At 51.8% G+C, this 70,078-nt stretch overlaps 2 protein-coding genes across 2 annotated transcripts; both read right to left on the minus strand.

Annotated features, from left to right (window-relative positions):
• Nucleotides 1-3,120: 3,120 nt before the first annotated feature.
• Nucleotides 3,121-9,178, minus strand: SLC35B1 (solute carrier family 35 member B1). The gene is made up of 9 exons (XM_039227930.1): nucleotides 8,900-9,178; nucleotides 8,127-8,230; nucleotides 7,429-7,559; nucleotides 7,131-7,161; nucleotides 6,170-6,327; nucleotides 5,072-5,198; nucleotides 4,249-4,355; nucleotides 3,935-4,088; nucleotides 3,121-3,377 (listed from the first exon to the last, which is right to left on the minus strand). Exons 1-9 carry the CDS (start codon nucleotides 9,109-9,111, stop codon nucleotides 3,325-3,327), a joined length of 1,077 nt encoding a protein of 358 aa, XP_039083861.1. The 5' UTR covers nucleotides 9,112-9,178; the 3' UTR covers nucleotides 3,121-3,324.
• Nucleotides 9,179-11,432: 2,254 nt separating this feature from the next.
• On the minus strand, nucleotides 11,433-56,174 carry FAM117A (family with sequence similarity 117 member A). The gene is made up of 8 exons (XM_039227887.1): nucleotides 55,979-56,174; nucleotides 29,401-29,570; nucleotides 21,533-21,628; nucleotides 19,282-19,392; nucleotides 18,701-18,835; nucleotides 17,399-17,600; nucleotides 15,842-15,992; nucleotides 11,433-12,651 (listed from the first exon to the last, which is right to left on the minus strand). Exons 1-8 carry the CDS (start codon nucleotides 56,172-56,174, stop codon nucleotides 12,351-12,353), a joined length of 1,362 nt encoding a protein of 453 aa, XP_039083818.1. The 3' UTR covers nucleotides 11,433-12,350.
• Between the last annotated feature and the right edge of the window lie 13,904 nt (nucleotides 56,175-70,078).

A 70,078-nucleotide genomic window follows, 5' to 3' on the forward strand; every position in this document is an offset into this window, starting at 1 on the left:
AAAAAAACAAAATAAAAACACCTCTGTCGGCCCCTGAAATTATTTGGAAATTCAGCTGGACCAGGAAGTCCAAAGAGCCCGGAAGCACTGGCTTCGCTCGCTGACCTGATGCGTGGGGAGCACAGGCTCACCTCTGGGCCCTGCCTTCTGGCGGTCACGGGGCTTCCGGCTCCCTATTCCAAACGTGGGGAGACTTGCCCTGGCCTCAGCTCTCCCCCAGGAGTGTCGGAACGGCACATTTTCAGGAGCTAAAGCGCGTGGGGAAAGGAGTTCAATAAATCTATGAGACCGTGGCTCCTGAGGGCGGCTGCTGTGCTCTTGGTGGGAAGGGCCGAATGATCCCGGAGACCCCGGGTGATTCCTCCGCCACGGTATCTGGAGAAAGCGACCCGCGCCACCGACTCAGAAAACGTGCAACCTGTCCCACTGAATGGTCGGACACGACAACAGAGGCAACGGGCCTCCTGGGAACTCTGCTTCCCCACCCCACGCCCCCCAGAGGGCACAGGGCCAAGATGCAACCAGGACCTGGGGACCTTGAGTTCTAGTTCATCTCTCAGGCACAAGACCCGCCTTCCTGAACTTGTCCTCACACCCGAGGACGTACCGCAGGTCATCCCGCCTGCCCTAACTTGTTTTTCCTTCTCTGTAAGGGACAGGTGCCTGCTCGGTCCTCTTTGTAAGGGTGATGCAGGCCGGGCTGTGAGAAAACACATCATCCAGTCCTCGGTGCCTCGCCTGAAAGATCGCCCGTTCTCGTCCCTTTCAAAAACAACATAGAAGCTTCCTTTCTTTTGAGGTTTAATTCTAGCGTAGGCTTCCTCAGGTTTTCACCCCCAGTCACACGGGCAGGTCAGTCCCCTTGCACTAGGCTCCGAGGTGTCTGGGAAACGGGCGACCCGCTCTACCGCCAGCCTGAGCACAAACGGCTCAGGAGGTCGACCCGGCGGCTTGCCCAGAAGAGGCCTAAGTACAGTGCACCCCCAACCGAAAACACAGTGTCTGGGGAAACGTGTGTGCCGGCTCCCTCCCTTCCGCACATAGCTGGGAATTAACTGCAGAGGCAAGGCCTTTGATCTTTAGAAACCGGAGGCATCGGGCCGCCCGGGGTTAGCGATCAACACCACTGTTGTTGGAACTTGTCTGGTATTTCACATTCTCGGCCCTGACAGAACGCTGCTGACTTCGGTCTAACTTGGCGCGCTCGGCTCCTGCGATCCTGTGGGTAGGCAGACCCCCCTCCCCCCCCACCGGCAGCTCATGTCATATCTTCACCTATGTCCCATGTGAGCTGAATGACAGCTCAGCGCAGAGCCACTGCTCCCACTTGAACCGACTGAAGGCAGGAACATGGGTTGTGGGGGGAAACAGTGGGTGGGGGAGGCAGGCATTTTAAAACCCTGTTTCCCGCTTGGCTCCATTCCCTCCCCCTTTCATCTTCCCACGCTCTCAGGCTCAAGCCTCACCTTGCCCAGACACTTCGCTGTTCACTCTGCGCGTCTGAGATGCAACGATTTGTTTATCTGTCTCCCTAGGAGGCTGTGAACCGCCCCCCCCCCTCCACCAGAGGGTAAGTACGGGTCCTACTCAGCTTTGATCTCCTAGCAAGCTGACAGTAGGTGGCACACGGGAGGGGCAGGGTCGCTGGACGGACGGGGCTGAACGGACTCGCCAGCGCGGGGCTCTCGGCGCACAGTAGGGAGGACGTACTTGCTAGGGCGGCCGGTGAGAGCCCCGCTGCCTGCGCAAAATGCCGTCTTGCCCTTGGCGCCTCGGATCAGGCGTCTCTGAGGCGGCTGGTTGGGAAGGGCGGCGGCTGGAGGTGGAAGGGATTGGTCCGATGGCCGGGAAGACAGGCCCACGCGTGGATCCTCTGTAGGTCCCCGGCCCTGGTCACTTGCTCGGACCACCCATCCAATCCACAGAAGACAGTCTGGCAGAACCATCAGTCCGAGGAGCGAATTGAGGCAAACTCTGGGATAGAAAAAAAAAAAAAAGAGGGGCAAGGGGTGGAGAGGGAAGGAAGTGCAGCCAGATGTACTTAAGGCCTCTTCTCTCAGGGAGGAGTTCAGGAGGAGAGGGGGCCTTTGGGGGCAGAGCAGCGGCGACACCAGGGACCCTGGAGAGCAACATGAGGGCAAGTGAGGCTGGCTTGAAAGGCTGGGTACGGGAGGCCCCGCAGCCGCTCAGGAAGGAGGCTGGGCTCCCATCTGGAGAGCCGAGGGGCTGGCGCTGCTGAACAGATGGAGCGAAAGTTGCAGCTGGTGGAGATGCACTTTCATGTGTAAAGTTCGGTCCGCGGAGGATTGCGGTTTCCAGCTCTGCAGGCAGCAGTGGGCAGGCGGCCCCGCTCCACGCTCCGCCTTCTCCCCCCACTGCCACCCAGGAAACTTGACGGAGGCCCCGTGCCAGCCCCCAGCCACTGCGTCTCCGCCAGCGTCCCTTTCAACAGGCAGAAGCTGGCACGAGGGCACCTTGGCACAGCCACAGCGGCGGAGGGCCGCCACACTTCAGCAGCCGAAGGGGCCGGGGGAACAGGATTAATCCGGGCTCCCCAGGCGGGGACCAGGTGGACTGAGAACAGACGCAGAGGACGGAGGGAGGGAAGCGACCTTCGCAAGCTGTTCATGATACACACACTGGGTCCCGCTCTGGGCTTGCGTGGGGCTTCTGGCTGAAGGGGAGGCCGCGGGGAAATGTGAAAACACAGCAGACTCTGCGGCTCTGGGCTCACCCCTCGCCCCCGACTTCAACAGAGGTTTCTTTGGGGAAAGGATAGATCTGGGGGGTCTTAAAAGAAATATCTGCCCAGCAGAGCTTGAAGAACTAGAGCGATTTTCACAGTCTCCAGCTCTGACAGCCAGGCTCCCGCTCTACCCCCCAAGCCTGGCATATTTAGACCGTCACCTGTGGGAACAGAGGCCACAACCAGAACTGTGAAGCCATTAACGCCCCTCCCGGCAAGGCTCTGGCGCCAGGGGGCAGTCAGCCACCCACCCACCCAGGGGACCTATGCTTGAGAGGGAGCCTGGGCAAAGGGCATCAGCTCTGCCCCTCCACTCTGTCTTCTCTGCGCCGGGCTGTGCTCCGGGTCGTTGGGAACAGAAACTGCCAACTCGGTCTTGTTAAAATCCAAGTGCTTTTTTACAGAGTACGTGATTTGGCTTCCTTTTCTTAAAAAACTGAAAACAAAACAAAACCAAAAAACCCCCCGAACAGACTGGAACCCAGTCCTTTTTCCCTATTGTGTCCGTTTGCCCGAGAGATGTCCGTAGTTGCGATAATAACTTAAATATTCTTGAAGTGGAGGTAGTCTCTCTGTTCCTAGTGGGATGTCTTCTTGGCTCCTTTCCCAAACTTGGCATCCAGACCGAGACCTAAAGGAAGGGAGAAGGTGGGCTTAGCTTCGTGAGGAGAAAGGAAACCTGCCAATGATTTTGAGAGTGGGGGGAGGGGAGAGGGAGGTCAGCCTTAGTCCCCCCAGAATTGGGCGCTTTAAATAAAGCTAACTTGCAGACACTGGTTTTATCGGACTCCCTCAGAGAAAAAGCAGTATGGCGTCAAATGAAAAACACATCACCAAGATGCTGGAAATTACACAGACATAATAAAATATAGTAAAACTAAAAGAAAAAAGGTCAAAATGACTTGACTAGTTCTCTCGGCTCATCCACAGCAGCACCGAGCAGTAGGGAGCACGTGGCATAATTCTGTCCTGTTCAGCGTCTGAGGAAACTCAAAGCACCAGAGGAAGAAATACCACTGAAATGAAACATGCATCAGGAAGGGTGGATTCGAGGCAATGCTTCCTTTCCTCTTTTAGAAACGTGGTCTCCAAAACAATGAAATAAATTTCACAAAGAGACATTTCAAGGGGGGGGAACATATCCCAGCTGCCCTGCACGCCCAGAGGCCTACTCTGCGGGGCACTTACCCAAGAACACGAGCACGGTGCCCACCCACTGCAGGGGGCTGATGGGGTTGGCAAAGAGGATCACAGAGGCCAAGATGGTGAAGAACTTCCGAGTCGTAGTGATGATAGAGCAGGTCAGGGGGCCAAAATACACAACTGTCATGAAGATGAAGCTCTAGAGAGACCAAGGGGGCGGCGTCAGCCTGGCTCCTGGGGCTCCGCCACGAGGTCCGGAGTCCGTGGCGGGCCATCGGGGCTTGATGTGCCACCCCCCGTCCCCCAGCCAGGCCAGTCTCTCTCAGGGAGGCCACGCCACCCCGGCCTGATGCGCTCACCTGACCCAGGGCACTGGTCAGACCAAAGAGCAGGATGTTATAGATGACAGCAGGGTATCTTTCGGCAAAGCTCAGGAACTCCCAGAGCTCCCCAGTGAACAGGATTCCTAGGGAAAGACATCCGGGGGTGAGTGGTGCATGTGCGCGGGTCACGTACATGTACCGGTGTGTGTGCCCGTGCACAGCCCACGGAAGTACCCCCCAAGAAAATGCGTGGAAAGACTCTATACTGTCCCATTAGACAACCTCCTAGTTTTCTGATCAGAGAAACGAACTAAAGACTCTCCCAAGAGAGGCTTGGGAATCGCTTCCTCACTTCTGCCAAAGGCGCTGGAATCAGAGACCCTCAGATGGTGGGGAGATACGGACCCACACGCCCCTGGCTCGAGGCAGCCCCAAGCACTGGCCCCTCCGGCCACCAGCAGCCTCCTCTGTCAAGCCCACCACGCTGGACGTAAAATACTTCCCACGTGGGTCCAGATTTGCAGAAGAGGTTAGGAAGCGCTGATTTAAAAGCAGACGCGTTCACGTTCGAACTATATTCAGGATGCGCCAAGTACCGACATCTCGCCCCTCTCCACAGACAGCGGGCTCCCAGGGAAGCCCCGTGACCTACCCGACTGCGCAGCGAGCAGCAAGCACACGGCCTGCGGGGGGTTTCTGCAGGAAGGTTTCTCAGGGGCTCGGCCAGAAGGGCATCTCCGAGCCCAGGGAGGCCCTGGGCCTGGGCAAAGCTAGAGCTGGCCTCCGCGCCAGGGAGGGGCCGGCGGAGGGTGGCCTGCCCTCCTGCGAGACGCGGAAAGACCCACCAGCTGCTCCTTACCAGCCCCCAGCAGCAGGGTCGACCAGAGGTTGATGTTCAACATCATGTGGTTGGAGCCCGTTTGGTAATGAGCCCGCATGTGGTCCTGGGAGACACCCGTCAGTCCGTCCAGGGTCAGAGACAGTAACTGGAAAAGAGAGTGGGCGCTGTGCAGGGAGGCCACCAGGCCCCACCCCCACCCCACCCCATCCCAGGTCTCGGCGCTCCGTGTCCTGGGCCTCCTGGCAAAGCCGCTGCTGCCTAGGACCGAGTCCTCACAGCAAAACGCTGCCATTCGGTCACAGGTGGAGGGACGGGAGGGATCACACTGGCTGCTCCTCACCCCCCCACCCCGTACCCGTCCCGTCCCTAGAACGCCAGCCGATTTGAGCCACAACAGTCACCACGTAATCAGAGTAGAATGGGAAGCCTACCACTTCCTGACACAATGCCATGAAGCATTTTTCATGACGGGAAGGAAAGGCAATCTCGTCCTAGCACATCAGCCTCCAGGCGTGGAGTAGTGCTCCAGACTGTCTTCTGCGGTCGCGCTGCCCAGATCAGAACCCTGGGCACAGTTAGCCACTAACTCTGGCCACTTACCAGCTGTGTGACTACGGCAAGTGACACTTAACTCTCTGTGTCTCCCTTCCTTCATAGGGAAATTGGAGAGAACACCACGAATGTTATAAGGTTATCGTTGTAAAAATTAACCAACGAATGTGCAAACACCCCGGGAGAATGCCTAACACACAGTAAGCAACAGTTACTGTATTTTTATTTTAGCCTCTGGCTTCCAGGTTTCTCAGAAAAGCCACGGTGAGAGACACGCAGTTCCCTCCCTGTCTGCCCTCAGGTCGCTGCGGCCCCCACACCATTATTTAAACGCAGGCCTCAGGTTCATCTCCTCTCCAGGAGAGCGGAGCTGTAGTTAAGTATTTCAGACTTCCCACGATGGCCTCGGCAGAGCCAGGGGCCATGCAGCAAGAGGCAAAGACCAGAAGTGGGGCCCACGGAGCATCTCAAGCTCTCTCAGGACGTGTAACCCCAGGGTGGGAGGGGAGTGCTCTGTGGCCATGATAACTGGAAAAGACTGCCCCTCCCCCCAGGGTCACGTACCAGAAGCAGCTCTCCATAGCCAACTGTGTGCTCTTCTACCCCAACGGCTTTCTTCGGTTTGTACATGAAAAGGGCTACTCCAGCCACAATTAGCAACACACACAGGTACTTGGCCACTGGGTACTTCTTCTTCAAGAGAGTAACTCCAAGGAGCATGACTACAGGGAAGAAACCGGGGAAAACTCAGGTACCCACAGGCACTGATGAGCCCACCCTTCTTCTCTCAAGAGTCAAGAAAAGACTCATGAGAGAAAACAATGTCTGAGAAAGAAGACCTACAGGCGATAACGAGGAAGGCGCAAGGCTGGCTCCCAGATAGAAACGATTGAATAACAGGGTGAACAAAGGGTATAAGGCAGGGAAAAGGCAGAGAACAAAGGTGAAAAGTCCAAGAAGGAACAGGGCAAGGGTGGGGCTAGGGGAGAAGCCTGAGAGATTTAGACAAAGAAATTGACAATCAAAATGGGATTTAGAGGGGGGCGCCTGGGAGGCTCAGTCGGTTGAGCATCCAGACTCTTGATTTTGGCTCAGGTCATGACCACGGTTGTGGGATCGAGCTCCGAGTCAGGCTCCACCCTGAGCATGAAGCCTGCTTAAGATTCTCTCGTTCTCTCTCTCTCTGCCCCTCCCTCGCTCATGCTTTCTCTCTCCCAAAAAGATAAACAAACAAACAAAAAAAACCCCACAACAAAATGGGATTTAGGGGGCCTACGAACTACGTAAACACACAGGTGACCACAGTGACTGGCACGCGAAGCGGACTAGATCAGCCTCCAGCTCGCGCACACCCGACACCATGGGAAGAGATCCGGATGACAGGATGGCAGCAGGAAGGGACGGAGGGGCAGCTCTGAGGCCAGCTGGGATGGGGTGATGGACCCAAAGGGATACACGGCAGAAGCAGAGGGCTCACTCCAGGAAGAGCAAGGACGGTAGATGGGGGCCATCTTCTTCTGCTTACCTGGGATTGGCTTGCAGGATTTACCAAGGACCTGAAATTAAAGCCAGCAAAAAATATCTGAGCATCGGTGACGTGCCAGGCACCATGCGACGTTAGGATGGGCGACTAGGGGCATGTGGCGGAAACCGCAGGCTGTTGCGGCCAACCCACCGCCGCTGACCCTCAGGTCTCTGGTTCCTTGGCCTCTGAACTTCTCCAACCCACTCTCTTTTTGCTTAAGTCACAGACCTGAGCGAAGAACCCTTAATTCTTTTCACACTACCGCTGAGCCAACCCTCATCCCGCCCTGAGGCTTCACCTGAGTCGGATAGTTGACAAATTGTAGTGCTGAGTTGCTGGAGACCATGGCGCCCAGATAGGAGACAGAACAGGCGGCGTAGAGCCAGCTCCGAGTACGATCCGCCCTGGCAGTGTCAAAAAACTGGATCACTGAGAGAAGACAAAAAGCATGTAAGAGAACCCTGGTCGGCCCAGGACGGACTACTGAGCAAAAGTTGAAGCCACATGAGAGAAGCCTGTCGAATAAGACGAGCAGCACAAGATATTTCTGTCCTCTTAAGACTGGGAAATCTCTGAAGATTAAACTCTCCAGTCTCGCCTTTGCCTAACACAAGGCCACATGCAGAGCAGGGATGGGGGCTCGTTCAGTTCAAGGGACAAGTTCGCCCTGCTGTAGCCCCCAGGGAACAAAGAGAGAAGCTCAAAACATGTTTGAAGCTGACACCTAAAGGAAAATCAAAGGGAAGAATAAAAAAAAAAAAAAAAGGCAGGATTCCCAGTGGGGGTCTGGAACACAGAAGACCCATTCTCTGCACATTTCTGACTCAGACGTTGGTCTAATTTAAGGAAATAGAGTTTTGGCCCATTCCAACACCATTACTTTTGTACGCTGAACAGAGAGGCTGTGAAAGTGCTAAAGAAGGTGGGAATCTTGAGTCAAGCCTCGAAAGGTGGATACGGAGAGAGCGCACAACAGATTACCATACGGGTACTCACAGATCTTGGCGAACGCAGCATTGATGACACATTGGATGAAGACCAAAGTTAAGGCAAAAGTGAATGTCTCCTGTTTGGTTCCCTCCCCATACTTTCCTCTTGTTCTAAGAATGAAATGAGAAAGGGGGGGGGGCGGGGAAGGAGAGGAATTAGTGTGTTTCCCTCTCAGTGTCATCTAGTATGTTGATGTCCAGACCCATGGAAAGCTTTAATATGATCTTGCTTCCCTGGATGAAGGGGGTAGTTTGGTAAGGATCACTGGCCTCATTCGCAAGAGGGGCTGATTTTGCTGGGTCTCGAAACCAGACATCCCGGCCTGCTAATCCCGCAGACTAGGGAAAGAATAGCCGTAAGGGATGGCGCTAGAGGAGCCGCGGAACACCAGACGGTAAAACGAGGTACCCCGGGCAGCAGATGAATGGGCTATGGGCTACCGCAGTAGAGCCCAGGGCAAAAGAACCCGCGGTCTGCAACGATCTGGAAGTACCAAAGAGGAGGTGGCACAGGCACGGAAACCTGGGGGGGGGAGGGGGTAGAATCCTCAGCCTATAAAACTCGGGCCTCTAGATGCAAAAGGTAGAAACACAAGGGAAGAAAACGAACCGGGTCCCGAGAATCCAGAGACCAACTTTGGCGTTTTGGAAATCTGAGCCGGCTCAGGCGCGGCTGCAAAGGGGTCGGGGTGCTGGGAGGGCGGCCACGAGGGAACACCCGGGTCAGGGGCAGGAGAGAGGGGGGTCAAGCGCGCGCTCCGGCCCCGGGGATCTGCTCACATCTTTTCCTGCAGGATCCCATAGTAGAAATAGCAGACAAAGACGCCGAGGAAGCAGAGCGGCAGGCGCAGCCGGTCGGGCACCAGGGAGCTGCTAGCGGCCATGAGACGCCCGGACGACCCGACCGGAGACCCGCTCACAGCCGGCAGCGGCAGCGGCGGCGACGGAGACAGCTCCAGCCGGACATCGCCGACCGGCGACAGGGGCCTCATAGGAGCTGCATGCGACCGCTGCTCAGCAGGCCCCAGCAGCCACCGCCAGAGCTGCCGGTTCAGGGTCTCCGAAGGGGAAACGCCTCAGGAACCCAGAAACCGTTCCCAAGGAAAGGAGACTCGTCCTGGGACCTCGGCTTCCTCCCTGGTGGCCGAGAGAGCCAGGCACCCCGAAGTTAATTCCTTGTCCTCGAGCTCTTCCGATCAGGCAACTCCGAGGACAGCTGCGACCCGGAGCTCCACGGGACGGCCTAGGCGCCCGGCGGGCGGGGAGTGATGACGTATGAGGATGTGGAGGTCAGCAATTGGCTGCGCGGCGCGCAGACAGACAGGTGAGTGGGAAGGAGGCAGCGGCCAGCTGGGCAAATCCCACCGTCGCTTTCCCGGTCAGCGGTCAGGCTCCCGCTGGGTCCTAACGCCTGGAAAGTCTAGTGGAACCCCAGCGCCCCCTAGCTGCTGCCCCCCGTCAGCGCCTCTGCCAGAAGACCAGGCAGGCGTTCGAGAGCGGTTCTCCCTCCAGAGCACATGGAGAGGCTTCCAGGAGGGTAACCTAACGCATGTTGACTCTGGGCCAAGCCGCAGTTTTCCCAGCCTCAATTAGGAATAGCCACCTTGTCGCCTCTTGACTGTTCTGAGGATCAGATGAGCTGAGGTTTGTGAAAGTGTTTCATACGCCGTGAAGTGTGCTGTGCAAGTTTAAGGCATTATTCGTCATGACACCTTCTCAACTCTGATCGCACTTCCTCGCATCCCGGAGGTGGAAACGGAGGCTTACCCAAGTGGATTGTCTCCAGGGTCTTCTTACAGACCACCACCAATGGGCCTGCCGCCCTCCAGATTCTTTCCCATTAATGACCTCCATTTTGGACCTCCTCCCTCACCCAAAGGTTGGGCCTCCACCTGCTGGCACCAAGAGCTAGGGCAAGACCCCAGGCCTCTCCACTACAACCCCGGAGGCCCACTTAGTCCACGGACTCTGGGGACTCTGGGCTGCTATCTGGGTCGAGGCTCCTTCCCCGCTTCTAACAGCCCACTGCTTTGGCACAGCCGCAGGCAAAGGAAGGAAACACGGGGCAGGACCACACCCATCACTCCGGGCCTGACTCACGAAGGCTTTGGGGGGAGGCCAAACGTCTTTCGGGGGGAGGGGTGAGAGAAAGAAGACAGGGTCTGTCCTCAAACCCCTGTCTCCTTCCTATTAATGAGGGCGCTCCCCCTCCCCCATTTGCTCTCTTGCCCTGTGGCTCATTCTACCGAATCAGCCTGTGATTCCAGGGCACCGAGCAGTGGCTGGGGTGAGAGACCTGGGTTCCAGTCCCCGTCCTGCCTCTTCACCAGCTGGGACTTCAGACAGTTCTCTTGACCTCTGAGTCACGTTTCCTCATCTGAAATTAACGGGAAAATAGTAACAAGCGGGAGAGCGCTGCGTTAGAAGCATGGGCGCTGGATTCAAATGGTCTGCTTCCCAATCTTAGCCCCCTCCCACTTGATATCTGTGCCTTTGGGCAAAGTTATACAATCTTTCTGCCTTTCTCTCATCAGTACAGTGGGATTTATCTCATTTTCTCTCCATCTTTGTGGTGTTGGGCTATGTCGGTAAGGTTTTATGTCAAGCACTTAGACCCTTCCTTACCAAGCCAGCGCCTACAGGGATAGCCTGCTTTAGGAGTTTGTCTTGAGGTCTTACAAGATAGATGCGATTGTAGTTCTTACGCCTGCCCTTGGGGTAGTCACCTTTCCACCCCTACAGTGGTGATCATGCGTCTGGTGATAATGATTGTATATCACACGGTGCCATCGGAATGTTGGGGTGGTTATTCCCGATTCCCCTCAAAGCCTCTGAGCCCTTACAGAATGCTCCACAAAAGCTAAAGCTTCTCTGAAAACTGGGCCAAGAGTCTCACCCCGATTGCCATTCCCTGCACCCACAATGTCAAACTTGCTTCCTCTCTGTGAAACCCACACTCTCTAGGGAGCTTTTCCGGACTCATCCAAATATAAAGGGCTCCCCCCACGGACTCCTTCCCCCCCCCCCCCCCTCCACCACACTCTTCATTCTGGACAGCCTTTCCGTGGACCTGCTACTTGGAAGCTACGCCCAGTGACCTGAGGACAGGAACTCTGTCCGTCCATACAACACCCACAGCCACATCATTATGTGTAAAGATTCCTCTTGAAGAGAAGCATGAAATGATCAACACGGAACCTTCGATCTCCATCCCGTTCCCTCCCCGCAAACCATGTCTAACAGAACCTCAGGCTGCTGGGAATACTTATTTATTTGGTCTATTAACACCAAGATCTGCAAAAAAAAAAAAAAAACAAAAAACAAAAACAAAAACAAAAAAAACCACACACACCAAAACAAAAAAAACAACTTCTAAACACAGGATAAGAAAACTTGAACATTAAACATTCTTCTTCAGTTTCGTGTAAGCTCTGCAGTACGGAAAATATACAAACTTCAAACAGCTGCAAAAATAGTGTCTTTGGGAGAAAATAGAGTTTCTACATCGATACAAGAAAAATAGGCATTTTTCTAATCCAACCCAGTCCCGGGGCAGGTGGAGGGGGTAGAGCCGCCCCTTGCCACGCGGAGGAATGCCAGCTGCCCCTCTCCCCCGCTGCCCACCTGGGGCTGGGCAAGCTGCGCTGCTGCCTAAGACAATCTTAGGGTGAAAGCGAGATGAAAACGCCACCTGGGAAGACACTCAGTCCCCGCCTCTGGCAGCAGCTGGATTGGTCACCTGTTCTGGCCCCTGAGGGCTGCTTTGGTCGGCTCCTCTCATGAGAGGGAGGCATGGGGAAGGGGTGGGGGGTATTTATCTTCATGTCTCCTCCTCCGTGGCTGCGGGGGAGAGGGAAGGGAATCTGCAGGGTCCGCTCTCCCTCAATCATGGCCAGCTTGCTCCATGACAAGGTCAAGGGCGCCACATACAGCCCCCTGGGCGACCCAAGGGGACCCAAGACCTTCTGTGTGAGTGTCCACCAAGGGAGAGAGGCGGCAGGAACGCAGGTGTGGCTTGTGAGCTGCCCAGCTGCTAGTGGAGAAGGCAGGTCCCCTCACATCTGGAGGGGCCGGTGTCCATCAGAAAGAGGACCCGGGGCTTTGACACGGTAACTGAAAGTGCTCGAAGGCCGGAAGGGAAGGGCTCCTTCACCCCCCGCCTCAGGGGAGCTAGGGAGGGGCCTGCCACCAAGGCACTGGTCTCCATGGCGAAGGGGTGGGGGTGGGGCCCTCAGACCACCAGGGAACTCTGGAAAAGCACGGGCTCTTCTGATGGCGGGGCGCGCTGCCACGGCTCGAACGGCAGCGAGGACGCTTTGGTGGCCTCTGGATCCTTCCGAGGCAGGGGCCTGGGGCTGGCCGGGGGGAGGGGGGCCCCTGGGCTTGAGGGGCAATTACGGAAAATGAAGCCCATGCTGGGAAAGAGGGGCTTCATCAGGCTGACGGGGCAGAAGGCCGAGCCGGTCGGGTTGAAATGGACTTTGTTCTTGTCAGGGCAGGAAGTCAGGAAGGCCAGGTCAGGGCCTGGGGACCTGGAGGATGGAGAGAGAGAGAGAGAGAGAGAGAGAGAGACACACACACACACACAGGGAGAGAAACAGCCAGTGAGAAGAGGATGTGAGCTGTCCCAGCCTCAGGGGAGGAGGGGAGCTGGGTCCCTGCTCAACCGGGATGGTGAGTTGGCGAGAAAACTACAGGTTACAGATCAACAACCCGTCTTTAGGCCCTCAGCTCTCCATTTATTAGGAATAGGGCTAAACAACAGGAAATCTCCTTTAGTGAGAAACAGGGAAGGAGAACTTCCCCACGATGGGATTTTCGAAGAGGAAATCAAGGGATCTTTTAATTTGAGAGGTTTTAGCAGTAAGCAGTGTTTGGGGGGCAGACCGCTTGCCTGAAGGCAGAGACCCAGGCAAAATGATTTTTCTGAAACTTTTTATAGCCTAAAGCAGGGTTTCTTGGCATCAGCACTATTGACGCTTGGGGCTGGATCATTCTTGGTTGCGGGGAGCCGTCCTGGGCCTCGTAGGATGCCTACCCACGTCCCTGGGCCATACCACCAGGTGCCCGGACCACCTGTGCCCCCCTCCCATGCTGTGACAACCAAAAATGTTTTCTGACATTACCAAATGGCCCCTGGGGTGGGGGTGTGGGGGAGGATGTCCCCCACTGAAATCTACTGACCTAAAGAATCATCTCATTCTTTTTTTTTTTTTTTAAGAGATAAGAGTGTGAGGGGGAGGGGCAGAGAGAGAGGGAGACACAGCATCCGAAGCAGCTCCAGGCTCTGAGCTGTCAGCACAGAACTCAATGTGGGGCTCGAACCCACGAGCGGTGAGATCACAACCTAAGCCAAAGTTGGACGCTTAACCGACCGAGCTACCCAGGCGCCCCAAGGATCTCATTCTTGAACACATTTGAAAGGCGTGACTTTTCAAAGCCCTTGCTGAGAGGCAAGGGTAACAACCATCTCGAGAAGGCGGCCCGACCTTAATAGGAGGTCTGGGCTCTAACTCACCCTGTGGTCTTGACCCGCCTTTTTAATCATGTGGAGGAAACGGAAGGATAAAAGGAGTGAGGTCAGGGAGGTCTGGAGTAAGGAATCCTTATGATAAAGAAGATGGGGGGGCGCCTCGGTGGCTCCGTTGGTTGAGTGTAAAACTTCAGCTCAGCTCATGATCTTGTGGGTCGTGAGTTCAAGCCCCACATTGGGCTTTCTGCTGTCAGTGTGGAGCCTGCTTTGGATCTCTGTCTCCCTGTCTCTCTGCCCCTCTCCCTCTCAGCCTCTCTTTCAACAATAAACATTAAAAAAAAAAAAAAAAAAAAAAGAAGCACCTGGCCATGCTTGGGGGTGAAAAAAGGGCTCCTGGGGAGAAGACAAATGTGTGATCTCCCCCTCTCCCAGGGAAATCCAGTCCATCTTGTAGGATCAGCAGCTAGGAAAAGGAGACTGTGCCAAAAGAATTGCTAAACACGAGAACCTCCCAATAGGAAAGTTGATAACAGGGGCGCCCGGGTGGCTGAGTCAGTTAAGCGTCTGACTTTAGCTCAGGTCATGATTTCACAGTCTGTGAGTTCAAGCCCCGCGTCGGGCTCTGTGCTGACAGCTCAGAGCTTGGAGCCTGCTTTGGATTCTGTGTCTCCCTCTCTATCTCTCTCCCTCCCCCACTCATGCTCTGTTCTGTCTCTCAAATGAATAAACGTTAAAAAAAATTTTTTTTTAAATAAGTTGATAGCAATGAAGAGGCCGCAGCGAGCCGAGAATTTCTATCCCAGGCCACCCCAGAAAGCAATCAGTGGGTCACCACCTCTCATAAAGGGTTAACGCAGGGGCAGGAAGCTGCAGGAGAGGACCTGAAGTCCTCTGCTGGCATCACGAGTCCACGGAAGCAGCAGGACGGGCACAGCCTAATCTCCACACGGCTTGGAATTAACTCAAGTATAAGGTAGAAGGGGGAAGGCCCGAGGGCCCAGCCTGCTTCAGCCGCGAGGTGTGGCCTTCTTCCTCCACACCACCCGAGGACCCAGGCGTCTTGGAGAGCTACCAGGGAAGCGCGATGCTGGGAGCAAACACCCAGGGGAGGTGGGGTGTGATTTTTCCATAACTGCCGCTCCGGCTCATAGATGTACCTGCTGCTGCTACCGTGGACTGTCCTGCCCCTTATCCGAGATGCGAATGGAGCTGTCAAGCCTCAAACCCTGTCCTGGCTTCATCTTGGCTCACACACCATGACTAAATCTTCCTGAGAAGCTGCCCCACTGCCGACGAAGCTGGTGGGGGGATGAAATGAGCTCTTAGGGCGCCTACTAAGGGGCATGTGGAAAGGCCCTCCCTGCTAATGGGAGGGAGCCGCGGTAAAGAAATCAATCAACGTCAGAATGGGAAGGGGGGGTTGAAGAGGAGAGAGGGAATCAAACAACAAGAGACTCTTAGGATAGAGAACGAACTGAGGGCTGACCAGGGAGGTGGGTGGGGGATGGGCTAGGTGGGGGATGGGTATTAAGGAGGGCACTGGGCATTGTATGTAAGTGAGGAATCACTGAATTCTACTCCTGAAATCAATATTGCACTGCATGTTAATGAACTAGAATTTAATTTAAAAAAAGAAAAAAATCAACACCAGAATGGCTTCTCCGTTGTCCAGCATGGTTTGGGGACTATTCCATAGTCCTTCCTTACAAGGACTGGAAATTTCGGTCTGGGAGTTCACGACACTTGAACCACTGCAGCCACAGGGTGGAGACTTGACTCAGAAGCCATTAGGAAGCTGTCTAGGGGGACTGTCCCTGCGGTGGGCACATGACACCTCTCATCTCTGCCTGAGAGAATTAATATGATCTCTCTCCGATTACCGTCTAGCAAGCTCACACCTTCCCCAGGCATGGAAAAAAAATAGAAGAAACAAAGGGTTTAGGTTTCAGATCGCTTTCCTTTCCAGCTCCTGCCGCACTGATGGCTGACATATGGGCAGAGAGCAGGTTTCCATGGAGATAATGATAAGCAAAGATTGGAGGGCTCAGAGGAGGTAATGTCAACAAGTTTGATGGTGGAAAAAGTGCAATACCAATCATCTGAGGTTGACAACATCACCAGGACGAGAGAGTCCAAGACCGAAGAAGGGCCGGTCAGGTGGGGCGGTGCGTGGCTCCCCACCATCCGCGGCCCTCCCCTGCCCGCCATCCCCGACCCTCCCCTGCCCGCTGTCCACGGCAGGTACTCACGTGGCCTCTTCAAACACGCGCACTCTCTCGCAGCCTTCCGGGGGCTCCCGTTTGAAGACATAGCTGTGATTGGGCCGAGGGGAGGCAGCCAAGGCAAGGACTGGAGACGGGCTGCTGTCTTCAAGGAAGGCTGGGTGGCCCGGAGACGGGGCTGCAAACAGAGCAAGGGGCTGAAGGAAAGGAAGGTCTCCGCCTTCCTGGGCTCAGGCCTCGGTGGTGAAGGGGACCGGCAGACGCAGGGAGGCGGCTGGCAGTGGTTATACTAATGTAGCCTATCCGTCCGTCCATGCTCTCTACCTTAAAACATCTTTGGGGTAGCTTACAAAAGTCCCTATCTCGTTATACAGGAAAAAAAAAATATATAGCTAAATTGATGGAAAAATCAGATCGATCATCAATTCTGTATTCCCAGGAGATAACGTTCAACCGGAGCTCCAAGCCTGACTTTAAAAAATCCTAACTCCCGTCTCCCCGCATTCCTCCAAGACTGCACTGCCCTGCTGCAAACATGCCACAGTTTTTTCCTCTCTGCGGTCTGGAAAAGCTACCCCCTCTTCCAGGAAGAGCTCCTGTCCTGACGAAGAGAAGCCATCTTTACTCAACCCCACCCGTGGGATAAAATTCCTCTCCCTTGCCACACGGCGAATGTACTTTGCCAAGGCTGCAAATATTGACCTTATCTGTATTTATCTCACATTTATTCCTTATTACTCTGTGCTCTGTTTACCTCTGTGTATTGTTAGATCGTGCCCTTGACCAGCGTCCCTCACAGGGTGCTCTGAGGACAGGCCCTGGGCTCTAGGACAGGACGATCACTGTCACGGGGAGGAAGGGCTTGGGTCTCGCCCTCCTGTTAAGGAGCCAGGGCACAGGACAAAGTGTGGATGTGGACGCAGAAGGCTTGGGTTTCAATGCGGGTCAGTGTGCCCCTGGGGGCAAGAGACCACCTTCGCTTATTTCAGATACTTTGCGGCCACCCTGAAACCTGTCGCCGGTGATGCGCGCGGTGGACCCCCAACAGGCTCGCCGGCTCTCTCCCCAGCATGCTGAGCCTTCACCAAAAAGTGCGGATGGGAGGCACTGCCTGCCTGGGCCACAGTCAGAAGGAAATGCAAGTGCAGGTGCACAGACTTGATCTAAAAGATAAACCAGAATCTGGGGGCGCCCGGGTGGCTCAGTCGGTTAAGCGTCCAACTTCGGCTCAGGTCATGATCTCGCGGTTCGTGGGTTCAAGCCCCGCGTCCGGCTCTGTGCTGACAGGTCGGAGCCTGGAGCCTGCTTCGGATTCTGTGTCTGCCCCTCTGCTCGCACTCTCCCTCTCTCAAAAATTAACATTAAAAAAATGTTTTTAAATAAAAAATAAAAAAATAAATCAGAATATGTGCAGAGGACTGTGATTTCTCCTGGTATCACATACAGAACAGAGATGACTCTTGAAGATATTCTGGTTGGTTAGTAAGAACTCCCAGGCGTGAAATTGATTAGAGGTGGAAAGGGCGTGGAGGCCCCCCTTCCCCGTACCTCACGGGGCCCTGCTGCCCCCGCCAACTCGGTTACCTTTGTCGTTGGGGATGGACGCCAGCTCCTCGACTGCACCCCGGTGTTCCTCACGGCTGGCCTGGCCCGAAGGCTGGGGGGACGCCAGGGGCACGGAGGGAGAGCTGGCAATGTTGCCAGGCTCCAGGAGGAGGAGGGGGTGGTCACAGCCGCCGCTCTGGGGAGGAGCTGGGGCGCGGTGCCCATCAGGGATGTCAAGGATCTGCCAGGGAAGGGGGGGGGGAGGGACTGTCAGGCCCCTTCTCTTCAGGCCAAGAGAGCTGCAGTGACCGCGATGACCCTCCCCTCGCTGTCGTTCTGTCCTCTAGTCATAACACACAACGACAACAGGACATGGTTTCCTTAAGTCACTAATTTAAGGGAAAGCCTTTGCTATTTCTCCCACGGCACCTGTGGCCCAATTTTGAATTACACATTTATTTATAGGGCTTCAGCAAGGTGATGTCCCCACCGGGCTCTAAGCCTCGAGGGCAGGGACCTTCTCCGGGAACACAAAGATGATGAACATCTGCGAAGCACGAAAGGGGGCAGAGCACCAGGACACGAACCACGCAAGCCACTGCAGCACAAGCGCGCAGGTTACTGTCCCCTACGAAACAGCCCCGGCTTGCTTTTTAACCATGGGTGGTACAAGGGCCCGCAGCTCACGAAACTGGGTGTGGGTGTGTGTCTGGGTGGGTATCAAATCCTACATATACGTAAATTAAAAATCAACTAGCAAGTAACTCATAAACTGAGGAGTGTGCCCATTACAATTATATCAATACTGCCCAACTGGCATTCTCCAATTGTACTGTGTCAGTATAAAAATGTGCCTGAGACTGCAGAAAAGGTAGCAAATAATTCCGCCTGGGAATGGGGGGTGGGGGTGGGGAGGCTGCACGGGGGCAACTGGGCATGAAGAATGAATGTGGGTCACCAGGTGGACCTGCGGGGAGAGGCGGTAACACAGGAAGCTGAGGCGCGGGCGGGGACAGCGATGGGGATGGCCAGGAGGATGCAGGGAGTACGGAGCTGGCGCTGTGGGCGACGCCCAGCCCCTTCCTCCCGGCCGGGGAGCCCCCTCTCCACCCACCACCCGGCCCGGCACCTTTTTCCACTCAGCACGCAGAGCCCGCCCCAGCCGCACCGCCCAGCTTGCCTGTCCTGGTGGCCAGGTCCACTTGAGTCTAACAAACTGCACCTGTGTGTTCCCTGTGCCCACTGGGGTTTGTACCGCCCTGCTGAGGCCTCCAGGGTCTGGAGCCCCCGGAGGGTGACAGTCCCCACCCCTGCCCCGGGCCGCGGGCGTGCCCCACTCACCCGCAGCAGCTCCTCTTCGCCCTGCTCCTTCACAAACGCCTCTTCCAGCTCCTGATTGAGCCCTTCCAGGCTCCGGTGCAGGCAGGGGCTGAGTCGCAGGACAGGTGACCCCGAGGGGACGCTGGGAGGGGACGCCTGAGGAGGAGGCAGAGGAAGCGATCACAGGACCCCCCCACCCCAAGCCCTGTACGGTAGTTCTGGTGGGGGTGAGTCATGTCCACACAGCAGAACTGGTGGAGTAAAGGAGGATCTGGGGACAGTCACCAACTGCTATAGGAAAACTTGGTGGCCTTTTCTCCAGAAGTTAGCGCTTCAAGAGGTCTAGAGTGTACTTTTAGAGTCTGCAGGCTCACCACCGTCTCAGTGGAAGACCGGCGCAGGGGTGAGGGGAGAGCGATTCACAAGGGCAAGAAGCCCTCCGGCTTCACTCAGAGTTCAAGTGTTCGATAAAACCATCTGCACAGCCACGCGGCCACAACACATGCAGCGTGACAGCCAGCCGATCGCTGTAAGGCCCGAGAGGACCGCCACCGGGGGGCAACAAGGGGCGCGGGGCCCTGCGGAGGGGGGTGAAAACATACCCTCAGTGCTCCCCGCACAGCGTGGTCCCCTTGGAGTGGGGAGCCCCGCTCCTTCTCCTTCCCGCTGCGGCTCAGCTTGGTCCTCTGAAGCTGTTGCTTCAACTTGGTAATCTGGCAGCCCAGAGAGAGGGTGGGGGTGGGGCAGAGGCAGATGAGCACCGCTAAAGGGCACCGGGTCCCTCCTCCCTCACGTGACTCCCGGCCGAGCCCACGAAAATATAGGAAAGGAGGCCAGAAAACCTCTGGTGATGTTCACAACTGGGAGTTGTGGGCAAGTGGGAGACCCTATTAACTAGATATTTATGTATTTATTGATTAATAGGTGGAATTACCACGTATTGCACGGATTGGTTAGAAAGATGAATCAGATGGGTCAGTTTCCAAAAAGTTAAAAGTACGTAACGCCGAAACCATTTCTGTCTTTCACAGATTCAAAGGCGTGGACTGCTACTCTATTAATAGAAATGGGAAATGATGTTTTTGAATTTGGTCTTCAAAGTACATCCACAGCTATCTCAAAGGCCCCAGGACCAGGAAGGATGGAAGGATTTCCCCCCATTTTGAAAGCGGGTGGCACGGAGCAGGGAGCAGACTCGCAAGAAGGAATGGCAGAGTTCGTCCTGACTTCCAGCTCTTGTAACACTTAGCATTCTTACCTACGGTTCCGATGATTATCCCCGTCATATCTGTCACCCTCTGCCTCCTGGCCCTCAGCGGCTGGGCACTTCGGAGATGCAGAGTTATTTAAATAGGGGCCCAAAGGGGCCCCTGGGTGGCTCAGTCGGTTAAAGGTACGACTTCGGCTCAGGTCATGATCTAGTGGTTCGTGGGTTCGAGCCCCGCGTCAGGCTCTGTGCTACCAGCTCAGAGCCTGGGGCCTGCTTCAGATTCTGTGTCGCCGTCTCTCTCTGACCCTCCCACAACTGTACTCTGTATGTCTCTCCCTCTCTCTCAAAAATTAAATAGGGGCCCAGAGTACACAGGGTGTAGACGTGCTGCCCGTAGCCACTGCCAAGAATAAAGTGGTTTCTGATTCGCTAGTAGGCACCGTTCATACCATGATTCCACACTCAGTGCAAGTAACTTGCTTACTCTGACAATGACAAACTTTACATACTTTGTATTTCCCACTAGCTTTTCACTTGTAGAGCTCTCTCTCCGTTCTTGCAACCAAGAGGGGCTCCAGGTGACTCCTGGTGCGTCAGCCCTCAGGGGCTGCCCCCTGGCGTGGAAAGCAGGGCTGGTTTAGGAGCCCAGGAATCCCAGTCTGTGTTTCTCCCTCCTCAACTTAGTGACTGAAGTCCTCCCGATGGAGACAGAGGGGCGGGGAAAAGTTGTGTGTCTGGGAACACACAACTCTTTTTCTCTTATCTTTTTGTATTTTTTTAACATAGCACCATGTTTTTAAAAAAATTTTTTAAGTTTATTTTTTATGTATTTTGGGAGAAAGACAGAGAGAACATGAGCACGGGAGGGGCAGAGAGAGAGAGTAAGAGAGAATCCCAGGCAGGCTCCGTGCTGTCAGCACAGAGCCCAATGCGGTGCTTGAACCCATGAACCTTGAGATCAGCATCAGACGTTTAATCAACGGAGCCACCCAGGCGTCCCTTTTTCTCTTCTTTTAAAAATAAGGCTAGGGGTGCCTGGGTGGCTCAGTTGGTTGAGCCTCTGACTTTTCAGCTCAGATCATAATCTGGCAGTTCTTGACTTTCAGCCCTGCATCAGGCTCTGTGCTGACAGCTCAGAGCCTGGAGCCTGCTTCGGATTCTGTGTCTCCCTCTTTCTCGCTCTGACCCCCCTTCCCCCACTCACACTCTGTCTCTCTCTCTCAACAATAAACAAACATTTTTAAAATTTTAAGAAAAAAAAAATAAGACTAGATGACTAGTTGAACAAGAAATGAGGTTGGGGGCTTCCAGTTCCCAGGCTGTCTTTCCCCAGGCTCGGATCGGCTCATCTGGACACAGCCTCAAAGTAAAGCGAGAACAACGAGGGCTCCCACCCTGTGCTCGGCTGCTGGAGGGCACTAGCAGTCTCTAGCAAAGCCCCGGCCAGTGGAAGGGTCTGGATTCCTAAGCCAGGATCCCCAGGACACTGGCAGACAGCTTCGAAGGAGCCATCTCATTAGGAAAAGGCTAGATCAAGGCAGGGGACATAGAAGATGTGAGGCCACTTTGGAGCAGACGCATCGCGGTGCCAGGCACAGACGGGAGGCAGCTACCGTGGCCAGGGAGGCAAAGGGAGCAGTTACCTCTTTTCGGTGGTCTGAGCTGCCCCAGGACGCCGAGCGCTTGTGTGTAGAGGAGCTGGCCCGCTCGCCTTCAAGCTCTTGCCAGGACAGGGGGGTCTGCAGGAAGAGAAACCCCGTGAAACAGAGCAGCTTCTCAGACAGGCTCTGGGGAAGCGGCCGCACCGTTTCCTGGACAGAGGCGCTGGCTCTCGGAAGGCTTCTCTCTAGTCCGTTCGCCTCCTGCACACTGCCAGCCTCTTTTATGCTTCAGGCTTCTCCACCTGCCCTGCCTCTCTCCCAATCCACGTCCTCCAGGAAGCCTTCCCTGATGAGCCAGTGAGGCCACCCGGCTCTTTACTCTCTTGCGACTTTTACACGTGACTGTGGCCCCAGCTGCTCCGGGAGCTCCCCAACACTGAGGACAAGCACTGCCCCCTCCCTCCCCATCCCAACCAGCTTCGAAAGGACACAGCTTGGGGAGCCACTGGCATCCTGGACCCCTGGGCCCTGTACGGGTCCAGCCCGGGGAAAATATAAGTATCGCCCCCCCCCTTCCCCCACGTCCTCCATCTTTGACCAAAGCAGAGACTTCCGTGTCGCCAGTTTCTCAAGCTTGTTTCGTGACTTTTCCCTGTGCGCAGAGTAAAGCGCTGGGGGCCCCGAAGTCTTCCTGAATACACACGGGAGGGGACATTCCCAGCGCGGAGGAAGCCAGAATTCTGAACTCAGCCCCGACTCCTGACCCCGCTTGGCTTTATCACAGCTCCTTCTCTCGGGCCCTGTTCTGCCTTTCGTGAGAACAGTCGGCCATACCCCTCGCCCGGGACCCTGGCTGCAGCGAAGGCCAGGGGCCCAAGATGGAGACAGAGGGAGCTGTAGACCCGCTTCCTGGGCCCCAACCTGAGGGAGGAAGCTTCCTGGGCCCCAACCTGAGGGAGGAAGCTGTTGGCTTAAGCACGAGGCCCAGGAGGCCAAGATCGCTTCCCACCACCAACACCCCTACTTCCATTCCAAGGGAGGGGCCCAAGGGGGAACATTCCAGAGGAACCAGCTCTAACTTCTCTGCACGAGCTGCCAAACCGTGAGGGCCTGGGAACCATCTCTTCCAGCGGATCTGCTGACCTCCCCCGAGAGGTTGCTGCAAACAGAAAAGGGGGAGGAAGCGAGGGGAAGAGAAAACCCTCTACCACTCACCACCCAACAGCTGCGAAGAAGAGGTGGGGGGCGAGAGGCAAACTGCCCTGTGCGACAGCTGTGTGGACGGGCCACAGGGCGCTGAGTCTCCCTGGCTCCCCCTTCTCCCAGCTGCTGACCAGGACCTTTCTGGGGCCATGCGACACAGCCGGGGGGGGGGGAGACAGCGCCCCCCCCCACCTCCTTCCCGGATGCTAGAGCCACAAGGAAGACCGTCCAGGGCTCCAGTCTCCACATCCCCCTCTTTCAGGAAGAGGGTACACGGCACGTCCTCCAGGCCCGCAGCCCAAGCCCTCGAGGTAAAGCTGGCCGTGACAGCATACGGCCACCCAGCAGCCGGTCTACTGCCAAATGCCCGTGTCTCTCTAAATGAGGGTGTCGGCAAACACAGCCTCGGGAAAGCTGCCGCTCACACTATGGAGTGAGGAGGAGGCGCCCTGCCCCCCCCCACCGGAGCCCCGTGGGCCCAGCAGACGCTCACGCGTCCCCTCCCGGGGCTCCAAAGCCAGCGCTACCGACCACTGGCTCTGCTCGTCAAAGCTGAGTCCCGCGCAAGCCTACTGTCCCTGGAAGGTGGCGGAGGCTCCAGAGGACGGATGGCAAAGGCAAAGGTGGAGAGGCCCACCGCCCCTCGGCCGGGGAGACCCCGGACTCATCCAGGCTGCCCGCGGCTCCGCTAACATCTCTTGCGGACTCAAGTGCCTCCTTCCTTTGGAGGCGTGGGAGGGGGTGGAGGGAGAAGTGTGGGCAGGCACTGGGGTTTAGAAAGAAGGTGAAAATTCATGCCAAACCAGGGTCATCCCTCTCCGTTAACTTTACCCCCAGCCCTCTTGGCTCGGCCCCATCTTCCAGCAACCACCACCACCTCTGTGTAGACCATGCTGTGCCTCAGCCCCCACCGAGATCACTGCCTTACCCTCCATCCATCCCACGGGCCCTCCGTGCCAGGCACTCACCCCACCCAGGCAAGCCTAGCTCTGCCTCCTCTCTCCCTTCTCACCCTGGACCTCTATGCCCGGCCCCTCCACCCAAGATGACCTGTCCCACCAACTCTTCCCAGCCTCTCCCGCGGGGGGCCCTCCTCTCTCGTCCGCCTGGGGCTGACTGCTCCTTTGCTCTACGTCCACCCTGGACACATGGGCCCAGAGTTTACACCATCTATACGCTCCACAGAGAGTTATAGAACGCATGCTGTGTGTCAGGGACGGTCCTGGTGTTGGGGACACAACAAAGCACAAGACAACAAAAATCCTCGTCCCCTCTGAGTCTATGTTCTACCCGGGGACATAGTTTAAACAGTGAGAAGTACTAAGAGGAAATCGCAGCAGAAAGGGGGACAGGAATGCTAGGCAGGGGAACGTGATTTTAAAGGTCAGGGACATTGTCAAGGAAAATCTAAAGGGAAACGTAAAGGAGCTGAGGGAGTGAGCCATGTGAATATCTGAGGTAAGAGTGATCGAGAGGGAGGGAATAGGCAAAGGCCCTGAGGCCGGAGCAAGCCTGGTGTGTTTGGGAAAGATAAGGAGATAAGGAGGCCGGGGTGGCTGGAGCAGAGTGAGCGAGCAGCAAGGTAGTAGAAGACGAGGTCAGTAGGCGTGACAGCCTGAAAAATGACTCCGCAAAGATTCCAGGTCCCAATCCCCGGAACTTGTAAATGTTACCTTCTATGGTAACGTTTTCACCGATGTGATTAAGTTACAGATCTCAAGATGGGAAGACTAATTACCGTGGGTTAACCAGATCAACTGGGCCATTACAAGTATCCTTACAAGAGCGACAGAGGGCAATGAGACACACATGGAGGAAGACACAGTGATGTGGCCGCAAAGGCAGCCACCGCAGTGATGTGGCCACAAGCCAAGGAATGCCGGCCGACACAGAAGCTGGGAGAAGCAAGGCGTGGATGGCCCAGGGGGCCCTCCCCAGAGCGCGGCCCCGCCAACACCTTGGGAGGGTGAACCGGGATTCGGCTTCTGGCCTCCAGACTTGTGAGAGAATCAGTTGCGTTGTTTGAAGCCATTGAGTTGGAGGTAATTTGTTACAGCAGGCCCAGGAACCGAATACAGTAGGCCAGCCCCTGTCTGACGCCGATTACGTGCTGGCTCGGAGTCTCTGCCAGGCAGGACCCTGTGCAAGTGTGGGCCTTGGCCCCTCCGACGGAACTCAGACTGTCAAGAGTGGGACTACAGCCCGCTCCTTATTTCTAGTGCGTATGGGTAGACCGGCCACCTCTCCAGGTCTCAACACAGAGGTCTGGGCCAAGGTCTCTGTGGGGGACCAAAAGGTCACCGCTAAGGAAGGTGACCCTTCACAGAGCGCCTCCTTACGGCACTGCAGGGGTCAGGGCACGCTGCGTGATGGCAATGGAAGGAGTCGTTCCAGAGGATTCTTTGGAAGCAGGGCTAGAGCTTGAGCTCAGCAGACCAAAATGTCGGGTTTGTCAAGGGGATTCCTGCACTGGACCAGATTTATTTTAACACCCTGGTCCAAGGGGAGCAGCTGAGGGAGAGAAGCAGGGCCACTTACTGGCCACGAGTGACACCAGCCCATCGGGCAGATGATGCCCAGATTATGCAAAACCGGGATGCAGGTCAAACCAAGGAAGCCTCACCTGGGCTTCTGGGCTCCTAGACCTACATGTGGAAGGACGGCTGTGGGTGGGGGTGGGGGACAGCTTTCCAAAGAGCGGCCCTGGGAGAACAGGTAGGCAGGGGTTGTAGGGAGCTGAGGACCCTCCACACTGGACCTTGTCCCATGGCCTGCAACCCAACTCGGTTTCTACCTAGACTCCAAGGCAAGAGTCCCGGCCGCGCTGGCTCCAGCGACCTTGGCAGAGCCTGGTGGGCCCTGGGAACCCAGCTCAGTACACTTATGGGAGGACGAGTAACGGTGTGGTGTCTGGCTTGGTACAGACGGTCAGTAACTATGTGTTGCACCGAAATTCAGCAGGGCATCAGCCCCTTGGGGACTCAAGCAAAACACACGCAGGCAAAGGCTCTGAGGGTGGTCTGCCGGCCCGCACCGGGAGCTCTGGCCGCAGGCGGCCAAGGCCACCGTTGCTGGCCCGACAGCGACGACGTAAGCCTCAGCCTTTCCATCCCGGACCCATGTCTCAAATGCTCTGTGCTGTTGTCAAGCCACGTGCTCGCCAGTGTGGAAAGCAGGCGCCGTGCCCAGGCCCCCACGCCCACAAGGAAGGCCTGGGACGCGCAGACTGAAACGTGTGTCATCACCGAGTGCTGAGGCGCTGGCTGGGGAAGAAGAGTTGGGGACAGAAAGAAAACACAGGAGGGAGAGGTCACATCAGGGCACGTCTTCCCAAATGAAGTTTGCCACTCTGCCTCCGGCCTACCAGACACCCCGTGAGGTTCGTCAAGGACTTAGGCTGGTTATTTTTCTCCCCCAAAGGACAAATCAGGCCTAAAGGAAGAAGTCTACCATAGAGGCTTCCGCACCTCACCTGGAGCACATTGGAGGAAGCCAGGCCGAGTAGAAACGGGGGGGGGGGGGGGGGGGAGGGACAGGCAGAGCCAGGGAACTCTGCTCAAACACACCTTCTAGCTGTGCTGAGATCACTTCCTCCCTCCAGAAGAGTGCGTGGAGGCACCAGCGCTTTGCACAGCAAGAAGGGAGGGGGTGACGGCAGCCACTGGCGTATGCAGCCATCACCCACCCCAACCCCACCACTAGGAGGGCCAGCCCCAAGCGCCCGGTGGCTGACATCAGCTGACCAGCTGACCTGGGGAGAGGGTGGTCCAGAGAGGGGAAAAACCACTCGGATCGCCTTGGAGAATCCTCACGAAGTCCTCTGAGGCACCAAGAACCTCCTCTAGATGACGGTGACTCTATACAGGAGCCTCACTTGGCCTCCCCAGCTGGCCACTCCGGGCCCCACTCCCGCTGCACCCAAGCTCTCCCTTGGGCTCGCCAAGCTGGTCTCTGGAAGAGCTGGTCATCTCCCTCCTGTTGCTCTTCCTGGCTCAGGGCATGCAGAACTTCACCGAACAATCCATTCCCCCAAATAAGACCTAGCCGCCTCTCTTCCTCCCCTGCCCCCCAACACTGGTATAACCATCTCCTGCCTTGCAAGAAGATTGGAGAACGCAGCATGCCTGGCTATCTCAATGGCTTGCCGCCCAGGTCAGAAACTTGCTGGGACTTCCAGCTTTCAAGGACTCTGGTAAATCCTGCCTCCCCACCTCTGTCTACACTGGCCCATGCTCCCTTGTGTCTCCCCAGGAAAGGCCCTCCCTCATCTCTAGTCCTTTCTGGGAATATGCCCGTGCTCTGCAGGGTAGGAACACCAGTGACCTGGAGAGATGTCAGGAGAGCCTCAGACCTTCCTAGAGTGATGCGAGCGTTCAAGGAGGTGGCTGGTGCCAGGCCAGGGTGGGTGAGGGTGGGGGGCTCAAGCAGGAATTTGAACAGAGCCCCAAATCTAGAAGCAGAAAATTCCCAGCAGGCCCGGAACGAAAGACGGGCCAGGGCACATATTTTGGTCCGGATGCCTCCGTGGACCAGAGCTCCCCCACCTCCTGCAGCCACAATATTGACAGGTTGCTAAGAGTTCCTCGAGGGCTGGAGCCTGTCCCGGGAAAAGGGGAAAAGCTGCAGAGCTTGGTCTTGCCAGACCCACGGAGGCGCATCGCTGACCTCTGTCCCGCTATGGCAAGAAGCCCAGACTTGTTATATAAAAGATCTGGCCTGCAGCTGGAGCCCAAGTGAAAACACACAGCCTAGAGCCCATGCCTCCAAATCCGGCCAGGGAACAGCTGAGGCCAGCCCCGCCTGGGGTTGACAAAGAGAACACTCTCGGAGGAGTCGGGGTGGAGGCTTCCTCGAAGGTTGGTGGCCGGAAATGACAGAGACGGGGAGAGGTGGGCTACCCGGAAGCCCGCGCCTGACTAAGGGGGACGCGCTCACAAGTCTACACCCTTGACGTCCTACTTGACTATTTACATTATTTGGATTCAACAGTCCTCTCCGGACAGAAGGGAGTGTGTGCTCCAGGCCCGTGAGGGCAAAGCATAAGCTATCTCCCTTCCTCGGCCTTTCTAGAGAATGCAGGGAACAGCACTGCCCGGGGCTCTGAGCAAGCAGGCCCCGGCTGTTTTGGCCACCAACTGGGGTGTGTCCTCCCTTTGCATTCTGTTTGTGGATCTAAAGAGCCTCGCTGATCTTGGCTGCGGCAAATTGTTGTTGGTTCAAGGTGGGGCATTCCCACGAGAATTCCTCTCCTCTAAGCTGTGCCAGGCATTTGCCCCATCTCTCCCCTCCCTTGGCTGTCTGTTCGCTGGCCTTCATGGCACGGGCATCCAGACTCACAGAGGCCAGATCTCATTTTCATTTCCTCATTCTTCATTCCACAGGCCGAGAACAGGACTGGGCATTCAAACATTCACCAGGAACATTACAAAATGAATCTCATTTAAAAAAATAAATAAAAGGGACCAACGTGACATGCACCAAAGAGGGGTGGGGGCATGAGTGCACGGAACACTTGCACGCTTGGCTGTCACCCCACGTGTGAGCCCGCAGGACAGGTACACGCTCCCGGCTAGCAAAGGGACAGCTGACTTGTCCAGGACCGCCCCCGCCCCCAGGATGCAGGCGTGCCTGTGAGCCCCTCTTCTTCCCACCCTGCTTCCTCTTTCCTAAGGATAACTCATTGTGTTCGGAAGCCGAATAGGAATAAGTTTAAACTGCATCAAAATGGAAAAGATTTGACACTTAAGGACTGCTAAGCATGTGAAGTCCCCAGTCAGATCAAGAGGTATCTTTGTGTAAGGGCGCCCAGGTGGCTCAGTGCGTTAAGTGTCCGACTTCAGCTCAGGTCATGTTCCTGAGGTTTGTGAGTTCAACCCCTGCATCGGGAACTCTGCTGTCAGCTCAGAGCCCACTTCAGATCCTCTGTCCCCGTCTCTCTCTGCCCCTTGTGCATGTGCGTGCACTCTCTCTCTCTCAAAAATAAGCATTTTTACAAATGCAAAACACAAAACTTAAAAAAAAAAGATACCTTTGTATAATTTCACTTAGGAGACGATTCCTTGCTGAGGTGAACACTATCTCATTCGAAAGCTGACAAGCGGACTGGGTGATCTAAAGAGATTCGTTCCAAATTTAGGATTCTTGCTGAAAAGACCGTCAGGAAGGAAGCAATAGGACAGAGAGGACCTGGGCTTCAAAGGACCCGAATGGGCCCACTGAAATCCCATGGGGCTGCTGGCTAGGGCTCAAGTCTTCATCATCTGAGAACTTTCCATTCCTGTTTGCTCCAATGGGATCTCTCCTAGCTCCACCGGCTTCTTGGCCACCTCTTCCAGTTGTCTGGGGAATGCCTCTGCAGCTGAACGTTGGCCTGCTTAAGTCTAGAAAGGTAAATCTCATTTTTTGAGAACCTCGAATACATTCCAAAGCCAACTCTTGCTTTTCCCCACACACACTCACAGCCAAACTGGAAAACCCAGATTGACTTCTCTCTTCCATCAGCCAGGCGGAAGGCAAACTCGTTTTCACGTAAGTTCGCAGAGAAAACCAACCTGGTAAACACCAGATGATGAAAAGCTCCTTGATGAATATTTACAGCCATAACCCAGAACAGATCATTCCAGTGATGGGGCTGGTAAGCAGCCCAAAGGCCTCCTCAGCCGGCCCCCTCCCCCCCTCCTCATCCCATTAGGAGAGCGTGTCATTACCTGGGTGGCCTTGTCATTGGCACAGCCGGTGAAGGCCCCATCAGCGTCTCGTGGCCACTGGCCCAGAAGGTAGGAGCTGAGGATGGTGTCCAGGGAGAATGTACGTCGGACCTGGGGTGGCTGAGGCCTACACACTGACTTTTCTGGGGCCACGGAGCACGGGACGCTGGCTGGAAGAGAGCACAGCCCGCCCACCCTGACATCAGCACGGAGGAGGGAGACGTGGTAACCAGCCTTCTCTCTCCTAGCAAGCCTCACCTGACAGCCACATCTGCACTTGTATCCACCTCCCTCCTAAAAGAACATGGAGCGGCCCGTAAAAGCAAATACAGTGTGACCGGAGCTCTGACTTAACCAGCTGGACTTTATCACTGGAAACAACTTACATCCTTTTGCTTTGGATGCAGGGCTACTTTATACATGGCTTCTATCTTTTTCCCATTCCTCATGGACTATGAACCGTGAACTTTGAAGCCTCATAGGAGAGCAAGACTGTTTCCCATCATCAACGAGGGAACTCTAAGTGGCCAAAAAGCAATCTTTTATCTCCTGCCCTGCCCTCTCTCCGGCACCCACTGCACAGCTCCTAAGCACTGAACAAATTCAACCCAGTTAACTGAAGGACTCTTTATACTTCCTTCAAGACTGGTTAGCTCAGCGAACCTAGGGAACTGAGACAGAGGGAATAAGAGAACTCCTTTCGACCACCCAGGATGGAGGAACCCAGCTTGGGAAAATCAGTCTTTGGGATTCCCTCCACCGTCTCCGACTCCAGGCTAAATGGGACAAACATAAAGCAATTATAAATCCATTCGTTTAGGTTTTACCTCGGTTAAATTTGGGGAGAAGGTAAACGTTGAAACTGTTATAAAACGTGAGGGTTCTGGAATTACGTGTAAGTTTCAATCGTTTGGGTTGACCATGTATTCCATGGCCACATTCAAAACATTCTACTCTCTCAAGATCTGCAAAGGCTCTTTCCTTTAAACAGAGCAAAAAGGCTTTCACATCTGTAGCAATCCCTTGACAATTCATGTGTGCATTAAACAGAGCAAAAGGAACCGGGGGCTCTAGGGATAAATAAACTTGAAGAGCTTTATATTAAAAAGACATCAGAAAAAAATATATAATAAAAAGACACCAGAAAGTTAAACGTCAAATCACTGTACAATCCAGCAATTCTGCTTCTAGGTAAATATACAAAAGAATTGAAAGCAGGGTCTCAAGAAGGTATCTGTGCACCCATGTTCACAGCACTGTCATTCACAACCACCGAAAGGGAGAAGCCACAAAATGCCCATCAACAGATGAATGGATACACAGAGCGTGGTGTGTGCACGCAATGGATTATTAGTCTCAAAAAGAAATGAAATTTTGATACACGCTACAACACAAACTTTAAAACATTATACTAAGTGAGGGGCGCCTGGGTGGCTCAGTCGGTTAAGCGTCCGACTTCGGCTCAGGTCATGATCTCATGGCTCGTGAGTTCAAGCTCCACGCCGGGCTCTGTGCTGACAGCTCAGAGCTTGGAGCCTGCTTCAGATTCTGTGTCTCCTTCTCTCTCTGCCCCTCCCCTGCTCACGCTCTGTCTCTCTCTCTCTCTCAAAAATAAATAAACATTAAAAAAAGTTTAAAACATTATACTAAGTGAGATAAAGCAGACACAGAGGACAGCTATTGTATGATTCCACTTACATGACCCAAACTCACAGGGACAGAAAGTAGAATAGAGGTTACCAGGGACTTAGGGGGTGAAGGGAGTGATTCATTATTTAATGGGCACAGAGTTTCTGCTTGGCGTGATGATAATGTTCTGGAAACGGATGGTGGTGGTGGTTGTGGAATATTGTGAACGTACTTAATGCCACTGAATTGTGAATTCAAGGTAGTTAAATGGTAAATTTTATGTTAAACATTTACCATGATAGAAAAAGAGGGGCACCTGGGTGGCTCAATTAGTTGAGCGTCCCACCCCCTTCAGCTCAGGTTGTGATCTCACAGTTCGTGAGTTCAAGCCCTGCATTGGGCTTGATGCTGTCAGTGCAGGGCCCACTTTGGATACGCTATCCCTTTCTCTCTGCCCCTCCCCCACTTGCACATGCGTGCGCACGCGTGCTCTCTCAAAAATAAATAAACGTTAAAAAAGAAAAAGAGATACTAACACCATGTACATTATCCAAATCCAAACACGTTTACACACACTTTGACACAGTTGTAATCAATATGAAATGTACATTATGTTCTGCTTTCTTCTATCCATTTCATATACGCATTCCAAGTATCAACAACCTACATATTTGTCATTTTCAATGACTACATAATGTCTCACCAGGTTGGTGTTTGCTTAGCCATTCCCATGTTATTGGACATTTGACGAGTCTCCCTGCCCACAATCTGCAGATCACGAATGTTCCTCCATGGGTAACTTTCAGTCTGTTTTTATTTAATTCCTGTCATAGTTCTAAGTCCTTTCCCTCACCTATCATATGTGCTTACTTAATGTTTATTTATTTATTTATTTATTTATTTATTTGAGAGAGAGAGAAAGAGAGAGAATGTGAGCAGGGGAGAGACAAAGAGAGAGGGAGTCACAGAATCAGAAGCAGGCTCAAGGCTCTGAGCTGTCAATACAGAGCCTGACACGGGGCTTGAACTCACAAACTGTGAGATCATGACCTGAGCCGAAGTCGGACGCCCAACCGACTGAGCCACCCAGGAGCCCCTCATATGTGCTTATTTAAAACAAATGAAAAAACATATTGCAAAAGTAGTAAGTGAATTGTGGGAAAGTCAGCAAATATATAAACAAAAAGAAAAAAACCTTGAACTTCAACAGCCAGAGATAATCACGGATAATACTTTGAGAGCTATAACCACATCAGCCTTGCTACCGTGTGTGTGTGTGCGTGTGCATGCGTGTGTTTTAAAATAAAAAATGGGTGGAGGAGAGCACCCCGAGGTGGCTCAGTTGGTAAAGTGCCTGACTCTTGATTTCAGCTCAGGTTATGATCTCACAGTTCGTGAGTTCGAGGCCCCCCACTGGGCCCTGTGCTGACAGTGTGGAGCCTGCTTGGGCTTCTCTCCCTCTCCCTCTCTCTCTCTACTCCTCCCCCAAGTGTGCTCTTTCTCTCTCAAAATAACTAAGTAAAAACAATTTAAAAAATTAAAAAATAAATAAATAAAATAGAAATAAAAAATACGGAGCACCCAGCTGACTCGGATCAGTCGAACATGTGACTCTTGATCTCCGAGTTGTGAAGTTAAGCTCCATGTTGGGCATAGAGATTACTTAAAAAGTAAAAAAAAAACTTGGGGCGCCTGAGTGGCTCAGTTGATTGAGAGTCCGGCTCTTGATTTCAGCTCAGGTCATAATCTCGCAGTTTGCGTGTTCAAACCCTGCATCAGGTTCTGTGCTAACAGTGCAGAGCGTGCTTAGAATTCTCTCTCTCCCTCTCTCTCTCTCAAAATAAATAAACAAACTTTAAAAAAATAATTAAAACAATTTTTTAAATTTCAAGAAAAATAAAAAGCTGGGATCATACCACACATATTGTTTTGCTATACGTTTTCACCTTATACCATAAACATTTTTCCAAATAATATATATTGACCTACAAGACACATTTTTATGACCTTAACGGTTCTGTTAAAACTCTTTTAAGGCTCGTCTTCAAAGGTGGTGGCCAAAGGCCTCATGCTCTGGTCCCACTTACCTCTCCTGTACACGGCACTCCTCTCCAAGGTTTCTATGTCCCAGATGAGCCGTACTATGCACAACTTCCCGCTCATGTCCTGGGCCTTCCCTCTGCTGAAGTTTTGCCCACATGCCCAGGGCTGAAATCTGCCCCGTGAGTCAGGGCCAGCCTAACCGCGCCACCTCCATGAAGCCTTCTGGATTCCCTGGAAGCAGTATCTCGGGATTTTCTGATTCTCTCCAGCACTCTGTGCCCTTCTGGTACTTAGCATCCTCTCTCTTGGATTATGAGTATTTTAACTCCTAGATAATAAACACCCTGCAGCCAAGGACTGTCTCTAACTTATCTTTGTACCCCATACAGTGCTAGAACAGGGCTGGCAGTTGGGTGATGGCCTAAGTCTTCGTATAAAATCAAAAACCATTGGGGCACCTGGGTGGCTCAGTTGGTTAAGTGTCCAACTTCAGGTCAGGATCTCACAGTTCGTGGGTTCGAGCCTGGCATCTGTGCTGACAGCTTTGGAGCCTGGAGCCTGCTTCAGATTCTGTGTCTCCCCCTCTCTCTGCCCCTCCCCTGCTCATTCTTTGTCTCTCAATAATAAGAACATTAAAAAAATTTTTTTAAACAATCAAATCAAATCAAAAGCTGTTACTGCAAGGGAATGTCTCTAATTATAGCATGGATTCCAAGTCTGTGCATCCCTGTTCAACCCACTCCCCCGAGTAAAGCCCCCAGGCCTGCCTGTGTCTTCCTCTCTCTGGCCCAGGAAGGCCTGACCTCTCTCTCCTGTTCCCTGTACCTTGTTACCCAGTGAAGTCACCGACAGGCATGCTGGAGTCAAGCCCCAACTTCATCTTCTGCACTAGCGTGTCCTCTGCTCTTTTTCCTATCCTGGATTTGAGATCAAATGGTGGCAGTCCGGGAGGTTCTGACACAAGCTGGCGGGCAGGTCAGACGCACCACGGCTGCCCCGTGGTCATCCGAAAGCGCCCACGGGCCCCGGGGAGATGCAGCGGCCGCCTCAGAAAGCAAGTTTACAGGATCACGTGACCGAGCAACAGAGGGGCAGGTGGGAAGCAGATGAGCAAGAGGCTGGCATCAAGGCCAAAACACCATGATCCTGACAGCTGCTTCACGGCTGTGCAGAAGAGGCTGGGACTCCCGGGGCGGAGGCAGGGGGTGGGAGGGCGGAGCAGCGAGGGGGAGGGGAGATGGAGATAGCTCTGGGAACCTCCTCGCCCAGGCTCTTGGCAGAAGGTGCTGCAAAATCCTGTTTGAGATTCTTCCTTTACGGGGACCATGAGGTCTCTCTGGTATTTATATAGAACTTTCGAGTTTCGCCCCATCTGCACAGTCTTTTAATGTGGGTCTTTACTCTCCTGTCAGCCCTGAAAGGGGCTGGGGGGACCGTAAGGGAACCAAGGCCCAGGGAAGGCCAGCCTCGGGCCAGACTCGGTCACCCACAAGGTCCGAGGTGGTCCTAACACCTAAACCCAAGCCTCCTTCCTCCTCAATCACCCCACACGGGCCCCTGGCCCTTCGGCATCAGGAACACCCTCCAAGGTTGCAAGGACACTTGCAGAAAGGATTGCCTTTTTAGCCCCTTTTCGGGGAAGGGAGTCTTTCAATGGTAGGCACTGCCCAGGTGTCCGTACTCATCTTCTGTTTCCTGGGTTGCCTGGGTTGTTTCTTAAAGTCTCTGTAACCTTGGGATTCTATGATCTCCTAGGGGCCATTGAAACCACACCCATTTGGTATCTATTCACGTTACGCGTCATATCCCATCACGTCATATCCCACCCCGATCACGAGTTCTGGTAGGAGGCCAATCTCAAGGGCAGTAATCAGGGATGGGACTTTCTTCCCAGTGCTCCCAGGGTGAGGAGGGACCCAGAATCCTGGGGTTTGCCGTGAGAATCCAACCACCCACTTTGGTCAGCTCTACATGCTTTCTAGCTACCGCTTACCAAAGTTATTCACAAAGGTCTAAGGGCGTCATGGGTCCTGACTGGCTCTTCCATATACATAAAAATGCCAATAACCAAAAAGAAAGGAAGGAAGGAAGGAAGGAAGGAAGGAAGGAAGGAAGGAAGGAAGAAAGGAAGAAAGAAAGAAAGAAACAAACAGAGAGAAAGGAAGCACCCCAATCCAGAACCAGGTGCCTCTGATGCCTTCCTCTCTCCTCTCCGCCAGACCTGCAAGGATCTCATTGCATCAAAGTCATCTGGAGGCCTTGCCTCAGTTTCTCTTCCTTCAAAGGCAACAGGGCCCCAGGCTTATTTCTATAGCGACCATATCATAGCGCTGGCATAGCTCCTACCAGCCACAAGTGACTGAATGCCCTTCTCAGAGACCTCAGCAAGGCCCCATTTCCCCTCCCTGACCCCCAAACTCTTGGCATGTCCCGATGCCTCCAGCGAGAGTAAAATGTCCTGTTTCCTTCATGCCTGGAAGAAAGGGGAGGAGAGCATGTTCTGAAACATTAGATTTTGATAGGAAAAGAAAACGTACCACTTATTTCAAAACCCTTGCCCTAAATGGTTCAGAGAGCACCTGTTAATTTGAGCACCAAAACCGATAAAGGGCTAAACCAAGGTGTCAAGTTCCCCCCGCCACTAAATAGAATGCCATCCAAAGCTAGAATCAGACAGTGACATATTTTGTGCCATCCTCAAGGCGGCGGCAGGCAGGAACAGAGTGCAACCCCCCTCACGTATCCAGAAGCGGCTCAGATGTGAGGGACCCAGTTAGTTGGGACTGAGGCTCTACCCAGATGTGACTGCGGCCACCATCACCCGATCTCACTGTGCCTGCTCTCCCCTCTGACAAGCCTGAGCCCAGCCTAAGTTCCCTCCTTAGGGATGCTCTAAAGAACAGAAGATGAGACATAAAATTGCTTTAAAGTCTTCATCAGACAGATCAGGTTCAGCCAGTCAACGTCACTTAATCCCTTCCTCTTCCACAATTCTTCAGGATAGAAGGCGGCGGAAGGAGCCTAGGAAGAGACTGCTGCCCTAGCCACACACTATCCCTAGGGAATGTTCGTGACTTCAGTGTCAAAGCCTTCACTTTGCTAATGCCAGTCTAACCCAAGACGGACACCCCCTTGAATAAACAGAGAGGGACATACAGCTGCTTAGAGAAGGTGTGCTGCCCATGGAGACCTAGCTCAGGTGGGACCGTCCCCCGGGAAAATGTCACGAGCTGAGCGTCGTAGAACGGGAGCTCGCAGGCTGATCCCTCATGGATATACCAGAAAGATCTGAGGACTGGGCTCTACGCTGCCACGGTGGGACTGCAGCTAAAGGAGAATCATCGCGACGGTTGCTTGTGGTTGGGAAGATGAAGCTGGTTTCATTTCTGGAAAGTACCCCTCTCAGATTTGGGAAACAGGGGAGGGGGAGGGAAATGGGACAATCATCTCCCCTATCTGAGAAGGGACGCCCCTATCATGATGGGCCGTGACAAAGCAGCAGGCTGCGGGGGGGGGGGGGGGGGGGGGGGGGGGGTGTGGCAGGGTGCCTGCGGGAGGGTGGAGCGTCCTGTTGACAGCACTGGGGGGTATTATCGGCCCATCGCACGAGGCCCAACCACCTGCCGAAGCCACCTGGCACGGCGCCAGGCCATTTCACCATATGCAGCTGAGCAGCGGCGGGCGCTCGGGTTCTTGGGCAACGGCAAGTGGAAAAAAACAAAACAAAACAGCGCACCGGAGATAAGAAGCCTTAGGTGCTATCTTCCAGAGTCACTCGGTCCTGTTTCCCAACTGCTGCATTTGTCTCGCTCCGGGGAGAGGGGCGCAGAGTGGAGAGGCCCAGCGGTCGGGCGTCTGTGCATTGGGAGGCTAGTCCAGGGGGCAGAGAGCAAAGAGCAGACGAGACACTAGACCGACAGAGGCTAAGAGGGGGCCTGGAGCACCACCATGGACCGACGGATTCCTCCAGCGAGCAGATTTTGTGCGCCCACACCAAGCCCGTCTCTAAGCGCCCTTGATACTGGAGGAGGGCACAGTCTCTGCCCTGGCTGGAGATCAGCTCGGGCCTGACCACACCAGCAACCCCCCACCCCCACCCCAGGAACCCAAAGGAGAAGGATGACAGTGCTTTGAGGGGATCAGGGGAAGGAGGAAGGCAGCAGATGATGCAGGAAGTGAGGCTTTTGTGGCTGCCTTTTTCAACGCGGCCAGAGACAGAGTGCGGGGTGGAGGTTTGGCCGCTGGCACAGAGAAACCAGCCGCTGACCAGGAGGTCTCAGCTGGGCATCTGGTGGGGCGGGGTGGGCGACTTCACTCACGTTACTACTACCTTTGAAGCGATGCAGGAGAAGCCTGGGAAATAAGATGAGACTCCTCTCCCCCATCCTTCATTAACACGAGGCCCAGGGACCCCAAAATACCCAGGAAGGACTATGGAAGGGAGAAAGAGAGCCCATGAGATCACACACGTGGCCAAGACTCAACCACTAGCCAGCCTAACAAGCTAGGAGTCGCTTTCTCGTGCCGCTGGGCTTTGAAGCATTATTCGCACTAGCCTTCTTACCTCGTCTCTTAAAGAGAGATCACTTACTGTAACAGAGGCTGTAGCTATATTGTAGGAAATAAGGCAACGCAGATGGGCAAAAACTGAAAAATTCAAACTGTGCGGGTCCCCACTGAGAGATCACCACCTGGTCACACCCTTCCTGATCTCTCTCCATGCACGCGTGCATGCGTGCGTGTGTCTTTTTTAATAAAAGATCATAGTATGTGTGTTTTTCTACAATCTGCTTATTTCCGGCAGGGATCTTCCTTCAGAAAGATGAGCGGGCAGGGCGGCCCGGGAAGCTGAGGCCGGGCACACGGCTGGCCATCGAAGGAGCAGGGCCTGCCCTACCCCCCCAACCCCTACCCCCAGGCTGTGATGCACCACTTTGGTTGGGGGAGGAGGTGGCGGGGATGTTAATCTGAAGAGGAGCGAAGTAAAACAGGGAATCAGAATTTCTAAACACTTCCCCAGGAACAGATTGGCAGTCAGTAGGGGAGTTCCTTCCAGCAGCCTTACAGGGATTCTTTTTCCATTTCAGTACGGGTGTTGGGATTACACACTGCAGGCTGGTCTTCTGAGCGCCCTGTGGTCCAGGGCTGCAGAGCTGCTGAACTCAGGGACGTGTGGGTTTTGGAGGGAAGTTGTGGTCAAACTGAAATCCCCAGTATGACTGTACAAGAGTTAGAAGCCCTCCTTGGAAAGCCCAAGGAGACCCCCAACTATCCCAGCTGGGAAAAATCAAACCTGGGGCTCTAGACGCCTCTTTCCACGCGAAGCAAATAGCTCATTGCAACCACAACAGGGAGTAGTTACAGCAACACGATTTGAAAAGAAAGGAGGAAACAAGAGTAACAGCACATTTCCCTTACCAAGAAGGCCTACCTAGACAGAAAAGAGCGATGATATTTATGTATGCAGGAGAAACTACTCAGCCAGACCCTTAATGAATTCCTAAGTGCGTGGTTAAGTGTGCAGCTCAAGGGAAAGCAGTTCTGGTGGTGTCTGACTTCCCAGCACACAGACCACATCTATGGGAAGTGGGAGAGAAGAGCCAGGAGAAATCCATCTAGAAATGTCACCGTGGGGAGGAAAAACATAAGGAGGCCGACCCTTCGTACAGGAAGGAGGAAAAGGGTGATCGCTCGTGTGTGCGTGTGCAGAGAGTAGACAGCAGTTACTCAGAGAGTTGCTCGATTCTCAAGAAGCTGCAGTTGGAAGAAAAGGAAGTGGTGTGAACTCTTCACCTTTTATCTGAATTCTCTGAAGAATTAGTTCTGTCGGATTTCAACATTCTTAAAACGAAATACTAGCAGTTAGTGATTGGAACGCACTTCCCTTTGGGATCTACTTGGCCTTTGAGAGCACAGCATAGCATAAATAGAACACCGCCCTCTTAAAAAAAAATCGCCACCCGTGGTTATCTGGGAGCGAGGAATCTCTGGGCGGCCTATAAATGCGGAGGATAGGCATAAACCCCTCCGTATCTTCGCTTCTTGCAAACAATCTGATTCCTATCAAGTCAAGAAGAAATCACGACATCCAATCAGCTCTCAGGTAGTCTTGTAAGATAAATGAGGGGCAGGAAGCATCAGAGATTGAGAAAGTTCATCTACACCAAATCCTGCGAGAGGACACCCGCGACGGAAACTTAGAGATTCCTGCTCTGAACGTGTGCACCCTCCACTCTCGTGAACTCACCTACAGAACAGGATGAAGAGTTTCCAAGGTGTTCCAGGTGGGGGCCTGGGACACGCCCTCGTGTAAAGAGGTGAACTGATTTCTCCAATGCCACAGAGAAAAGGGAGATGCAGATCTTTTTAACCCAAAAGAAGACATTTGAGGGTATAATTCCCACCCCTGTCTTCCTCTGTCAGGTTCCAGTGTCTGACTGCCTGGCTGCTTCGGGTGAGGAACTACTTCCACGGGTTGGAAGGGTTCTAGTCCTTTCCCTTGCTAGGAACCAGGGTGATTATACCTGGGTCTCCGGAACACTGTCTGACCCACTGGGCATCTTGAGGGGGAGGGTCAAGGGGAAGAAGAAGACAATTTAAAAAATGAGATTCCTTTTCTAGTGAGGAGAAAGTGATTGAAAGAAAGAAAAAGAAGGAAGAACAGAATTATAGATAACTTCCAAATAGTCCAAATAATTTCTGCTTTGCAAACTAGGAATTAATTTTAGTTCCATCCAGCCTGTCTTCTCCCTGACCTCAAGCAAATGGACAGACAGCAAAATATGTGTAAGCAACTATTACTCAATTTAATATCAGCCTGACTCACGCAAAATACCCAGTCTTTTATTTTTAATTTGTTGAATTTTTTTTAATGTTTATTTATGAGAGACAGAGTGCAAGCAGGGGAGGGGCAGAGAAACACACGTACACAGAATCAGAAGCAGGCTCCAGGCTCTGAGCTGTCAGCACAGAGCCCGATGTGGGGCTCGAACTCACAAACCGTATTCTCATGACCTGAACCGAACTCAGATAGATGCTTGCTCCACCGAGCCACTCAGGCGCCCCATAAAATACCTAGTCTTTGATGGAATTTGATTGACCCTGTTTTGGTGCCTCTCCCCTCCCCACTGATTCCAAAACCCCAAAGAAAGTATTTTCTTTTAATTTGGGGGGTACCTGGGTGGCTCAGTTGGTTAAGCACCTGACTTTTAATTTTAGCTTAGGTCACGATCCCAGTATTGTGGGACTGAGCCCTGCATTGGGCTCCGTGCTAAGTGTGGAGCCTGCTTGGGATATTCTCTCTCTCTCTCTCTGCCCCTTCTCTCCCTCCCCCTTTCCCCTGCTTGCACACACTCTTAAAAAAAAAATGTATCCCTCTTTTGACCATCTCATGTTCATACTTATGTCATCCATAAGTGTTAATTCCAACTAGCTTTATCAACTCCCAAAGTAATCTCTTAGGAAGTTTTCAGTGGGTACCAAACCACTGGAAGAAATGTTGTGGGGAACAGAATATTTAAATAATGCCAAAGTATCATCCCATAAACCACTTACTAAAAGAGTAATGTATTTTTCCAGTGGGAAGTCTGGTGGACACCATTTCAAGTGATCAAATTTAGCCATTGCGAGTAATGGACACCCTGACCTTATGTGCCTCCTAAAGTAATATAATATGAAGTACACAACTTCACCCATGAAATGTTCTTGCTAAAAATGTTTTACCTGAATCAAATCAGACCCCAGACCTAACTTCCCATTTGCAGGAAATCTAGGGGATAGAGGAACAAGTTAAATGCCACTATGAAAAAAAACAGCCAGAAAATCCAGGATGTAGGACAGCTCGAAGGCAGAACTGGTCCACGCTTTTCAAGCAGTTATTAAAAAACCAAAAACCAAAAACACAAGTGGGAGGGGAATTCTAACTGGACTTAAGATGACATAACCAAATGTGAACCTTGACTGGATTCTAGATCAAAAACAAGGGGTACCTGGCTGGCTCAGTCGGTAAAGCATGGGACTCTTGATCTTGGGGTTGTAAGCTCCAGCCCCGTGCTGGGTGTAGAGATTACTTTAAAAAAATAAAGTCTTAAAAAAAAGAAAAAAAGAAAGAAAAGAGCAATCAAAGGGGAAATTTGAAAATGGACTGGGCAGTAGATGGTGTGGAATTATAGATAATTTTCTTGGGACAATAATGATACCATGATAATGTATAAGAATGGCCTTATTCCAGGAGATACCACTAAGGTTAAGGGTGAAGTGTCATGGTATTTGTAATTTCCAAACAGTTCACAAGAAACAAACAAACAAAACACACATATGGATGCACACGCAAGTGTAGACATGCACATACCTAACACAGAGAAGGAGAGAAGAGAGATTTGACAATTGTAGCAAAAAGTTACTGGTGCATCTAGGTGAAAGATAAATGGGTGTGCAGTGTGCTTACAATGTTTCTGTAGGTTGGAAATTCTTCCAAAGTAAAAATTGTGGGGGGAGAAAAAAGAACTGGCTTAATTTGGGAAGATGGAGATTCCATTCACTCTTCAGCAAGGATCTCCTCAGCAAGGATCTAAACCCTTTAGCATTTCAATCTTGGCAGGTTAGGGTCAAACTCAATTGGGTCACTGCTCTGGACTTCTAATTTGGGGAAAGGGAAGGTGGGCAAGAAGAAACGAAACAGCGAATGAGGCTTAATCTGAGGCAAGGAATTGAAAGATGTAAATCAGCACAAGGTAGAGTAAAGATACCAAACGAAGGAGGCAACGTTAAATTAAGAAATGTCACGTCATCCCGGAGCAAGACCAAGACCATGGGCAGACAGAAGGGGCTCCTCGAGTCCAGAAACACAATCGGAACTAGATACAACCTCAGCTATGCCCAGCTAAATTACCCCTGGGCATCCATTGGCCATTATCAGGTCTGTCCCAGAATGAGATCTTGGAAAGTAAGTAATAATGGCTAAAGGAAAGGTTGCTTCTAAGGACTTAGAATTTTATCAGTCTTCTGCATGGGTGCAAAAGTGAAGGAAAGTAAACTGACTTTAGTTAGAAGAGGAGAGAGTCTAGGTGGATAGAAGGAAGAGCTTCCTTGCTCATCCTAATTGGATGAGGAGGACTGCCCCCCCAGCAGCTCTGGGGAAAGAGAATTACATGCCCCCCTCAAGTCTCAGCAGTCACCCCCACCCCAGAAGGCAGGGAGTGACAGCAGAGGAGTCTGAGCCTTCTCTAGTTCTAGAATTCCCCCAACTATTAAAGGGTAAACAAAAGATGGCTGCTGATCAATTCAGCTACATGGAAAGCTTAGAGCCCATGCCATTGTCTGGGGCAAGGTAAGCTAAGGGGTGGGGGGTGGGGGGCAAGGGGCAGGACACAAAGCCACAAATTCGAAGGGAGATTCGGCTGATCAGACAGCTGTGCTGTGGGCTCCCAGACCAAGCTGGAGAGGATAAACGGTGCTAAGTTTACGGGTAGCCAGCCACAGGCAGCAGGTCTGGTCACGTGGCTGGGCGAGCAGCCATCAGAGCTCAGAGGGCACGTTTGCTCCCTGCCCACACCTCGCTAGGCTGGAACCTGTCAGTCTCTTAACTGACTCAGGTTCCTTTTGCTTGGGGTGGAGGGGGTGGGTGACGGGGGCTTCATGGAGCAACTGCTCAATCATTCAGGACCAGGAAGTTTCAGTCACAGGATCTGCTTTGCCTTCAGGTCTAAAACCCTGTTAGGGTCACTCTGCTCGGCCCTCGCAGCTTCGCAAAGCTGCATGGCCCACACTGTCCCACTTGCGCGAAACCTTCTCTGGTCACCTCCATCTCCTTCCGCCAGTTCTAGTGTCCCCGGGTGCAAAGAGGAGATACCCAAGGGACGGCGACATCCCACCTCGTGGTTCCCCCACCTGGCCTCTGACATTCTGGAACTGACCCAGCCTAACCTCGAATCCCAGGCAAACTCGCAGGCTGTTGCCCTGCCGGTGGAAAAACCCCAAAGTGTGCTGGGCGACATTCCAGGACAGCCCCTGGGCTGCCGTCCTGGTCTCTCTAGTTGTTCAGACGGGAGGTTCAAAGGTTAGGTGGTGCCTCCAGGGTAAACCTAGTCCAAAAAGCAAGACCAGATGGGCCCTCCAGAAACCGCCTTGAAAGGTAGGCCAGTGGGAAGATTTTTTCCTTCCATCGGCGTATGCCCAAGGCCATTGATGACTTCCAAGCAGAAGGAAGCTTGTCACCTCTCAACGTGTGCTTACAGATGCAGAGGAAGACGGGGCAACAACACACGTCACTGGAAGGTAAGTTACGCCACCTTCCCCCTACGCGATGGGCTTTATGTCTGCTCTTAAATCAAGGGCTGTTAAGCAGTATTGGTCTCTTATAAGTCGGGCAAAGAAAAGGTTTAGCCTCCTACAGCAAAGGAGAATCTGATTCAGAGAAACAGTTTGGGAGGTTAATTACCAAGACATCCTACCTATACCTCTAAGAACTGGAACGAGGGGCGCCTGGGTGGCTCAGTCGAGTAAGCGTCCGACTTCAGCTCGGGTCATGATCTCCCAGTTCGCGAGTTTGAGCCCCACGTTGGGCTCTGTGCTGTCAGCTGCAGAGCCCACTTGGGCTCTTCTGTTCCCCTCTGCCCCTCCCCCACTTGTTCTCTCTAAATAAATACTTTTAAAAAAAAAAGAACTGGAACAAGAAGGCTCCTTGGCCACTGTCCCATCCAAGTAGACAGCTTTGGCCATTTCACACCACTAAGCTGCATGCAACCCACCAGGAATTAGGGGTCAGCCCTTCCTCATCCTCCTGTACCTCGTTCTGACTGTGGATGTCATCCACCTGACGCTTATTTTGGGATAAGACCGAGCTGAGAAGAATCAGAGAACAGTGAGGATAGCCTCCATAACTTGATCACTGCTTTACGACAAGCAATCTGAGTACATAGAAGCTCGACAATAATACAGTAAATGCTCGTGGGTCTATTTCACATAACTGGCTGAAGCCTATGGGGAAACAAAAATCCTTTGACGCCCGTTTAACCACAGTTTCATGGCCATGGGGTGGCCGCCAGGAGGCCCTGCAGATAAAGGACACACACTAAAACTAAATTTTGCCAAAACTGTTTTCTCTATGAGAAGAAGTAGAGGAAGACTCGCTCACTCACCCCAATTCTGGAAGCTGGGGGGACATATCAGTTACGCAAAGCTGTCAGGAATAATTCCAGGGTCTTCAAGGAGCACGGAGAGGTGTGAAACACGTGGTTTGGGGTCCGAGAAAAGGCCCCCTTCCGCAGGTGCTGTGGCTAGTAGGTTTTCGATGACTGAGAAGGAGCCCTCCCTTTGTGTACGAAGCTGTAACTCCTGTCCACGTGGGAAGGCACGCCGCACTGGACCGCACGAATGTTCCCCACCTCGGGCTCCTGTCGACGCACCGGCCGCCTGCTGCACAGAAAGCTGTCTGGCCTGGGCCCGTACTCTGGCGTCGCTTTCTGTACCAAACCCGACTGCTCTCACCCTCCGATCTCTGCCGTAAAAACTTGAAATAAGATCACGCCACGGCCCCTCTGATCTCCTGCACTTTAAGAAACGTAGAGAGCTGAGTGAAGAGAGGAGTAAGAGTGTTTCTTAGAAGAGGGAAGCAGTTTTCCCGAGAAGGTACCTTTGTGAGTGTGCTCAGTGTCACACACACACACACACACACACACACACACACACACTGGGTCAATGCAGGGCACGGACGGGGCTCAGGCACACCGCGGCAGGTGCCCAATCGTTCTTGGGAGTCTGATGGTCCCCTCGACCCACTCGGGGAGTGAGAACAAGCTGCAGTCTAGTCTCCTGAGGGGTGGCCTACCACAGTGGTCAATGCCTGGGCCTCAATCCTGCCCCTCCCCAGCGTGCTACGGGGTCACTTTACTCCTCTGGGCTTCAGTTTTGCTGTCTGTTAAATGGGGGAGAATAAGAGATGTTATGAGATGGAAGGAAGAGGGCATATATTCTCAAGAACTCCTGGTCCAGTCCACCTAGTCAAGCGTGCGCTCACTTTTGAAAACTTTTATTTGGAAATAATCTTAAACTTACAGACGTAGGAACAAAAAGAGTACAGAGGACATCCACCTAACCTTTACCCAAGTTCACCTTCGGTCAGACACCCGCCCCGCCAGCTTCTGTCGTCTGCTTTCTTTCGCGCGCCCTTTTTCACACGCACGTGCTCACTCGACACCTGCATGTCACTCACACTCAAGACACACACTCACACACTCACATTCAGATAAACGCACACACCGTCCTTTGTTGGTTTTTTTGTGTGGTGCTCTGTTTGAAAACAAGGAAGCGCTGGAGGGTGGGAGGTTCGAGACAAAATGAAAAATGGGGCGGGGGTGGGGCTTGCTACTTGGGTGATGGGTCCACTGGCCCCTCTCCCTTCCCCCTGCCTCCAAGGCAAACAGCTAGCGCTCAAGTGCCCTGGCTTAGGGCTCAACTAATAAATGGACAGGGACGAGAAAAGGTACTCGCTACAGAAGACAGTTGGTTACCCTTTTCTTTAAACAAAAAAACACAAAAAAACAACAACAAAGCATTGATATGAACCATGGAAACAGTTTTATTATACAGAATTGTAGTTTATAATATTTGTTATCGTGGGATTTTACCTTAGGAAGGTGAGAAGTAATCCACATAAGCATATGGTTATCAGAACATTCAAGAATTCTACACAAAAATCTAGTTTTGGAAGAGAGGTAAGGAGGTAAGAGCTGCCCGTAACCCTCTAGGGAGAGGCCAGGTAACCTCTGTGAAGCAGGCCAGGCGATTCTCCATGGTATCAAGTCCCTAGATGATGGAGCTTTCTCCTGAGTTCAAGTCCCTGCTATTCCCCTTTACTGGGCACACGCTTATCTCATCAAGGCGCTGCCATGTATCACAGTGACTCTGCTCCCACTTAACCTAGAGCTAGGAGGAGGAGACGTACTCAAATAGAGCGTGACGGGGAGGGGGTTTCCCTCCCTATAAGGAAGACTAAGCTGTCATCACGGCGCAATGCCACCCACACCTGCCCCCCACCAGAGGAATGCACCACCTACATTTATTCCCAGGTGCTCTGCGGGATTCCATGCAGTCACACCTAAAAAAGACACCCTTTCCTATATGGCCCATCTTTGGGATCGCTCCCTGACCCAGCCCCAAGCTCTCCGTGACTCTGACCCCATGAAGGCAGGAGGAAAACCCTGCCTGTGTCCTGCATCTCTCTGTCCCTGGTCAGCTTCTCATCCTACACGGAAATCGTACCTCCACCCTAGCACGCATGTAATTCAATAGCCATCACCTTCCAAGTCGTTGCATTGAGTGGACAGTCAGTCACTTATGGGGTGGCTCAAGGAACCAACAGACTTCTTCGAGGCCCCTCGTCCCTTTCGATTCTCTTTTGGTCAACAGAACAAATGAATTCTCACTCCTGGAATCCAGGCATAAACGCAGAAGGGAAACAAAGGCTGGGCGTGTGCTGGGCAGGCAGCAGAGGATGCTAGTTTGGGAGGAAATTCACAATGGACTCTTCACACGTATGTGGGAAGAGCCCCGGCACTGGGAGCAAAAGGGCTTTATTAAGTCACGTGGTCTTGGGCAAGTCACTTCCTTTCTGGGCCTCGTTAACTTATCTGCGTAAACAAGTAAATGCCACGTGCACCTGGAGGGCTGTCATGAGGATGGGTGAGAAATGATGCAGAGTACCCGCCAGGAGCGGCCAAGAGCTCAATGAATGGAATACTTTAACACTAAAGCTACTTATGTCCTCAACTTCCCTGAAAAAGACAACTGGTTGGGATTCACCGACTCTTTCTTGCCACATAAGTAGCTGTTTTTGTCTTCTCCTGCGAACACAGAACTCCCCAGGGCTGCGGGTGCAGTGAGAAAGAGCCCAGATGCTGCTCTCCGTGGTCAGACGTGCACCAGCCGCAGGGGTGTGGCTCGCACCGCCTTCTACACAATCTCTAAATCCGGACTACGTAATACCGTGAATGCTCTCTGGTTGCATCCCCTTGGTCTCGCCAAATGCCAACCAGCCCCACCCTCAACCCCCAGTTGGTCTGTCATATCTGATGGGTGTGAGTTACAAAGACAATCCCCAAACAGAGGCCACGTGGCAGGTTTATAGCCAGCTCGCAGGTGTGGGGCAGGGAGCACACATGTTATCGACGCTGGCTCTCGCCAAGCTGTGTGGGCGATCAAACACGCCCCGAGCCCAGAAAACTCTTCAAGGGAAGGCAGTGGCGGGGGGTGGGGGGTGGGGGGAGTGGGTAGGGGAGTAGGGAAGAGGAGAAGGGAGGGCAAGGGAACAGAAGCGGTCTCTCCTTCCTCTCAATCACAATCTTACTCTGTCCAAAGTTACCCACCCCTCCACAGCTGCGCAGGAGTATAAAACCACTGTGACTAAGCCATCAGAAAAGTAGAGGAACGCAGTCTCCTTGGATGGCCATGTTTGTGTGTCCAGGGCCTGGAGAAGGACAATGGCATCTTTCCAGCATTTCCCCACTCGCTGGGGGCCTGGGGGGCATAGGAGAAGCTGAGTGGTGCCTGGCTTGGCAGACGGGGGCTTCCAGCCTGATCGCGCCTCTAGGTGACGCCTGAACCCCGCCCCCCACCCCAGGGCCCACAGATAGTTCTGCTCCCTAGCCTAGAAAAGTCAGCGATTCACACTTCATTTTTCTGCTTCCCTTTGCCATACATTCTAGCACTACTAGGAACGTGGTATAAATCCACCTGGAATGAAAGGGGACCCAGTATTCATCTTCGTTTCCTTGGCCTCATACCCATAGCCACTTCTAAGCCTAAATAAAGCCAGGTAGCCTGGCTTTTTCTTCCCCCCCAACACAATCCTAACAAAATCCTAAACGTTGGCTGTTGCCATGGTTCAACCTGGTAACTAACCGTCCGAGCTCACCCTCTGGCTTTAAGTGCAAGGGGAAGGGAACCTACAGGCCTAGCAATGACATCCATGGAAATGCCACGTCTTTGCCACCAGCTGGGCTTCAAGCCCAATGACCAGGATGAATAGGAGACCAGTGATTTAAAGAGAGAGAGAACACTAACACTTCGGGGGGGGGGGGGGGGGGAGGTTGCCTTGGAAGTAGCTGCAGAGAGGTATTATAAAGGGGGCACAGTGTGTGCGGACCAGAAGTGGGAAAAACCATTTCAAATGAGCCGGGGGTGGGGGGAAGTGTGTCTCACTCTCCCCACCCCTGCTGCCTTTCCAGCCACTCAATCCAACAAGTATTTATTGAGCACGACACTCCCCATCTGCCCTGGCCCTCCCTCTGCAAAAACACTCAAATCTGTTCAAGCTGCAGGGTGAGTTCCATTGCACTTGAACTTGAAACATGAGGTGCCTACCTTTTAAAAAGGCAGGCACACAATTTGCAGCATGGGCTGAAGGGCTTAAAGAGACCTGAGAAAGTATAAAGAAACAAAGCTGACCAGACAGGGCCACACCAATGTTGCTTTTGAAAGGGAAGGGGAAGGGGGAGAGTAAAAACTTAATTCAACCTTAGGGAGAATAATGCATTGGCCAATTTAAAAAAAAAAAGAAAAAAGCTTCCTAGAAATATCCTAGTAATTCTCTAATTAGCCCCACCTACCACTAAATATTCCTTTATTCTATGCCTCCTCCTGCCTGGATTTGTATTTTATTCACTTGCAGATGTGTTAGTAATTTGCTCTTAGAGCCTTAGGGTTAATCCTACCTTTGCCACTTAAGGAGGGGAGACTGCAATGCTCCCTTGCATGTTTTCATTTAGGATCAGTTGATAGGGGATTCAGGTAGCAGAGCTGGGGGTAGACTGGGGTTGTGCTGATTAACATAGTTCCCTCCACTTCCAAAAGTCACAGGGTTGAAGAAGAGGCATCCGAAACTTGGAACTCAGCCCTGCCAAATACTGCCCATTCTCTAAGAAGCCACGCAGAAGATTCCACCACCGCCCCCCCCCCCCCCCCCCCCCCCCCCCCCCCCCCCCCCCCCCCCCCCCCCCCCCCCCGGCCACCTCGCCCCACCACCACCGCCGCGATCACAGGTCTGCTGCTTCAGATCAACCAGAGCCCTCAGAGGAATTGTCCTGGGCCTCCCCCAACCTCCACCCTTTTTATTAGGGAGCCGGAAGTAAAAACTGCTCATGTGCGGGCAGTGCTGCACTCAAGGCACTCCATCCACCCCATTGTCTGCCGTCTGGGGCTCACAGGCAGGGCCGGGTAAGCATCTGTCTGTACAGAGCCCAGACTTCAGTTCCAGGTTCCTCTAGGGCTGAAGCTAAAAAGACTCCCTATGAAGAAACGCTCTGATAGTGTGCTTCTCAGTTTGTGAAAGCCACCCTTGACCGGCTATAGTGCTCTGACACAGTAAAAGTCAACTGAGGCCTGTTCGGGCCTGAGGTCCACCATTTAAATGACCCTAAGCTGAGCCTGCGAGCTCTGTAGTGATCCTGAGGACAAAGCATTGTGCCAGGGAGGGTCTGGGGGGAGACCCCGAGCTGAGTATGGGCAGCCAGCTGTAGAATAGCTCCCCCCATACAGCTGTTCCCAAGAACAACAGGGCCTTCACAAGCTCCCCACCCCTGGGGAGGAACTGGAGCACGGATAATTTATAACTTCAAATAGAATCCAAAACCCTTGTCTCTCAGAGATCAGGCTTTGGTGTTGACCTAACAATGTGAATAGATTCGGCCCGTGTTTGGTTAATTCATAACCCTGCAAACCAAATAATGGAGCCCTCTACGAAGATTCAACTCAGGCAGGGGGAGAAGTTCGACCGGGTTTCCCACTCATCTTTTGGCTGCTTCCACTCCTCCCGGCTCCCCTTCTACTCACCTCAAAGTGGGTAAACCTTACTAACCCAGGAAGAGATTGTCCACTCTCACTTGACCAATGTGCTTGTAGGCACCCACCTTCTCTCTAGACTGGGAAGGAAACATGGGTTTTCCCCTTCCAGCCCCGTGAGAGGGCTCCAAACTGCTTGTAGAATAAGGGTAAGCCCAGGCAAGACTAGGAGAGCATCCGGGCAAGCGTTGATAAATGAGATTGTGTCAATCCCAATATACAATATACAACCGGGCCTGTCCCGATTATATGTCACCCTCTAAAGTGTGAATCCATATAGCACAAAGGCTCTATGTGCGAGGCATAAAAACTCAGAGGAGGTTGCTTGCTTTGGTTTCCTTTTTTTAAAAGTAATCCCTACACCCAATGCGGGGCTCGATTTCACAACCCAGAGATCAAGAGTCTCATGCTCTACCAACCGAGCCGGCGGGGAGCCCCGAGGACCCTTGATTTCTAACAGTTCCGTTAAGATAAAAAAATACACTGAGTGATGTACAGAACTGCTGAATCATCATCTTGTACAAGGGAACTAATATAACCCTGCGCGTTAATTACAGTTTAATGAAGAAAAGAGTAAGATCAATGATGAACTGTGTGGCCGAGGTGCCCATGACACCATTCAGTATAACCTAGCCAAAAACACAGGTCAAAGTGCTATTAAAGCCCACCAACCACTTTGGCACAACTCACGTGGCCACCGTAACCGGAAGTTTTGCAATTCCACCCCAGATTTTCTGGAGATCTAGCTATACTTGGAACTAGAGAGAATCATGTCCTTTTACCACCACACCCCACTTTTGTTCTCATCCCTCCTCTCCACTGACCTCAAACTGTTTAAAGTATCCTCGCTCGGGGCGCCTGGGTGGCTTAGTCGGTTAGGCGTCCGACTTTCGCTTAGGTCATGATCTCGCGGTTCGTGGGTTCGAGCCCCGCGTCGGGCTCTGTGCTGACTGCCAGCTCAGAGCCTGGAGCCTGTTTCAGTCTGTGACTCCCTCTCTCTCTGACCCTCCCCTGTTCACGCTGTCTCTCTCTCTCTCCTAGAAGTGAATAAAACATTAAAAAAAAAAAAAAAGTTAAAAAAAAAAATAAAGTATCCTCGCTCCATGTTACATGGGTGCCGAACTTCCCATGTATATAATCCTTTGCGATCCCAAACACTGAAGCACATGTGGGCCCACACTCCTTTGGGTACCAAAGCAGTTAGGCACCATGGCCCCCAAATTTCAAGGATGCTTTCACTGGTGATAACATTTAAGAGAGACTTCAGCAGTGCGTTTTGCTGACCGTGTGCCTGGTGTGAGCAAAGCCGTCAAAAGCATGCGAGCAGCATCAGGCTAAGCGGTGTTTAACGCTTCCCAAACAGAAGCTGCCTCACTCACAGAGTTTTCAAGGACAGCTGTAGCTCTTAAAGGATTTTAACTACACCCCCAGTCTTCACTATAGCAAGATGACTCCTTGGCATAGAAAAGTCAGGACCGGGGCGCCTGGGTGGCTCAGTCAGTTAAGTGTCCGACTTGGGCTCAGGTCATGATCTCACGGTTCATGCGTCAGGCCCTGTGTCGGGCTCTGTGCTGACAGCTCAGAGCCTGGAACCTGTTTCAGATTCTGTATCTTCCTCTCTCTCTGACCCTCCCCTGCTCATGCTCTCTCTCTCTCTCTCTCAGAAAAAAAAAAAATTAAAAAGAAGAAAAAAAAAAAGGAAAGAAAAGTCCAGACTGCTTCTGGGACGAGGGTCCAGAAGGACCAGGAATTGACGAGGGCTTTCTCTCAAGGCCTATAATGAGGGAACTCCTCCATGTGGTTCCAGACCTAGCTAAACACCCATCCCCCAAGGACTAAGTTTTCAAAGCAAGGAAAGGAGTTTAATAATTACCAATAGCATTGCTAATAACAATGTGGCCTTATATTCCCTGGAAACGGCCATCCAGGAGAACTGAATGGACATCTGAAGTCCATTTGAACCCACCCTACGTCCCTGTGGGGAAGCCAGCATTTTAGGGCAGCCATGGCCATCGCCGCTGTCAGTGATCCCGTTCAGGAAAAGAAAAGGTGACAAGAAAAATGCTAAATGGGAGATAAACCTAAAGTGATTTCCAATGGATCTGAAATGTGTTCACTGCAGTGTTTGGGAGTACGAAGGGAGGGTACACATTTGCCTAACAGTCAAGATTTTATGTAAATCCAAATTAGTTTATGTCTACTGAACACACACCACCTGACAACAGCAAGGGCAGGGGTGGGGGGTGGTAGCGAGTAGACAGCCTCCATTCATACCTGCTGATCCTCCACAAAGACTGAGAACTGACTAGAAACTGATGACCACCCCCCCTTTTCTTTTCACCTCAAATATGAGTGGGAATACAGGCTTGTTACTTTTCTTTACCCTCTTAGAATTTTCTGAGAAGGTATACACTACATGGATGGAAATTGATCTTTATGTAGGAATAACAGTAAGGAATGTTGTTTAAGACATGGGTAGGCCAACTTTTCCTCTAAAGTGCCACAGTGGTAAATATTTGCAGCTTAGTGAGCCTTATGGTCTCTCTCACCACTCAACTCTGTCACCATAGTGCAAACGCAGCCACACACAATACTAAAGGAAGGAGCCTGGCTGTGTCCCAATAAAACTTTATTTACAAAAACAGGCAGTGGCCTGGATTTGGCTGCCGGCCATAATTGCCAACCCTTAGGTTAAGAAGGTTCTACGGACACAGAAGGTATAGAGGCAACATCTGGCTCCCCCAGCACCTAGCTGGCCCCAGTAAGGCTGGTCCACTAGAGAAGACCTTGCAAAGCTGGATTAAACATTATCTTCATTCTAGAGCCATGGAGGCAGAGAGCCATGGAGGCAGAGACCCTAAACAGGATAGGAAAGAAACCCAGAACCATTCACCTCCTTGGACCCATTTTGTCCATCAGCGGTCCTGGAAGAACAGAAAAGTTAGCAGCCTCCAACTGACAGAAGACAAAAACGGGAATTTCATTAGAGGGGGAATTGTCTGCCGTAAGAAATCTGTCTTGGGTCGCTAGTACCCACTGGTAGATCTTAGGTCTCTTAGAGTTGACCTTCATTTTTCTCTCTGCTCTCTTTTGCCTTCCACGCTCCTAGCCCAGGCTCAGAAAAATGAAGCCATTCCTCACTTTATGAAGCCATCCCTTACAGATGAATAGCCACAGAAGGTAAATCCTGTTATTTACACCATCACCGTGTGTTACAAGGTCTAACGTATCTCGTCAGGAACACAACAGGGTGTGTGGGAGAGAGATAACCGCACAGCCCTGAACGCTACGTCACTTCGAAACAAACAGTGATGACACCTGATTAGCCCTGAAACCCAGTCCCAGCTCACATGCCCTTTTTTCAACAGTGGCGTTCCAGAGCCCTGTTTCGAAAGCTCATTTTAAAAGATGAAGGAATAAAAGTGCAAAGAGGAGGCCTTGAAATTCTGAAACCTGCAGTACTAGTTTCAGACCAATATAGGTTTGCTCTTTGAAGCCTGAAAGGCAATGGGTTTTGGCCAACGCTGCTCTCACCTCGGCTAGGTGGAGAGAAGGGGAGAAACAGGAGCAGCGGCAAACACAGATGGCCCTTCTAGGCGCCTACGCACTTTGTATCTGTTAACTCATTTGATGTTTAGGGTGTAGTTATTACTCCCACTTAACGGACGAGGAAGCTGAGGCGCAGAAGTTAAGACACTTCCTCCGAGCCACACAGCTAGTAAATGACAGAGCCTGGATCGTAAATCCAGGAATTCTGGCACCCAGAGCCAGGAGGATTCTCTTAGGGTTTATGAATGCAAGGTGTTTCCTCCTCTCACACATACCCTACCGGCATTTGACTAGAAAATGTATTACCAAAATCCATTTCACATTTCCAAATAAAATCATCAACCATTAGAGGAAACCATTTCTGCCACTTCCCAAGTGCAAGGAAGGAAAACAATCTGAACACACACAGACAGTAATGTTGACATGTAGAAGACCAAATGTGCTCCCAACCCGAAGGCCATATACGTTTCCCTTAATGACTGCTCACGAAGTCCACAGGCTCAGACCACACTTTCCTTCTATCTCTCCTCTGTCCTGCCTCACTGAAAATCTATAGACAATCCCCTACACACCAGATAAGTGTCCCATTAGTGCCTCCAGGCACTCATAGGTGCAGAAATAACCCACCAGCCCAACTCCATACACAAGAAGCGACTCAACTTGCCCTACACCATCCAAAAAATCATGCACAACTCTAGCTTCCTATGGCTTTTACTGGGATCTTAGGGCCCGTGGCCTTATAAAGAAGGAAGAACCCAGGTATGGAAACCCACGCTCCTCTCCTTTCCACAGCATCAGCCCGTGTCTGTGCCTTTAATGTTAATTCTGTAGTCGACGCAAAATAACTGCTCCTAAAATATGATGGCTAATAGATTTCCAGCTTCTGCATAGGCAGGCTTGCTGTTGATTTCTACTAAAAGGGACTAAAGTTCTGGTGCTTGCTGTTCTACTAACTTCCCTGGGCTCCAAGGAAGTCCAAACAAAACCAACAGGTTTCTAATCTTGTGGTTTGCTTTATAGCTCCTGATAGACATGAGTTTGGGCATTGCCCTACTCTACGCTACCAGATTCTAAGCATGTGTTTTAGTGGTTGGTCACCATCTTGCTACCAGATTTGCCAAAGTTTTCTGCATGCCAAGATGCAGTGTTAACATTTACAGTGAGATCCAAAGAGGCTTCGGCTTTCTACTTCGGAGACCCTCTTAATCCCATTCCTATCCAGAAAGGCGCTGTGGCAACTCTACTTTCAGGAGGGGGAAGTGCAGCAAGGAAGCTTAGTAATCACAAAAGCTCAAGAAACTCTGCTGTAGAGAACGTCATTAACCATTCGATGGCAGGGACCATGACTTCTGTACATTTGGTAGACTCCGAGGCTCTGGAAGGGTGCAATGATCTTTTTCACATCTGGTGTGAATCAAACACAAGCCTCACTTTCCACTTATTGCCAACCTCCTCATGCAAGTAGGTTCCTTTTCCCATTCCTAACTGCCTGCCTTTGTGGGGGATCCACCACAGCTTTGAGTGTGAAAGTAAGGTTAGTCTCACTCCTCCCCTAGTTTCCCCACACCCACGGCATCAAGCTGCTATTCAGACACCGTCTCAGGGCAGTTCAGAAAATGGGGGCATTGGCCACAGTGGACTTGACTGTAGCCCTCACCCCACTGCCACGTTGGCTGGCAATGCCTGGGACAAAACAGCCTTGGTGGGGGTGGGAGGGAAAGGCAGGGGGCAAACTGCCCAGGCTCTACACACACACACACACACACACACGCACGCACGCACGCGCGCGCACGATGGTTGGAATGAGACAGCCATATTAAGCAGGTCAATGATTTGGGAACATACGACTTGTGGGCCACACCAAGAGGAATGTAGGGAATCGGAGCGGAGCGTTTGTACCATAGTAAAAGCCGTTACACTAACTACTCCAACGGCTCGGATGAAATCAGCTCTGGGAGATGGCATAAAGGGAAGTGCACGTGAAGTGCTGGCGAAAGGAACTCCAGAGCCGGAGAGCGGGATGCTGGGGCCAAACTCAAGTTGGAGAAGTAACACATGGCTCACGGGGCTCTTCTCCATGCCCCTCCCCCTCCCGGTGCCGACGTCCAGCGCCCACCGGCTCCTCGCTCCAGCGCCAGCCTGCACAGGGCGCCCCCATCACGCGCCACTCACTCCTTCCTCACACCTCGCTGCCACCCCCTGCATCCTCCACTCACCCCCACGCGACACCTCTGCCCACTTTTCGGTTACGCCCCCAAAGCCAGCCTCCGTCTGCCATGTCCCTCCCCTCACCTCACGGCCCCGACTCCCTGCACACTCTGTCCCAGCGGCGGACCCCAGCGTTCACCGCTCCTCGCTCTCGCTCCCTCTGCCCTCACAGACTTTGCGCGACCCCCTTTCTCTCCCCTCGCCCCCATCCGCTTCCCCCTCAGGCTTCTCCCCGTACCCTTCCCCCGCCCATCACGCGCCCTCCCTCCCCCAACGACTCCTCCCCCCGGTACCCGCTCCAGGCCCGGCTCACCTGCGCGGCCACCCCCGTCCCGGCGCTGGTGCGGCTGCTGCAGCTGGAAGGGGACCGTGGCCCTGAGCGGCTGCAGCCCAGCCCGGGGAGAGCCGGCGGGGGCTGGAGGAGAGCAGCCCCGCCGGAGCCCCCCGGCCCCTCCGCGCCCCGGCCCCCAGGGACCTCCGCCTCTGCCGCCCGCTGCGGCCCCCGCCATCGCCCGCCCGCCTGCCTGCCTCGGCCCCACAGCGAGCCCCACACAGCCCCCCAACCCCCGCTGCCGCGGCTTATCTGCCCTGCGGGGCGGAGACCGGCCCCCTCAGCCCAGAGCTCTCATTGGCCTGCATACCCCCAGACCCCTCCTCCCAACCAATTCGCGGCGTCTTTTTCCCTTTCCAGAGAATGATTGGTCGATATGCCTAGCGATCCAACCCTAGACCCCACCCTCATCCCCACCCCCTCCCGCTCTCCTCCGTCCGAGGGGCCGCTGATTGGCCCGCCCGGAAGAGGGCTGGTTCTCCAGTGCCACCAATGAGAAGACGCAGAAAAGGGGAGCGTCACACCCAGTCCCAGGTAGTATGCAAATATGCTGTCACGTGACGTCAGGCTCAGCGGGGGCGGGGCCGGGTGTGAGATGGAATCAAGCACTAGTGAAATCTTTACGTGGGGTAGGGAGAAGTGTCAAACTTTAAGCAGTTGAGCCCGGCCAGCAGTTGAGCCCGGCAAGCACCAAGCAAGCGACAGCTTCAAAAAGCATTACTTTTGGTTTAACCTGAAAATACCAGTTTTGAATCCTCATAGAATCTCAGTGCGGCTTGCAAGCTCCAAAGAAGATTCCACAAATTAATTCAAAGTTTGCATATATTTGCATGCTATTTACATTGTATTCATGCACTTAATGGCTACCGTGCCTCATGTGACGCCCACATTTGTCTTTCTCCACGTTTCCAAGTCCCTAGCTGGTGTGGGTCCACCCCCGCCCCCCCCAAAAAAACAGCTGCTAGCCTGTAAATTAGATTGCTACTGAAAAGGAGCTGGGAATTTCCCTTCAGAGCCATCCATTCCAAGTCTAACTCAGCAGAGTGGAAGGAACAAAGTGAGAAACTTGCTCACATTTGCACTGTGACTCTACTAGCAAATCCTGGTCTTCCTAGTTCAATGCTCTCTGACCTACAAGTCAAAATGAGAGGAGATGGTCCTGAAGAGAATACATGCGTTTGTAAAAATCACATGCTCTAATATACATGAGGATATTTGGGAAGGAAAACAGCATTTAGGTTACTATTGAAAACTATTACTCTTCAAAAGAAAAAAATATTACACTTGGTATTTATTAACTATTTTGTTCTATATAAGGAAAAAGCAAAAGGCAATGAACCCTGGATTGTCTGCGATAAGGGACCATACAAATAATTGGATAATTCCCTCCAGATTTATATTTAGCTATGAATTCTATTTTTGATCTTGCTACAGATTTATCTTTCTATTTCTGTTTTTGCCCACTTTAATGTTAAAATGAAGGTATTCCCTGAAGCCATTCTAGCTAATCAGTGAAAAGGAGGTAATCTGGGAGCATCCCGCAAGGCAAAGAGAGGTCATTCTGTGATTACGTATTGAAAGCAGATAATACCCAAAGTGAAAATTCGAGAGTTGGCTGAATATTAAAATCAGCCTACATACACAGAACAAACTGAGGCAATGGAACATCCCAAAGAATGGTTTCCTTTGCAAAAAGTGTACTCTAGCAGATTTGAAGGGTATACTTCAAGATCTGACATTTGAAATCTTCTTTATTGGCTGGGAAATGCTGTATTCCTTTTCCACGAAGAAGACAACTTTAACACGGGCAGATAGGAACGAACAAAAACCGATGAACTGATAAAAAATCACGGCCTTTATAAACTTAACTCAGTTTTTAAAAAAGTGCCTAGCAACCTATAATATTCCTCAATTCCCATTAGTTCAAAGTCTTCATATATACTTTGTCATTTTTTTTTTTTTTACATTATCATGACAGTCTGGAGGGAGAAAACCATAGATTTTTATTAGGGAGCAAGTAAGGAAACTAAGCCCCAAGAAGGTGAGTCCTTTTGGTTTCTAGCTCAGATTTTATCAGATCTTACGGGACTTCCCTGCCCCACATCTCCATTAACAAAATCAGTAATGGTAGCAGCTAACATTCACTGAGTTTCTTTCTCTATGCCAGGTACATGTAATGCTTATACCACACCTATGAGATGGGTATGGTCTCCTATTCAATGAAATTACAGAAAGAAATAGCATGCCCAAAGTTATTCAGGCAGTCTGAGTCTAGAGTTGACCTCTTATTCCTGTGAAACTTTCTTATGAGCACAGATGTAGATTACTACTTCTCTTTTACATAAAGATGTAGATTACTACTTCTCTTTTACATAAAGAGTCTCCAAAGATGCAAATTTGGCTAAGGTACTAAAATTAATATTTGCCTAGTACTTTATAGCTTTCATGTACATCATCTCATTTAATTTTTACAACACCCATGTAAGGTAAAAAAAAAAAAATAGCAGACATTATTGTCCTTATTTTACAGAAGGCTAAGTCACAGGTATGAGAGATCATCCACCCAGTAAATGGCAGACCCAGGACTTAAATCGTAGGTCTTTTGACTCCAAATTCAAGTACTTTCCCAACCAACTCAACTTCTAGACCACTGGCTGACCTTAGAGCCAAAGGATGGCTGGTTGGTCTCTTGAAATCTGTTCTCGCCTAACAACATATCTCATTTGTGGACCCCTCAGCAAGTAAATTCTCAGATAGTCTTAGGAGATGATGACTGATTTTTATTGGTTGAGCCATAAAGTTCCAGAATGAGGAATCTTGAGATACTTTGGGCAGGTGGCTTCCTTTCTCTACGCAAGAGTCGCCTCTGCTCCATTAACCTCACAGAGTTGTTCTGAGTGGCATAGTATTGGACAGAGGCATTCTTCCCTTGGGGAGAAGGGTAATGTGGGTAGTCTCAAGCACCTGGTGTTTAACTTTTGTTCTAAAGCCGAGGTACCAGGAAATGAGGGCAGGGACCGTGGAAGAAGAGCCAGCGGAGGTGGTGCAGCTGAAGGATTGGATCTTCTGAGTCCAGAGGGTCATGGTCCTTCTTGATAAGTTGTTAGCAGAAGACACTCAAGGTGACCTAGCGGAAGGAGTGAGAAGGCAGGCAGGCATAGGAGCTCCCCATCCTCTCCTTACTCAGGTATCACGCCCAAGCAGCTGTCTCTTATTCCCGTCTCTACCACGGATAGCTTCTCCTGCCACGGGCTTGATGGCAGGGATAATGACCTCATCGGAAGATAAACACTTGTCTTTTTCCTCCACTGAAAGAAACCATGGCTTTGGGGAGGCTGGCAGACGCCTTACAAAGCATCTTCTAGCTTGCAAAAACAAAACAAAACAGGGGTGCCTAGGTGGCTCAGTCGGTTAAGCGTCTGACTTCGGCTCAGGTCATGATCTCGCAGTTTGTGGGGTTGAGCCCCGCATCGGGTTCTGAGCTGACAGCTAGCTCAGAGCCTGGAGCCTGTTTCAGATTCTGTCTCCCTCTCTCTATGCCCCTTCACCACTCGTGCTCTGTTTTTCTCTGTCTCAAAAATAAATAAACTATAAAAAAAATTACAAACAAAAAAACCTTTGTTGCTGTCCCCCATCATCCTTAGCAACATGATTGTCAATGAATTTACTCATCACAAATTTATTCAGATAACCACTCTGTGCCAGACACAGAGCTTGGCACTAAGGAATGACAATGATGTTCTGAGACGTGCTCCCTACCCTGGGATTCACAATCCAGCAGGCCGTGAAGCCTGTATGCAGAAATGGTCTGGGGCTAGATGCTATTCTGATTGAGACATGACGCAGTTCCTTTTTTCAGGGACTTTGGGTCAGAGGCAGGCACTCAAAAACATCAAAAGTGGGGCACTTGGGTGGCTCAGTCGGTTAAGCGCCTAACTTCAGCTCAGGTCTTGATCTCACGGTTTGTGGGTTTGAGCCCTGCATCAGGCTCGGGGCTGACAGCTCAGAGCCTGGAGCCTGCTTCAGATTCTGTGTGTCCCTCTCTCTCTGCCCCTCCCCTGCTCGTGCTCTGTCTCTCTCTCTCTCTCCCTCAAAAATAAATAAATGTTTAAAAAAATTTTAAAAACCAGCAAACGTGGAGGATTACATACACAAATAGATCAATAAAGTGCTTCTCATTTATAGGAGAATCAGTTGCTTCAGAGAGTTCCAACAGCAAATGCTCGGTTCCTTGATCCTAGCCTACTTTTGGGATGTCCACAGTTGTCACAAACAAAAAAGGACTCCAATAATTGAAGTTACTTTTCCTACAGGAGTGAGTCAGAGGTACAGCTACTCTCCGAGCCAACCCCCGCAAGGCCTGGGATCTTAAAAGTTGCAGGAGTCGAGTCAGTACCATGTGACAAAAGGCTGTGGGGAATTCTGGCCGATCAGAGGATCAACGAGATGGTCCTGTCCTGCTGGTGACTGAATTAGGAGAAGACAGGGGTCCTCAGAGCCAAGGGAAGTGTTCTAGCTTTGAAGGGGCTGTCTGGCTCTACTTCCAGAGCACCTTGACCCTTACCCTGAGCGTTTATGCCACAATTACCAACAAAGAATGGGAATTCCAGATCACCATTTTTACCCTTCCTTTTTAAAAAATTTTTTTTTCAAACATTTATTTATTTTTGAGAAAGAGAGAGACAGCACCAGCGGGGGAGGGGCAGAGAAAGGGGGAGACAGAATCCAAAGCAGGCTCCAGGCCCCGAGCTGTCAGCACAGAGCCCGATGTGGGGCTTGAACTAACGAACTGAACCATGAGATCATGACCTGAGTGAAGTCGGAAGCTTAACCGACTGAGCCACCCAGGCGCCCCTTTACCCTTCTGAACCTGGTACTCAGTAGCAGTTGTTGAGAGAATTGGGCGCTCTTGATATTCCTTGGCACTTGGGGGACCATCTCTGAACTTCCAGGTAAATGTCTCAGTGCTTACGTCTCTGGTCCTCAGATTCCGAAATAATAAGACAGAAAATAAGATGACGCAGACACACAGTGTCTTTTTCCGACCTACCTCCTTTCCTCAGCCTCTGTCTGAAATGTCAGGCCCGGCTCCTCAGGGAACGAGATCCTGAGGAAATGGGGTCAGAACTGAAGGAGCTGGGCGGCTGGAGAGGGGTTGGGAAGGAGGGTTGAGGGAATGAATGAGGTTATGGGAACAAGAGCAGGGAGGGGGTCCCAGCCCTCCACACCTCTCCCACTCTGGTGGCCTCTCTCTCCCTCTCTCCCTTCCGTCTTACTCCCAAGGTAACTAGATGGCCTGGATTTTGACCTTCCGTACCTTGTCTGACACATTTCATCCTTTGCTGCAGCCCACCGCTTCCTGTCTTCTGGCTTACTTATTTATCTCACTTACTCACTCTCCTTCTTTCGGACTGGATGACATCCACCCTTCCGTCCCTCATTCCCAAACCTCAGAATCAGGTTTGCCTCCTAGGCGTCAGCTTTTTTTTTTTTTTTTTTTTATTTTTAAATGTTTTTTTTTTTATTTATTTCTAGGAGAGAGAGAGAGAGAGAGCGTGAGCAGGGGAGGGTCAGAGAGAGAGGGAGTCACAGACTGAAACAGGCTCCAGGCTCTGAGCTGGCAGTCAGCGCAGAGCCCGACGCGGGGCTCGAACCCACGAACCGCGAGATCATGACCTAAGCGAAAGTCGGACGCTTAACCGACTAAGCCACCCAGGTGCCCCGGCGTCAGCTTTTTTAAAAATGAAGACTCCTGGGGCGCCTGGATGACTTCGGCTCAGGTCATGATCTCACCGCTTGTGGATTCCAGCCCCGCGTCAGGCTCTGTGCTGACAGCTCAGAGCCTGGAGCCTGCTTTGGATTCTGTGTCTCCCTCTCTCTCTGCCCTTCCCCCGCTCACACTCTATCTCTCTCAAAAATGAATAAATGTTAAAAATTTAAAAAATAATGATAAAAATGAAGACTCCTTATCCTTAGCCACGTAGGATATGGTAGAAGTCTTAAAACAGGGAGAGGGTAAATAAACATGGATCAGAGACATTGACATTTTGGAATGCCCGACCTAGGGGCACTCCATGGAAAATACAAAGTAGATTTTTTTTAAAGAATTGAGAGAGGCATGAGAGACTCTATATGATCGGCCCCCTTCACTTTAGGGATGGAGAAATGGATACCCAGACAAGGGAAGGGCTGGTCAGAGGTCACTCAGAAAATCAGACACGGGACAGGGGATCAGGGCTCCTCCATCCTGTTCAGTGATGTCTCAAACCATAAATGACTCCTAAAAGAATTTAGGTAGAATACTCTTCAGCAACAAAAATGAAGGAACTACTGATATGTGCTGTAGCACGCATGGACTTTGAACACATTACGCCAAGTGAAAGCAGCCAGACGCAAAAGACCACATAGTATAGGATTCCATTTATATGAAATGTCCAGCAAAGGGCAAAACTATAGAGACAGAAAGGAGATCGGTGGTTGCCCACAACTGGGAAGGGGAGCCTGAAAATGAGCTCAGGAAAGCTTTTTGGCGGGATGAGATGATCTAAAACTAGAATGTGGTATGGGGCACCTGGGTGGTTCAGTCAGTTAAGCGTCCAGCTTGGGCTCAGGTCATGATCTCACAGTTCGTGGGTTTGAGCCCTGCGTTGGGCTCTGTGCTGACAGCTCAGAGCCTGGAGCCTGCTTCGGATTTTGTATCTCCCTCGCTCTCTGACCCTCCTCTGCTCACACTGTCTCTCTCTCTCTCTCTCTCAGAAATAAATTTAAAAAATTAAAAATTTAAAAATTAAAAAAAAATACAATTACCCCATGGCAAATAAGCTACAGTACCCTAAACATTCTCCATCCAATTCCACATCCAATCCCTCCCCCTTCCCCTCACGCCATGCTCCAAATCAGGCATCAAGTATCATGAAATCCAAGTGAAAGATATTCTAAATATAATGGAAGGAAGGAATGATTGGAAAGTTGGTCTGTAGTCTGATTTCCTTTAGACTTAGGGCATAGGCTCCAGGGCTTATTTTCAGAGCTCCAAATATTATCTCTCAAGGGCTTTTGTAATAGATAATAGCAAAATATCACTGTAGATTATTCCCCATTTTTATTTTCCGGGCCTTGTTATATGAGATGTCCCCCTCATGTTGCAACTCTGTCTTCACCATCTATTTCTTTTTTTTTTTTTTTATGTTTATTTTTGAGAGAGAGAGAGACAGACACAACGTGAGCAGGGGAGGGGCAGAGAAAGAGGGAGACACAGAATCCACAGCAGGCTCCAGGCTCTGAGCTGTTGGCACAGAGCCCAATGTGGGGCTCTAACTCACGAACTGTGAGATCATGACCTGAGCGAAAGTCGGACGCTTAACCGACTGAGCCACCAGGTGCCCCTTTACCACCTATTTCAACTTCCAGTTAGACCTGACCTCCTCCAAACCTTGCTCAACTGACCTTGTCAGACACTAATGATTCCCTCAGGACTTCGGTGTGTTCAGCCTGCTGCCCATTATTTCGTACTAGCTGATGGGTAGCTTTCTCACTTCTCAGTTATCTTACATGTGTTTGTCCCTTCTCCCCAGTTCTGAGCAAAGGGAAACATTTGTTCCGGTATTTCTTGCCGGCCAATAATGTGAGGGCAGCCGGCAGGGGTGAGTCGGTGTTGGCTGTTTTAAGTGATGGATCCCTCTTGAAAGTGGGGGCTAAACATCCTGTAGACTGAAAGGAGGGAAGGCTCTGGGTTTTGTGAGGCATACTGCTTGTTGTTTGGGCGTTCTTCTTTAAGTTACAAAGTCAAGAACTAGGTCCAAGGCCCTAGAAGGTTCTGTGCAAGTGAGGGGCTCTGACTCTTAAAGTTTCATTGGCTTTGTGGTAAACGTGTTTCTGACTCAAAGGATGAAGTCCGGTTATATCCCGTCCAACTCGTCAGCCCTGGCTGAATTCAGTGTCTATTCCTGGTTTTTCCTGTGGATATCCTGTACCCAGCACATGTATTCCACAGGATGGCTCTGGCTCAACCAAATGGCTTTGGCAGCTGACTCTGTCTAATGAAAAAGTCCCAAAGGGCTGGATGGACAGTCCTCCCATTTAGTAACTTCATGGCACTTAGAATCGCCCTCCGTTCAGAGTAGGTGGTTTCTCCTGCTGTGGATCAGGGAAGGTGAAGAACTTGTGCTCAATTCTGGAAGCCCCCAATGGCTCCCAGCCTCGAGGATTTGTGTTGTTGTGCAGCGGAAGGGCCTGGAATGTTCCAGTACATTCCGCCAGTGGCCTTCGTGACCCCTGCTTCCAATCGACTTGGGCAAAGGCCTGGTAGTCTACAAAGTGTCTTGTATTCTTCTGGGGTAGGAAGCAGCTCAGCCTTGCTTCTTCCAACCCACTCTGATAATATCACACAAGTTGGCACCTTCCTTGGAAGTCCCACCCAGAAGCTCTTTCCAATTCTTCGACCTCCTGGGTGTTTGCCTAGAATGTCAAGCCAGGGTTTAGAACTCACCCCTGTCAAGTTCTGGGCCCCTTTACACTCGACTCTGAATTCTTCCCAGGACCAAATGGAAGTCCTGGGATCCCTGAGCCAGTGGTGGGTCTGCTTTCCCCAGAATGCCCGAGAAGCCTGTACCACCTGTGCAGACAGTAACATCAGGCCCCCAGGCAGGAAGGAATATAATCAGGATGCTAAAGGCCACGTGCCCCTGCTACCCAGCATAGAGGAAAACATCCGCCTACAGGGTGCCTACTATAGGCTATGTGATCTGCACACATAATCTTATTTAAATCTCAGCATCATCATGCCCTCTACAGGAGGTATCACTACCCCCATTTCACAGGCAAGAAAACTGAGGCTCAGAGAGGTTAGGAAATGGGTTGAAAGTTATACAGATAGAAGGGACAGGCCCCTTCCCCAGAGGCTGAAGGTCAGAGTTAGGAAAACAGGCCAGACCCGTCATGCCACCTGTCAGACCACCCAATCCCCTGACTCCCTGTCACTTCCCCGGCCCTAAACTCGTTCAAATTCGGACTTTGTTTATATCGCAGGAAGCTATGCTCAGAAATGATGGAGGTGAGTCTGGCAGGTTCCAGCTGTTCCCGGTGTGGGAGTTGAACATTTTTTTTGGAACTTCTCCTTGGCAAAAGCGTGTCTTTCCTCCAGCGGACTAGCCTAGGATCAAATCCATTTGCTTCCTCCAAGCTTCCCAGCTTGGAGGAGGGGAGAGAGAGACGGGGAAGCTGGGGGGTTTCCATTTGGAGAAAGGGGAGAAAATGAAAGAGGGTGGAAGGGCAGCACTGCTCTCTGATCAAGGCCTCCAGAGCTCCGGAGCCAAGACTCTTAAGAAATTTTCTGTAGTGTGGCAGGTGAAGTGAGACAGCTCTTTGTGCTGTCAAAAGAGAAGGGACAAGAGAATATCGATGGAAGCCTCGTCGTAGGAGGGTGGGAAGGAGGTCCTGGTAATTGATCCAGGACTGAGATCAGGACCTGGTAATTGATCCAGGACCGGGATGCATGGGTGGCTCTGATGGCTAAGACTAGACTCTTGGTTTCAGCTCAGGTCATGAACTTGCTGTTTGTGAGTTTGACCCCATGTTGGGCTCCACGCTGACAGTGAGGAGCCTGCTTGGGATTCTCTCTCTCTCCTTCTCTCTGCCCTTACCCCACTCATCTGCACGTGCTCTCTCTGTCTCAAAATAAATAAGCTTAAAAAAAAGAAAAAAGAAAGAATTGATCCAGGACCAAAAAAGTGTGCTCTAATTCTGAAATCCCTGCAATCAAAAGAGAAAGGGACTCAGCCCCTGACTCTATCTCCCCATCTCTGGGGTGGGGGCGGGGCAAATAAGGTACACCCTTGCTAGATTGTGCTCTCCGTGGCCAGAAAACACTGGCTAAACTGCTTGCCCAGCCTGTCCGACAGCTCGGTGGGGAAGAGTGTATTTGGTTGATAAATGATGAGCTCCTCTGCTTGTTGCCTATTCTCTTTTCTCCCTGCTTAGTTTGCTGTAAGCTTCTGCCTGGCAGGGAGCCCCAGAGAGGGGTGGGGGTAAAAAGGGTCTTCCAGACAGTATTTAATATTCAGTGATTTATAGGCTGCTGGAAGGTGGGCGGGGGGGGGGGGGGGGGGGGGGGGGGGGGGGGGGGGGGGGGGGGGGGGGGGGAGGATGCAGAGAGGGGAAGCCCCTGGGACTAGTTTCCATGATGCATCAAACCACTGACGAGAGTCAAAGTATTTTCTTGATGCCTGTGCCTTCCGTTTCAAAACACAGCCCTCACCCCTCCTGGGCCCTAAGACTCGGGTACCACCTAGGATGAGACCTGTGGAACTGGTGGGAATGAGTCTAATGGACGTACCTCCAATGCATCAGCTTTTTCTGTAAGCCTGGGCGAGGGAAGAAATAAGGGAGCTTGAGCAGCTCAATGACTGTTTTTGGAGGATTTATTTTTTTTAATGCACAAGAATTCTTTTGAACCCTCCACGGCTCCAAGAAAAACTATTTGAAATGTCCCTGCTTAAGGGGCCAGGGGGTTAAGTGCCAGGGATGGAAGGCTAAACGCCAAAGATGCTGATTGCAGGGATTCTGGGGACAGGGCCTAATGGCCTTCCTGCTGTGGGCTCAGGAATACCAGGCCCAGACTTTGGTTGCCCTGAGAGATGCAGCCATTTTTACTTCTGATTGAAGGGCACCACCTTTGGGGATTTTCCCTTCTCTGGTGCAAAACCAGAGTAGAATACGCCCAGGGGCCCAATAGGGCAATCACCCCAGAGTCTGGAGGGCGCTGAAGGAGATAACGACGTGAGGTAGGGTGAGGCTGGGGCTTTATAGAGTTTAGAGCTTGGTCCTTGCTGGTGGAAAGAAGATGCACTTTGTGAGAGCGCCTGGTAAATTGCCCTTCATAAGTATGATCTCAAAAGGTCAAGAGATGGGCCTTGAATAGCCCTAATGTCCCTGAAACAATCTATTGTATAGCTATTGTCTATACATGTAAAGGAGACCTTCTTGACCCTATTCATACTTTTCTTTCTTTCTTCTCTTCTTCTTCTTCTTCTTCTTTTTTTTTTTTTTTTGGCCTTTGGGGTTTCCCGGGTGAATAACTGCGTACTACCTTATGCCCTGACCCAAGTTTACCGCCCTTAAGCTTTAACAACAAAATAGTTCAACATGCATTTCTGGAGACCCTACTATGTGCCAGGCATCACACTAGGTGCTAGGGACAAAGAGATGAATACCACGCACGATTCACTTCTTGGGGGAGTCCCACAGTTTTCCAAAGATTTTCCTTCGTGCTGACCCTTGGGGATTTGGTAATCAAACTGGCATCTAACCCCTTTCCGTTTTCATACGCATGGCTCCGATCCTCAGCCTCCGGCTTTCCAGTCTTTTAAAGTTTGTTTCGGGGGCACCTGGGTGGCTCAGTCGGTTAAGTGTCCGACGTGGGCTCAGGTCATGATCTCACGGTTCGTGGGTTCAAGCCCCATGTGGGGCTCTGTGCTGATAGCTAGCTCAGAGCCTTGAGCCTGCTTATGTCTCCCCCTCTCTCTGACCCTCCCCTGCTCATGCTGTCTCTCTCTCTCTCAGAAATTAATTTAAAAAAACATTAAAAATTTAAAAAAAATGTAAAAATAAAGTTTGTTTCATACGGAGATCTCCACTTTTCCTCTGGCTAATTTATATGACTTTCTCTGGACTCTGACAGGTCTTCCTTGGGAGGTGAGTGGCCAGAATGAGGCAGTGCTGTGTGCACACGAGCAACAAAACTATATTTTCTAACTTCCTTCATTTATCTGCTTGCCATTCTTTCGAACATCCAAGAGTTACTGAGTGCCTACTAAGCACCGTGCTTGATACTGTGCTAGGAATTGAGGGTGCAATGGTGTGTAAAACGCACGCTGCGCTCATGGAACCTGAAGCCTGGGGTGTGTGTTATGGGGATAGAAGAGAAAGAATCCAAAAATCACAGAAATAAACACATAATTACCAACTTGAGACTGACTGAGTGCTATGAAGAAATGAACAGGGTTGCCCAAGAGTGTAGATAAAGGGGCCCTGGATCTAGTCTGGAAGCTTTAGGAAAGCGTTCCTTGAGGAAATGACATTTGATCTGAGATCTGAAGGAGTAGTGGAAATCGGTGAAGAAGAGCATGAGGAAGAACATTTCAGGCAGAGTAATGTGCAAAGGTCCTGCGGTAGAAGGGACCAGTGTGCCCCAGAGGAACTGCGGGAAAGCCAGTGAGGCAGACAGCACAGAGCATGAGGTTGTGTGGGGTGGGCTGGAGAATTAAACAGCAGAAAGACCATGCAGGACACTACAGGCTAGGTAAGGATGCCAGTCTTTATTCTAGAGCAGCCCATGAAACAAAGGTGTATGGAAGAGCTAACAATGGCTCTTTCCCCAGCTTACTAATGCTGCTTCTACTGGTCTCAAAGGAGCACAGTAACAATGGTCTGAACTCCTAGGAATGTGCCCAGTGTCCTGGCATGGGGTGGCTATGTTTGCCTGGCACTGGGGAGGCCCAGGACGGATAGCCTGTCCCCAGCCTGGCAGCCCTACAGCCCCTGCTAATGTGAACAGAGGAGCAGGGGTGGAGGATGGGTGGAGTGCTTTGCCTAAGGTATCAGCTCCACAGTGGATGTTTGGAAGAGCCTCAAGACTGTGGCTCTGTTTCTAGATAACTCTATCAGGTATACCACCCATTTAAAAGGCCTGCTCACCCTGCTGCCCTTCCTGTACAGCTGTTCTCCCCACCTGGTCTGGGGAGGGCCCCGGATAAGGATTCTGGCTGCCTGGATCCTGGGGTCTTGAGCTGCTGAGGTGTGTACTGTGTGGAACCATGTATATTTACGTGCCCTTGATAGTTTTCCACAGGTATCACTGGAAACCATGGGAGAAGAGGGTCATGACAGTTGGATGGAACCTTTCTGAAGGCCTCTCCTTCCTTCTTGTCCTTTATTTGGAGGATGTGGTTTGGTGTACTGACATCTACTGGCAAAGTTAGGCAGGTAAGCAAATGGCCAGAGGCCCACTCATCCTCTAGTATATTCTAGTCTAAAAGAAAAAAAAATCATCCTAAGGCTCTGATATGGGTTAGAGCAAGACCAAGAAGTCCAAGGTTGTGGGACATGATAGACCATGTATGTGCTTGTTTGCCTTAAATAGAGAAGTGTTTTTTCTAGTTGCAGCTTGCATCCCTTGCCTCAGCCAGCGGATCCCCATTTGGGTACAGTTAGTCACAAGGGAGACTGTGTAAGCATGTGTCAGTGACTCAGAGGGACCCGTTCCGAGCCCCCATTCCTGGGAAAGCATCTCCCAACAATATACAATGACCCACAGGTTACACGTGGCAAAGCTCGGGGTCATTTTTCAGCCTCCTGAAGTTTGACCGGTTTGGAAAATGTTTTTTCCCCTGGGACTTAGTTTCTCCTAAGCCATAGGGGAACTGTTGTCTCCGGAACCATCTTCAAGGGTCTGGTGGGTAGGAAGAGTGACTGCAGCTTTTTAAAAAAAATTTTTTTTTAATTTTTTTTTTAATGTTTTATTTATTTCTAGGAGAGAGAGAGAGACAGCATGAGCAGGGGAGGGTCAGAGAGAGGGAGTCAGAGACTGAAACAGGCTCCAGGCTCTGAGCTGGCAGTCAGCACAGAGCCCGACGCGGGGCTCGAACCCACGAACCGCGAGATCATGACCTAAGCGAAAGTCAGATTCTTAACCGACTAAGCCACCCAGGCGCCCCTAAAAAAATTTTTAATGTTTATTTATTTTTGAGAGAGAGAGACACAGAGCATGATGGGGGGAGGGGCAGAGAGAAGGAGACACAGAATCCGAAGCAGGCTCCAGGCTCTGAGCTGTCAGCACAGAGCCCGACGCGGGGCTAGAACCACAAACCGTGAGATCGTGACCTGAGCTGAAGTCGGACGCTTAACCAACTGAGCCACCCAGGCGCCCCTAGATGACTGCAGCTTTTAAAGTGGGCCCTTGACTCTTGCTGAAGGAAAACAGAGCCTGCATCCTCACTGTCTTCACTCCTGTCACCTGCATACTCTGCTCACCACGTCATTCTCTCTCAATAGCATGTATCCTCGACTAAGAATTTACCCCTAGAG

This window comes from Hyaena hyaena, unplaced genomic scaffold (assembly GCF_003009895.1).
Source record: "Hyaena hyaena isolate Hyena2069 unplaced genomic scaffold, ASM300989v1 scaffold_29, whole genome shotgun sequence".
Lineage (NCBI taxonomy): Eukaryota > Metazoa > Chordata > Mammalia > Carnivora > Hyaenidae > Hyaena > Hyaena hyaena.

What these genes read in the sequence shown, in the direction of transcription:
- SLC35B1 (XM_039227930.1), bottom strand. Translation starts at nt 9,111, where the DNA reads ATGAGGCCCCTGTCGCCGGTCGGCGATGTCCGGCTGGAGCTGTCTCCG. An exon ending in GCTATGGAGAGCTGCTTCTG is followed by an intron (nt 5,199 to 6,169) that starts GTACGTGACCCT and finishes TCTCTTTTCCAG; the next exon opens with TTACTGTCTCTGACCCTGGA. An exon ending in TGACCAGTGCCCTGGGTCAG is followed by an intron (nt 4,089 to 4,248) that starts GTGAGCGCATCA and finishes TGGTCTCTCTAG; the next exon opens with AGCTTCATCTTCATGACAGT.
- FAM117A (XM_039227887.1), bottom strand. Translation starts at nt 56,174, where the DNA reads ATGGCGGGGGCCGCAGCGGGCGGCAGAGGCGGAGGTCCCTGGGGGCCG. An exon ending in CCAATGACAAGGCCACCCAG is followed by an intron (nt 21,629 to 29,400) that starts GTAATGACACGC and finishes CTCTTCCTGCAG; the next exon opens with ACCCCCCTGTCCTGGCAAGA. An exon ending in CTGTGCGGGGAGCACTGAGG is followed by an intron (nt 18,836 to 19,281) that starts GTATGTTTTCAC and finishes CCTCCTCCTCAG; the next exon opens with GCGTCCCCTCCCAGCGTCCC.